The sequence below is a fragment of the Lonchura striata genome, chromosome 5 (assembly GCF_046129695.1).
Source record: "Lonchura striata isolate bLonStr1 chromosome 5, bLonStr1.mat, whole genome shotgun sequence".
Lineage (NCBI taxonomy): Eukaryota > Metazoa > Chordata > Aves > Passeriformes > Estrildidae > Lonchura > Lonchura striata.
In genome coordinates, this window is record NC_134607.1 from 50719521 (window position 1) to 50791609 (window position 72089).

General features: G+C 36.5%; 1 protein-coding gene across 1 annotated transcript; it reads left to right on the forward strand.

Annotated features, from left to right (window-relative positions):
• The first annotated feature begins 6143 nt into the window (after nt 1–6143).
• On the forward strand, nt 6144–24046 carry ALX1 (ALX homeobox 1). The gene is made up of 4 exons (XM_021528071.3): nt 6144–6375; nt 8580–8884; nt 12439–12567; nt 23696–24046. The coding sequence occupies exons 1-4, from the start codon at nt 6144–6146 to the stop codon at nt 24014–24016; spliced, it is 987 nt and encodes a 328-aa protein (XP_021383746.2). The 3' UTR covers nt 24017–24046.
• The last annotated feature ends 48043 nt before the right edge of the window (nt 24047–72089 follow it).

Consider the following 72089-nt stretch of genomic DNA (forward strand, 5'->3'; position numbering starts at 1 on the left):
CTTCTAATGCGTCTGTTTCTGTGATATGAAGAACGATGTTTGTCTTTCGCCTTGGGAATATGTCTGTAACTTGTTGGAAAGCTTGGCAGAGGGGGAAGGGACCAGGATTTGGCTTCTGAAGAGCCGCTCCGGCTGGTGGAGCCCGGCTCGGCCGAAGCCGCCAGAAGTTTTGTCCCCCGGTAAGGGCGGGGGACAGCCGCTATCTCCGGGCTGCAGGCAGAGCAACTCTGTGCTTGCCTTACCTAACATCCCGAGTAGAAGCCAGATCCTATTTTAAATCGAAGTGCGGCGGCGAGAGGGAGTGTAGGGGAATAGATAAAGTATATCGGACCTAAGAAGTATCTTTAGGAGCAAATATTTTCTTTCTTGGTGGTGCCAAACTGCATGGTGCTTTGAGTCCCACGACCCAACTTTCAAATCCTTGCTAAACTTGATAAGGGGCTACAATAGCGCTCCGATGAAGCATAGATTAAATTCGTGTAGGATTTGTTTTGATAACACATATGTAAGTAGGATTCATTATAATTTGAACTAGATCAAGATAAGAGATTAATGCTTTTATAGAGCATCTCTGCTGAGATTTCCTATGGGGCTGAGATTAAATCAACACACTAAATATTATCTTATTCCATTTTACGTTATAAAAAAAAAAAAAATTACGAAGCGTCACTACCTGTTGCAAGAAGAAAATTGTCGAGGTTTGTCCAGCCCTGACAGCAATCAGCAATCCAGCAATCCTGCTTCCCTAATGGGAATATGCCTTCCCTGGATATGCCTTCGAGGCTCATGGAATCTTTATTTTATCTGTGCAGGTGTCTTACGGGATATCTCCCTAACAGCTGAGGTACTGTCAAAGCGCCAAACTGCAGGAACTGTGAAATGGTTGCTGTCGTTACATTCGGGCTGTTTTGTGGACTAGACCTGGAAACGACTGAGCCTCGATCCTGGCTGGGAAAGTGGGAAAGGCTCCAGACTCGGGCCCATTCTAATAAGAGGTGACACCACTTTCCCTGTGCGAGGTGTGCGGGGCTCAATAGACCTGTTCGCTGCCCACGCAGAATTAACATTAAGTTAGCGAGTAGAAGTGTAGTCGATTTGCTCCTACACTTTCACTGATCTCTGAACCTACAGATCCTAGGTTTCTGGTAAAGTCAATTAAACATTTCCTCTCCGAACGGAAAATCTTAAAGCTATCCATGTACACCAGAACCGATTTGTGTTTGCTCAGGTGAACAAAACCTGCCTGTTAGGAAGAAAGTTCGTTAAGTGAACTTGGATTGGGACCTTTTGCAGCCTGGCTGCGGTAATCCGAAACATAATCTTTATTTTCAGGGATTAAAATAGTGGTGCTTCACATACCCGGAAAAAAAAAAAAAAAAGAAACAACCAAAAAACCACCAAAAACAACACAAACAAAAAACAAGAAACAAACAAACAAAAAACCACTACCACCAAAATAAAGAAAAGAAAAGAAAAAAAAAAGAAAAGAAAAAAAGAAAAGGAAAAAAAAAAAAAAAAGGAGAAAACCCAACAGTCTCCAAAAGTCAACTTCTTTCAGTGTTCTTTGAGAGGCAATGCACTTCTTCTTGCTGGCAATAAGAATATTTCACATGATTCTTCTCACAAACAGGATGTCTGGAAAATTATTACTCAGCCAAGCTAGGTTTTGGATTATAACCTGCAATTCGCCACATTCCACTGGGAAATATGGAGCAAGTCACAGAGTGTCTTTTTACACCTTTTTTTTTTTGCTTCTGCACACCAGTGGCAGGACCGAGTGGCAGAGTCCGAGAGGCTAATTTCTCAGACGGTCTCTCTGGAGCCTACGCCCATCTCATGCAATAAAATCACCGTGTCTGAACATGAAATTATCTCCTAGGTAAAGCCTCAGCAAAGAAAACAGAAGGCTTGTGGAAATGCTGAACCATTTGAGCACCTGTTTTTCAAGACAGATAGCTCTCTTCATGTTTCACACAACCTCCCCCCTCCCCCGCCCTCCCCCCCAGCGGTTATTGGGGTGCTTGATCCCATTCAAGAAAACATATACACTTCCCTTCTTCCCCTACAACCATCCCTCAGCCTCATCTCACTGCAGGGCCAGCCCTCCCGCAGGAACCCAGCCATTATTTTTATCGTTTCTCCTTCCATTTTCCCAGACGGCTGAAGTGTGCGTATGTGGAAGGAATTGAATAGTACCCCCAAAATTCGTTTAGTCGAGTCCCAGGTAGCGCGAATTTCCTCGCGTTCAATCCTTAAATAAATTCCGTGTTTTAACTCTTCTGGAGGGAAGAGAGGTGTTGGTAGAAAAAAATTTTAAAAATAAAAATCTCCTTTCTGCTAAAAAGTTAAAAACCTGTATTAGAAATGGGGAGGCGGGACGGGAGGGGATAGGGATTCCTGGACGTTTGAAAGGGAGATCATCGCCCGTATTGCTGCCGTTCTCACTTTATTTAAACAAACGCAAGGGTGTGAGGAGATGCCTTAAACATGCAGTAGCCCTATTTCGGCTGGAAACTGCCGTCACAAGCAGCAGCGGCTGCTGACCCAGAAGCGGAGGTCCGAACCGCACATTTCTTTTCCCAAATTCTTTGACTCTTCGGCAGCGAGACGTTTGAAATATATGCGTGATCTTCATTCCTACGCTTGGTCTGTAACTTCTGATCTCAGGAAGGGAAGGAATTCTAGGATAGCGGGGGTAAGGCAGCCTGCCGTCCCCGCAGGAGAACCAAGCGGTACCTCGGAGCGTCCCGCGGTGTGCGCGCCCGGCTCGTCCCAGTGGACGGGCTTCCCCCAAGGAGATCCTATGCGCTGCAGGGGCGAGCTCCTTCACACCACCTCTGGTCACGAAACGTCTCTCCATCACACATAACACCCTTTCACAGAAGGTTTGGGAGATACTCCATCTCTAGAAACACAGCGGCACATCTGCATGCAGCTCTTAATAATGGGGCTGCTTGGCGGTGGGAGTAGGTCCCTGAAGAAAGATGCTTTTCAAAGCTGTCTCACCTCAGCACAGAATTTGTTTTCCCTTTGCCGCCTTCTCCCCCGGGATCTGTCCAAACCTTCTCAAATGGTTTTAGCCCGGTGAAGTCAGCTTTCGGTTTTCAAGCTTTTAAGGAGAACGAATGCCATACGTGGCGCCAATTCTCCCCTAGGTTACATCTCTCTTTCCCTTTGAAGTTCGCTGGGTTGCACAGAGGTAAATGAGACTAGAATTTGGTCCCTGGAGCTAACAGTGATGTGGGATCACTCTGATTTTTATTTATTTATTTATTTATTTATTTATTTATTATTTCCTGTTGAGGGAGGACGGATTTTAAGACCCGGTTAGAGCTGGTATCGTGCTCAGCATTTAAAAGTCCGGTATTGTAAATATATTTATTCATCTATATAAATGTAGGCGCTAATCTCAGCGGGGAGAGCTTCGCAAAGACTGGATGATAAGGGAGAGGAGTCCTCGCTTCGGGGAAGATGCTGCAGGAGGGTCGTGTTTTCTCAAAGGAGCGGGGCTGAAGAGTACAGAGGACGCCGCAGCCCGTCCCCATCTCAGTCCCCAGACGAGGCCGGCGCTTCCACGGCCCCGCGGGTCAGCGGCCGCCGCCGCCGGAGTGGCCCGATCCTCCCGGGAGGGAAAGGGTGGAAGGGCTGCCGGGGTGCGGAGCAGCTCGGTGGGGAGCGAGGGCTGCCGCCGCCGAGGCGGCTCCGCGCCGCCAGCGGGACACGCGCATCCCCGCGGAGACAACCGCGCTCCCTCCAGCCGAGAAAGAGCCTGCTGCTGCTGGCAGCTCTTGGGGGATTTACGGTCAGAGGAGATGCTCCTTGTCCTCGGCTTTCTTGGAGTTTAATAGTTGTCTTTAAAGAGGGACAAATCGACTTTTATTGGGATAAAAGTCGATTGCAGTCTGCAATAGCTTTGCATGTGTCTTTCATTTAAAAGACATCCAGAACACCATTTTTACCCTCTCCCTCTCTCTCCCTCTCTCTGTCTCTCTTCCCCCCCTGCTGCCCCCCCCCCCCCTTTTTTTTTTCCCTTCCCCAAGGCATTTAGTGCTTTTAAGGCACAGTGATAAACACGCTGCCGAAGTGCCAGCACACGGAGATGCGGGGGCAGGGACAGGATCTATTTCCCCGGGTCCGGAGCAGGCGTTTTTCCAGAACGTGCAAGGAGGAAACGTGTCGTTTTTCATGAGAAATCCGGGGACGGGAACTGCCCTTGCAGCGGCCCCTGGGGCAGGCTCCAGCCCCTCTCCCGGGGCAGGCAGCGAGCCGGCCTCCGCAGCACCTGGCCTCTCACCGCGGGCGCCGCTCGTCCTCCGCGCCCCTTCAATTCCTCTTCTCCCGGGGCTTATGGAAACAGCTTCCACTTCTCCCTCCCAGCCAAAGCGACACCCCCATGCCACAAAAAAAGCCGTCCCACCCCAAGTCCTCGAGCACCACCTCTGCGCTCTGTAGCGACGGGGCTCCGCGCCCTCCGCAGCCCAGCTCCTGATGCCGACAGGTAACACTGGGAACTGGGACGGAGAGGTGGGGGGCAGCAGCCCGGTCCTGACAGATAGCAGGGAAAGGCAGATTGTGCCTGTGGCGGATGGTGCCCACAGCTGCTCGACAGTGGTAGCTGAAAAAACATCCCCCTACCCCTTTCTCCGGGAAAATACCAAGTCAGAGACCAGCTGAAGAAGGAAGCTGCCTGCCGGGAAATATGCTGGACCCAAACTGGCCTTCCCTTCACCTTTGACTGGGTTCACAGGAAAGGTCTCTAAGCTGCTTCAGAGCCCCGGCCGGCCAGTGTTGTACCGGTACTTCAGCCACTCATTAAAGCCTCGCTTCTTCTCCCCTCCCCGCCCCAGCGGGGGAAGGGCCCCCGAATTGGGTTCTAAATTAGCTTCAGTAGAAAAGACAAGCGCCGGCCCACGATGCTGAAATACTCATCTGAAGTGCTTGCGATCTCGGGTTTGTTTTACTTCACCGAGTACTACTTTCACGAGGAAGCACGGAAGATCTTTTCCGTAATTCGTGCCTTTTCATAGTAGCCCACTATCTCTCTCGCCTGTTTTTTAAATCCTATCAATGTGCGAAAAGGCCAAGGAATTCAACACTTCAAAGCTCACACATTGGGTGGAAACCACCCTCTTTCCCAATATCCATAGGAATGCATGCATATATGGCTCATTTAGTTTTATTTTTATTACCTAAGGCTTTAAAAAATTACTTTCATTTAGAAACAGTATTGTTTTTTAATGATAATATTTCTGGAGATTTAAAATAAAGGTCCGTTTTGACCACTTTGCACAGACGCACACATACCCCCAACTCCAAACATACACAGACACAGACTGGTTGAGATCTGTTTCCTAGCAGACAATTTATCTTTTAGGCCAGTTTTCTGATGTGAGAGAGTTCTAGTTTTAAGTTTCGCTGGTTTACATTCTCTCTCCACAAACAACTGCCTACAACATTTTTCTCTGTTTTCTCTAGGACAAAACTTCTGAGCTGTTTAATAGAGAAGGAACACCGGTTCTTAATTTTACAGCTTCATAGAACAGGACTGCAGCTACCGACATATCAGTCAAATCGATTAAAGAAGATCCTTTACTTAAGGGTATGTGCCCCTGAAATTACCTCGCTGTAAGCCTCTCAGGGAGCTGGGGGGAGAGGGAGGGAAGCGAGGGATTGCTCTTTCCAGGAGCCCTGGAGAAATGAGAATAGGTTGCAGAGGGGAAATGTCCTTTTTATTTGTTCTCCCTCCCCTCCCCTCTCTCCCTCCCTTTCTCCCCTCACCCTCCCCAAATGCTTGTGTGTGTCTGTCTGAAACAGATCTGTCTGTGGAAAATGGGCCTGGAACTCCCTCCTGTGTTGGGATTAGGTCTTGGGGGACCTGGGGTGGAGTTAGACTACTTGCTTATTTTCATATTCATTAGAAATGGGAGGTTGCACAAGAAGTCCTGCTGAGCTTCAAGATATAAGAGCAACTTCGGGTTCCCCTTTCAAGACAAGACAAATCAAAGGCTCAGAGGCAAAACAGCTCTTTAAGCGCTGAACGCCTCTTCCTCCCTCCCTCCTTCCTTCCCTCCCATCCACTCACTCTCCCTCCCTTGCTCACAGTCCAGCCTCTGTCTAGGGAAGAGGTTCTCAAGCAGCTTTAGATGATTATGGATTTTCTGAGCGAGAAGTTTGCCCTGAAGAGCCAGCCGAGCAAGAACAGTGACTTTTATATGGGAGCAGGAGGCAGTTTGGAGCACGTTATGGAAACTTTGGACAATGAGTCCTTTTATAGCAAAACGTCAGGCAGCAAATGTGTACAGGCCTTCAACCCTCTGCAAAGAGCTGAGCATCATGTGAGGCTGGAGAGGACATCACCCTGCCAGGACAGCAACGGTGAGTCGTCATCCCGGGGATATTCCTCCTCCTGGAGATGTGCGGGGGAGGGCAGGGATTCTCCTGCCCAGGGAGGCCAAAGGCAGCTGTGCAGCCTTCGGGTGTGGGCATTCGAGGGGCTGTCAGGTCGTAGCAAAATAACAATAGCAGTAACAATACTATTGTTATAATACTACTACCCTACTATTAAAAAAAAAAAAAAAAAAAATCCGGGAGAAGGAAAACGCCTACTTTGAGGAGCTCTTTTCCTTTCAGTGCAGCTCTTCAGCTACTGCCTTCCCCACTGGCCGCGGCCCGGCTGCCTCGGCTGGCCGAAGTCACAGCTCCGGGAACGCCGGCGCAGCCCGCCCGTCCCCGGGGCAGTCCGCCCGGGGACCGACGGCCCGGCGGGTCCCGGAGGGTGCTGTAGGACACGGCCGCCCCCCGGTACCTTTCGGCACACCCTGGCCATCCCCGGCAGCCCCCTGGCTGGCCCATGGTCGCCCTCCGGCCGCTCCCCGGCCATCCCCGCCCCCACTGCGAGCCGCGGCGTTTTCACCCGGCAGACTCCCGGGAAAAAGCATCGCCGGTGTGTCGGTGCCGGAGCGACCCCGGACACGGCCGGCTCTCCGGTGCCGGTCCCGGGAGGGAACAGAAGACCGCTTGGTCATCTTTGCTTCCTTCAAATATCGTCCTACAACGCTAGCGGTGTTCTCTGCCGTGTTACTAATTGATGCGTGAAGGTGATTTTTCTCAAAACCCCATCGGTCATCCAAAGAATGGTGTTAAACGTTTCATCAAGTATTAAAATTTTCTAGCTTATAAGCAAAGAGAATGAGGAATATTTTCGTTTTAAAACATTCAAAATCTTCTTCATTATTCCAACATGATGAAAATCGCTGTAGAAAAAAAAACTAAAAACTAATTTCCTAGAAAAATTGGAAAATCTGGTTAAGATCAGCTGCAGTAAGACTAACGATATGATATGCTTTTTGACTTCAAGTAGTCATTGAAGTATATATATATATTTTTGACAAAGTTCTTTTATTTGTATGAAAAAATGGTAAGAAATCGATAGAGTTCTTCAAATATAATTTTAAAATGAAAAACCTATAGGAAATTGATTGATACATTGAAGTTTTTCTTGATTAGCTAATTTATTATGTGCCTCGAGGGCTTTGGAGCACTTCCTATCTATGTATGTGTTGATGGTAAGTATCTAAAAATTGTGTTTCATTGCAACCAGCTGGAATTAAAAGAAAAGAAATTACTGAGAATGTGAGACAATCTCAAAGCAAGCTTATTATGTTACATAACATGTTTGTAAGTTTTAATTTCTATAGAGCTTGAATCTTTTATTCTGTCTTTTTCTTAGAAAAGGGAAAAAAAAAATTTTTTTGGAATTATTTAACTTATGACTTTTCCAGTGATAAGTAAAAATATTGAAAAGTAGGAAATATTTTAATTCCTTATTAAGAAGCTATTGTGGAATATTTATTATCTCTACCACTCAAGTTTTACCTAAAGACAAATAGTTCCTGCAATCCTTTTACAAAGTATAGGAAACTATCTCTTTTAATAAGTTAATATTTTGCAGAAATATCCTGTATTTATTTATAATATAATTCCACTTATAATTCCACTTATAATTCCACAATAATTCCACAAATACAAGAGAAGGTATATGGAATTTATTGAATTTTAATAGTGAATTTGATTTTTGGTTTAATTTGCTTCTTTATTTGTCAGTTTATAACTATTAAGTTCACTTCACTGCTAGTTTGTATTTTCATAGAGATCAGGTTTTTTTTACTTTTGCTTCCAAGTTTAAAGGCACATTTGTCAATAGCTTTGTGCCTCTTCTATGAAAATCTCTTTTGGGCTAAGATTCTTTATCTGTACAACTCTAGCTGAGGCTGATTTCATGCATTATTGACTGCTTTAATAGGAGTAGTAGGGTGAAAATATCCAAGTCTCTTGCACAGTCTCCTTACTCTGTAAGTTTTCAGATACCATTCTTGGTTAAAATTCAATGTGATTTAGCACTTTTGTTCTATCTGTGGTTAATATTACAAATTCCTCTTCAATGGTCTCATATAGAAATAACACTGCCACAATAGAATCTGGCTCCTTGTGAAACTGTTTTATATGAACTCCTGAATCTAAACACCTCTCCTTCCCCCTTGATCACTTATTAACCAGCTGTTTACCCACCTCGTATACAGTCAACTACGGGATTACTAAAGTGGAAGGACAGCCCCTTCACACAGAGCTGAGCAGGCCCATGGACAATTGCAACAATCTCAGGATGTCTCCAGTGAAAGGGCTGCAGGAGAAGGGAGACCTGGATGAACTTGGTGATAAGTGTGACAGCAATGTCTCCAGCAGTAAGAAGAGGAGACACAGAACAACTTTCACCAGTTTGCAGCTGGAGGAACTGGAGAAAGTATTCCAGAAAACTCACTACCCCGATGTCTATGTAAGAGAACAGCTAGCTCTGAGAACAGAGCTCACTGAGGCCAGAGTCCAGGTAGGAACCAGATTTCAGCCTTTCTATGACAAATTGTACATTGTAGGAATGAGTAATTTACACTCTTGGGGATTGTACAAAAGCCCATAAAGCTAAAGTAAACAGCTCGTTTTGCCTCGTTTCTTTATGGACATGAGCTCTTATCCTGTAGTGCTAAAATAACTTGTTATTTTTTTAAATAGCTTGTGTTGCAGTTCTGAACACTTGTTTAAAGGATGAGAAAACAACATCAATAGTAAAGCTGTCTTGATCTCTTGTAGAATTCCAGGCAGGGAAAACATACATTGTTACATGTAAAGATCACACTATATACTTGTTGCATATAGTTCAGACTAATGACAATGCAGAACTCAGATGCAGAGGATTCTGTGCGTGTCATGGCATGAAAATTACACTCTAAAAAGTAACTAAATTCTGTGTTTCTATCGAAAGACTGTACAGTGAAACTGCACATACGTAAATGTGTATATTTATCTATATAGCTATATACCTGTATTTACATAGACATATGTGTGTGTGTGTTGTGTGCTTATATAAAACAAGGACATGATCTATTAATCTTTTCTGTATGGCATGATCTTAGAAATCACAAAATTAGGAGGTACAATTTCTGCTTTTTAAACATTGATAACTTATAAATAATATTATTCTAGTTTTTTGGAAGAAAACATACTGGTGACCACCTAGTACATTATTTGAATATCGTAACTGCGTACAAATGTGATTCATTCATACGTGCTCATATAGTAATCTCAATAATATTTATGGCTTTCAGTGTTCAATGGTGAGAAAAGAAGCTAAATATCCAGGAAATTCAGCCTTTCTGTTGTTTAGCGGTCTTCTGTTAGAAAAAGGTGTGAGCCACTTTTTGCAAGTTTATCTTCATTTTAGCTCTCTTTCCTGTTCTGGTAATAATCATTATTTCAATTTAGAGAATAACAGTCCTGTTGATTATTACAGACTGGGATTAATTTTTTAATTTAGTGATTTGAATATGATAACAACTTCACAACTTGTAATTAAACACATATTCACACATGCATATAGAGAAATAGACGTCAGTGCACATGCATACAAACTGAAATTAAAGCAGAAACACTTTCAGAAAAAGCCAACTAATTAATTTTATAAAGAAGTGTTCTTTTCATGTCTATTCAAGCAGGCATCACATTTGCCATTGTCATCAGAAAATAGAGTCCAAAGCTGTGTTCCGTTACATCAATGCAATATCAGCAATGCCGCTGGAATTTATTTCAGTGGCTTTTAACTCTTTAGGCTCTGTGCAATTCCTCTCCTGAATTTGGTACAGCTTCCCAAGTATGACTTCCATTCATTGGGGTTTAATCTTCACTCAAAAAAAAGGAGGTAGCATAACATTAAAACACTGTTCTAACAAATGTTTAATTCCAGAATATGGAGAACCACCTCAAGAACAAATTAATAGTGAGAAGAGGGAGGGGAAAATTGAACTAAAGTGTGTCATCTCACTTTTTATCACATGTTTTTCTGAGATTTAGAGGCTTCACATTGCAAGTGTATAGACAGTAAATGAAAAATATATGTCTATATCAGACTTTCACAGAATATTTATTTCTATTTTATTTAAACATATTCTTACCTTTCTTAAAAGATACCTGATCTTTGCATTTCTCATGCTAAATATGGAAATACATGTTGATAATTTCTATCCAGAGTAGCAAGAGTATTCCATCACAAGATTAAGCAATTTGCAAGGCTTTACGTCATTAAAAGCAAGCATCTGGCAATTCAAGGATAACAAGCAGCAGATTTCTACATTGCTTTGTGGAGGCAAATGGTTACTTTATCTCTGCCAAGAGTAAGTTTCTAGTAAAGTGGTGTAAACAGAAACATTTTGAGGGATTGTCAGAGAAAAAAAAAATGTACTTTTTCTCATTTACTTCTGTGAATTCAAGCAAATTGTTTGATTTAGTGTAGCAGAGTGATCAGCTGGATACCTTACCCACAGTTCCCTTTACCACCATTTCATCAACATCCAATTTAATGTTTGTCCTGCACGCATGCACAGAGAGCCAACCTGAACCTAATTTATCTAAGTTGTTCTCTTTCCTGCTGCGTGTCAGTCCAGTATATGGTACCCATTTTAAGAAGATTGTCAAGGTCTTTTTTCAAGGAAAGGACTTCATGACTAAATTTCCTTATCGCATCCTTGATGCCTCTTGTGGAGACAGGAGATTTTTTTTGCCTTCCCTTTTTTTGTTGCTGAACCTCAGGCATCATAAATAACACAAATTTACCACCAGGTTCCTAGCAATATATACTCAGGAGTTATATGCATGAGCTTTACTTTGATTGCTGAATCTTTTAAAAGATTACACAAACTACATCTGCCACAAGTCCTTGGGAATCAAAATGAGCAAAATTATGTCCTGGTTGCTTAAGTTGTACCAAAAGACATTTGAGTTCTCCAAAGATCAATGCAAGAATGGAATTATAAACCAGTGTTATTTTAACTATGCCACAATATGGAACTAGTAAACATCACTCAAAGTACAGGAAGTATCTATAAAAATCCCACCATTCATGTATGTATATATCAAAATGAATTAATGATTGATTTAGCAGGATGACTAACTAATGCCATTGTTTCCTTAAAAAAAATGTTCAGTTAAAAATCTGTCTTAAAAAAAAAAACCTCAGTGAGCTTGCTTACACCAGAACAATAATGAGTAGTTGGATATTACTCTTATACAGTGTTACTTTTCTTAGCAATCCCCTTTATTCATCAGGATAATTCCTAACCAGTCCAAACTAAACTGTCTGAAAGACAAGAATGAATTATTATGACCATGGGACAATGACAGTTATCAGTAACAGAAAGAAATTGTCATATAATGGATTTTTTGGTTTAATGCTTGATACTCAAAATATTACAGAACAGACCAAGGGGTATAAACAAATTTAAGCATAAAATCTAAAGCATTCCATAGCTGAAAGTGCAATTCTTCTGTCTTCCATTATAAGAAACAGATATCACCTAACACCAAAGTGGAAAAAAATCACAATATTTCAAAAACTGTCTGTGCCATGGTGACTTTTTATTATCTTCCTGGTCTTTTAGATAGCCTTCCTTATAAAAACCTTTCCTTCTGTGTAGACTACTGTCCTTGTGCCAATTTTTACTGCCTTTTTATTACTGCACTTGATAGAGATTATGGACACCTCTAGGAAGCAGATTATGGCTAGTCACAGCAAGTCAGTGGGCATGGGAATTTAAGAGAATGTTTCTTTACTTACTACAGACTGATCTTTCCCAGGTTGTCTTTGATTTTGTTTCTTTGTTTCTTTTGAGAGAATGTAAAAATATGTATGTTTAACATAGCCAGCAATAAATTAAGCAGGTGTGGCATTTACAAGATTGAAACAGTGAAAAATTAATTTTCAGGTGGAGAACTTCTGCTTTGTAGATGAACATAAATTTCAAAGCCACTGTCCAAAATCTCTTATTTTCCTAAAACCCTTTGTACAGTATATAATTTTTTTTACCCTGATGACTCTTTCCTTGTACACCATAGGTTTGGTTCCAGAATCGAAGAGCAAAATGGAGAAAAAGAGAGCGCTATGGTCAGATCCAGCAAGCCAAGAGCCACTTTGCTGCTACCTATGATATATCTGTTCTTCCAAGGACTGACAGCTACCCTCAGGTATGCTAAAGACCAAGCAGTACTTTGGTTCTACATTTGGCAGCCATCCTAACAATTCTGGTTTTGTATACTTTGCTAAGATGACGTATAAAGTATCTGATCTCTAGACATTTTCTTTTTGATGTGTTAAACATGCACCATTTTCTTACGGACCTCAACAGGCCATTAAATAGAACAAGTCTCTTACTAGCATGAAACCATAATATAGCCATGCAGAATCAGAACTGAATGTATATCACTGGGGGAGAGAGGCAGAGGGACAGGACAGCTCTCTCAGACCATTGTAGTTGGTTTATTTTTTTTTCAGTTTCTTGTTAGTAAATAGTAAGGTATAATGCATAATAAGGTTGTAATCTTTCTCTGTTCTCCAGTCCTTTGGTTTACAGCTTTGCTTCAGTCTCTGCTTTTGTTTGTCTCCTTGCTTGTTTTAGCACATTGAATATTTTTTCTGGAGCTATTTTTTTTTTTCATGTCTCTGGCTTCACATGACTTTTACCACATAATAAATAATAAAAAAGCACCATGCAAATAAAAAAAAAATCTTGCATGGTTCCCTTCCACTACTGGTATTTTGGTGCTCTTCATGAGGTTCATTAGATAGCAGGGCCTCTGCCAACCTTGAGAAAATACTCATATTCTATGTGAGCTTGCTTTTGTCACACTCTGAATTGACTGAATGAAGAGTTCCTCAGGACTGGAGAAGAGTGGCTGGAAATTGACTCAGCAGAGAAGGTCCTGTGGGTGTTGGTTGACAGCAGCTGAACATGAGCCAGAGTGTTCCCAGGTGGCCAAGAAGCCCAATGGCATCCTGTCCTGCAGCGCAGGATCAGGGCAGGGATTGTCCCCCTGTCCTTGGCAGTGGTGAGGCCATATCTCAAATCCTGTGTCCTGTGCCCCTCACTATGAGAACGACATTGAGGTGCCGGAGAACGTTTGGAGAAGGGCAGCGGAGCTGGGGAGGGGTCCGGAGCACAAGTCCTGTGAAGAGCATTTGAGAGAGTTGGGCTTTTTTGCCTGGAGAAAAGGAGGTGCCAGAGTGACCTCATCATGCTCTACAACTGCATGAAATGAGATTGTAGCAAGATGGGCCTTGGTCTCTTCTCCCAGGGAACAAGTGACAGGTTAAGAGGACATATCACAGAATCACAGAATAATGAGGTTGGAAGAGACCTCTAAGACCATCAAGTCCAACCTACGCCCTAACACCACAATTAGGCTATAGCACCAAGTACCAAATCCAGTCTTCTTTTTAAACATATCAACATATCCAGAGATGGTGATTCCACCACCTCCCTAGGAAGACAATTCCAGTATTTTATTATTATTTCAGTGAAAAATATTTTCCTAATATCCAACCTAAACCTTCCCTGACGTAGCTTGAGACTGTGTCCTCTTGTTCTGCCAGTTGCTGCCCGGTGGAAGAGATCGACCCCCACCTGTCTACAACCTCCCTTCAGGTTGTAGGCATAACCTCAAGCTGAGCCCGCGGAGATATCAGGAAGAATTTTTTAACCAAAATGGTGGTTAAGCATTGGAATGCTGCAGTCACCATCCCTGGAAGTGTTCAAGAATTGACTGGAAATGACAATTAGTTATATGCTTTAGTTGGCATGGCAGTGTTTGGTCAAATGTTGGACCTCATGATCTTGGAGGTCTTTTCCAACCTTAGTGACTCTATGATTCTATGAATGTGATTAGCTATGAACCAGGGGTCTGCTGCTCACATGTTATCTACTCAGTTTAAGGTGCTTTACTTCTGAAGAGGTTACATATTACTATGTTTGGTGCCTGGGCCAGAGCTGCCCTGCACTCCAGCAGCTCAGAACACGGACACAACCACTTCAGCTGTAGTGGCACTTGTAAGTCACCTCGTTTCATTTTAAAATGTAGCAGGGCAATAACCCAAATATCATTAGCAAGCACTGCATGGCTCTGTGTTTAGGTAGGCAGATGCAGTCTTAGATAGCCCCAGGTAGATTCAAAAAGACATAGATTTGAATTCACTCAGGTCTCATTCAAGGTGGTCAACTCTCCTTTGAAGGTCTTTCTGACTTACCTATAGCATCACAACAAGTGATACAAGGAACAGTGCTGAAGCTTTGGGATTTCTAGACTAAATTTGTGTCTGCCAATTTATGTTGCATTTTTAGTAGGATTCCATCTACACATACTCCCAAATGACCATAATGATATGATCTATAGAATTCTAATCCAATAAAATATGTATTCTGTACTTTCAGATTGTTAAAAAGATTAATTATCTGCATTCCTGGTTTATACTTTTGTCAAAAAATATCTGCTAGACAGATGACACAACTAAGCTTCAGCCTGACAAATATTTCCATCCTTAATTAATAGATTCTTGAAGAAGATTGAAATACAAATGCTGGTCTTTTCATCTTCGATCAAGCTTCTCTAAAACATGTAGAAATACAAAATGTGTACTCTTTCACAAACACAAATGCAATGTGCTCACCTACAAGCACAGACTAACAGACTGCAGGCAAACAGAGAGGCACAAATGTGTAATTGAGTCTGGTCACCTGTGAGAATACTGCTTTGTGCTGTTCTGTACTTCAAGAATAGGAACCAGGAGCTAAGTGAAGGTGTGAGTAGACTTTACATTGGCTGTTTCAGTTGAGTGCTTGCATGCAGAGCTTGGCTACATGATAAAAACAAGGTAGCCCTCTCCTCAGAGAAAATTTTGGCTACCTTTCTATATATGAGTAGGTGTACAGGCAATTATCACAGAACATTTAATAAAAATTAATATTCTTGCTAACCTGGTGGTAATTATTCATAGTTTTCACATTCTGAAATCCTGTCCTTCTGTAAAATCTTACCTCTATTATATATATAACATTTCCAATGAGAATGACTGAGACAGTGAAAATCTGTTTTAAAAGTATTGCACTCAAATATTTTGAACTAGATGTCCATTATGAAGATAATAAAATAAAGAAAATATACAGCTCCTGACTTGCTATAAATTCATCAATCTATCCTACAAATCAGGCAGAAAATGTATTTAATTTTTTTTCATTTTAATGTTATAAATTGATTTCCCCAACAATTCCTTTATTTCATTGTAGTTAATGTAAGAAAAGAAAACAAATATCCTTTTTTCCTTTCCTTTTTTCCCATACCACCACCACCACAGGTACTTCTCTTGTGACAATGAAACAGGTAAATATTAGACAAGCTTTGCCATACTTTTAAAAAAATAATTTTTAAATATACTTTGAAATATACTTTAAAAGAAATTATTTTTTTTTTTTTTGTGGATTGTGGAACACAGATCAGTAGAGCTTATTTAAGAAGCAACATGGAAAAAAACAGGCTCACTGTTGCTGGAAGAAAATATAGGTTGAATATTGAAAAAGGATGAAATCAAGCTGAGAAGTTTACAGTTTTATAGTAGAAAGAACAGGAACAAATATGAACTTCTGGTGTGCATTATAAGCCTTTGCAGCCTGCAGATTTTCTGTTTTGAGTCCAACCATGGATATGTTGAGAAAACACATCTCAGTTGCATTCCAGCAGAAGCATCAGTCTTTTGCAGTCAACCAAGGGCGTTGTGAAGACTTCTGCTTAGTCTCTTTACCAATTATCTTAATCAAATACAAATTAAGGACATAATGTTGCTATGTATTGTGTGACTTCATAAATCTGCAAGGTTTCTCTTGTGAGAAAATGAATCTTTCTACTCATTTCAGACAGTAGGTTGGCTCTGAATCAGAGAAAGGTTGAGGTTGGAAGTGACTAAAGGTGATCTGATGCAACACCTGTCTCTATAATCCAGTCTAATTTTGCTATTAGATTCCACATCTTTATCTTCACAATAATGACAATTTAGATTGTTTTGGTAGATCATAACTCTTTGCTTTGCTCTTTCAGTCTAACTTTAATTATTTTTACAGTATATTGACTTTAGATTCTCTGTTTGTTTGTTTGTTTGTAGTTCTTTTAGTTGCTTATCTACCTGCCAAGAAATGGAATATCTCCTAAACTGGCCAAATTCTGCATACATATATCTTCCATTAATTATACTGTTAAAATCTGGATAACAGAGAAGGACATTTTGTACAATATTCTTGAACAATCATCTGTGATTCAGATGTTTTTTTTAAGGCTTTAACATTATGCTGAAAATCAGATTTTTCTTGGAAAATTTTATGCATGGCAATTTTCATTTATTTTGGTTTCATTATTTTCAGTGTTTAAACTTCAAGGTTTTCTTGCAGATGTAACAGTTTGTGGTCTGAGTCATCTTAAGTGTACTCAGGAAAACACATATCCTAGACATTTTTAGCTTAACTAGCAATATCCTACTGATAAGATGGAATATCTTAACATCAGTGGGGAAACAAATGCGGATTCCCTTCATGAAGAAGTTTATTTCATTTCACCAGAGTGAATGTTCGTAAATAAACCATACTTAATTTGATCACTTAAATACTATGTAGAGTGTTATTCAACATATCTCAGGATATCTGAGACACCGTTGAAGTGCTGATGAACAGGATTTAAAAGGAGGATCCGTCCTTCATTTTAGGCAGTCATGGTCAGATAAGTATTAGACATTTGTGTTTAGGAAACTTAACCAAAGGGACTTTTATGCCAGAAATGGGTTCCCTTTACAGCTGTCAAAAATCTATCAATTAAAGTTTTTATTCCTAAAACGTAAGGTGTAAAATTGGTAAGATGACCTGTCAACATGTTTTCATTATGATACCTGGTTCACTGCAGTCATCTGTAGTTACCTACACAGATGTATAAATATGTTGGAAGAGGAACAATAAAAAAACCTCTTTAGCTTTGTTCTTCTCTTACCTTACTGGTCTTTATTTGACTCCCTCTGCCACCCTATGTTAGTGGAAAAGCTCTTGTTACAAAGGTAATTGATGCAATCAGATTCAATGATTCAATGAGAACTAACAAGAAAACCTGAGACAAAATTTCATTTACCCTCCCGTTACTAACACACACAAGAGCCTATACTATTATCACACAAGATTCACAGATTTCCCTGTGTGAATCAAATTGTATAATGCTATTTTTATAAATAAGTGCATCAGTATGTAAATAAACATTAAATTGTACCATTGAAAAGCAGATAAAAAAGGTCAACATTTTTCTCCAATCTAGGCTCTTTCCTTTCTTTGCGTCTTTCCTTCTTGTTCTTTAATCATATTCATTTTTTGTAATTTTTGTTTTAAGTTCTTTTAAAAGGATTAATTTTGTCACACAAATCTACTTTCCCTCTTAATATCACATGTAAAATGTTTGGGTATTTAAAAATTTTTCTTGAAAATGAAGGCAAGACTTGGATAGGATAGAATTTAATTTTTTGTTTCAGTTGAAAAGGCCCAATGTACTGCAGGTGGGAATCCTAAGACAACAAAAGCTTTTCAAAAGTATGGGAACAGGAATGATATAGAAGGTGTAGAAATAAATAAAAATTATGAAATCTCATAAATGGAAGGAAGAGGCTGAAATTTGCATTCCATCCACTAGAATGATAAATCAAATTAATATGCTGAACAGCATGGCACCCCATGATGTGTTGGCAGTTGAAGAGTGTAGAAGTGGTATCAGCATACATGTGTTAAGTACTAAGTCCTTGGATCATCATTATCATTTGCTCTAGCCTTGGTACATATGGCTAATCCTCATTAGAAATAATCAAAGTTACATGCTGCAATTAAATGTTCATATGGAATATATTAGACACCACATGTTATATGACTTAAAATTTCTTTTAACTGTAGTAGACACATAAATGACAGTTAATCACAATAGCTCATTAAGGCTATGGGTACACGGATTGAGCATGAGTGGATGTGGCAGACATCCCTGATCTAGCTTCAAAGAAGTTTTATCGTGCACTCATGCTGTTGAGTGTGACAGTGTGGAGCTTGGGCTGAGCCACCACCTGCATGCTGTGTGTCTTGCTGCATGTGTGCTCACTTGCCCTGCTGTGGCTCATCTTCCAACAAGAGTGGATTGACACTTCTAATCTTTCTGGGTGGTGTCTGTTCCACACGAAGTAGCTTATGCCCTGCACTTTTATTTTTTCTTGGTAATAAACCACCACTGTATGTGGTCTTTCTCATAGTCCCAACATTCAGTTTGTTGGTCTGTGGGGTTTTTTTTGGGAAACATGTATTTCTTTAAGTGTGAGTGACTTTACTGGGGTTTAATTATCCGAATTTTTTTTCCTGAGATACACAAAATTTTTAATAGTATTTTTCAAAATATGAAGTATTGTCTTTAACATAGAGTTGAAATATAATTAATCCATATTGTAATTGGCCTTGAGATTGCAATAGGGAGAATTTATAGTTTACAAACATCCCATACAAAAATGAAAGCTTGATGACTTTTCAAATCTTACATTATTTTGAAGCTCAGAAAACTTGTCTAAGTGTGGAATCTAATGGTCAGATTTTTATTTTGTTCACCATGTGTAAGCCAAATGTGAACTGAAGGGGTCTATCACATATTTTAAATCTGTATCATTAAGCTTCTCACTAAAATGTGCTAATTAACATTTTACTTATATCTGAAAACTGCGTGCTTCATCTCTGTCATACATGAGCCTGATGTAGTACAGGTGATCTTCACATGTCCATTTGTCTAGCAGCTCCTACAAAATGATCACAAATTAAACATTGAGAAGTTCTCTGTCTAGATATTAATGTAAAAATACAATGAGAATGGGGAAGCATCTGGACAAATTGCCCATAGAAATTAATGAACCCCTGCAGCTGGAGTGACTCAGAACATGGCTGGATGAGGTTTGAGTAACCTTATCAAAATTCGAGAGTAACTGCAAGCAAGGGTTCAGAAAAATAATCTGAGGCTCTTTTTAGTTTAAATTATTCTGAGAATCTACAAGCTTGGGAAGCACAGGCAAATTTCTCTATGTATTTTGGATGTTCTAAAGAGTCACCCAGAAAAAAAAAAAAAGTGGAAAGTTACAGACCAAATTAATTGTGCTAAGGGACTAAGAATGGCCAACAGATACAACTTGTGAACTAGTATTTTTGAGCAGTTTAACAGCTATTACATTTAATCTCCTGAAAGCAGCTCCTTGTGCTAGCAGAGATTTGATATTTCTGGTAGTGCAAGGAGAGGAGCGGCAAAAATTTAGCAAATTAGTCTGACATTCATATGTGTTCTATAATTACATAAATTCTTAACTCTTCATTTACTGTCATTTAGACTTGTTTTCCACAGAAGAAATGTGTAGTTTCTAATTTCTTACCAGAGTAATTATAATAACATTCAGCACATATAACATTTATTATGTAATATAATAATAATATCTCTTGATATCTAGCGATCTTAAAAGAGATTAGTGTTTTGTTTCCCATGTGAAGCACTAAAACACATGCACTCAAACAGAGATGGTCTCTAGTCTGGATAGGCAGGTGGCTGAAATAACACAAGTCAAGAGTTTGGTGATGGGAGAACAAAGCTAGGGGAGTGATAGAAAACTACCAGGAAAATTTGATATTTGAGTTTATGTGATTTCTCTAGGGGCTGCATAAAAAGGCTGAAGCTCAGGGAGTTTGAAAACTACAGAAAAAAGCAATGACACCAAGCGGGAAGACCAATTACCTCAGCTCATTTTCCTCTGCAGTGTCTAACAGAAGGTCATGTGCCTAGGAAATTATATCATAACCATGTTAACAACCATAACTCTACAGTTATGTTCTTGTCACAGCTATGAAATCCTATTTCTTTTTAAATCAGGAAGGGTGTGTGTGCATGTGTATGCGTGTATAAAACATACAGTAGGTAAATATATTGAAGGGCTCTGGTAATTTCATGGTAACCACAAGAGCAAAGCTCAAGTTGTTTGTGATGTTAACAGAAACCAGAGATGTGCTGTATGTATGGCTTCATTCACAGTCTCTGAATTGCCTTTTATATAGTTCATGGATCACACAAGATTTTAAGAGGAAAAATATTTTCTTTAAATTCATGTTCCTTTTCCTTCTAACATACCAAAAGATGGTCTGATCATTTTGAGTTATTGTGAAACATTGCTGTATTTATTTTTAATACAGGAATACCTTCTGCACCTAAATTTCACTACAAGATATTTGTGTTGTAAATCCTTGTAAAGAAATGAAAATTTAATACCAAATGTGAAGTCACTCAACCAACTAAAATGAATAGAAAAATGATATAACTGAAACATTGTTTTGGAAGGCATAACTGCCCCATGAGAAAAGATGTAAAGTTTTTTAAAAGTTTTAGAAATTAATAGGTTGTTCACATATTTCTTGAAAAAGACATTGGCATATTTTAGGATTTGCAGCTGAATTCTGTTCTCATTTACACCTGTGCAATCTTACTGAACATAAATTGAAAGAGATTTGTCTAGAATAAAAATATCAGGAAAATGGTACCAAACTTAGTTTACTGCAAACCAAACCACTCAAAATTTGAAAAGAAAGAGGGATTTTGTGATTCCTCCAGACCACATAGGTTATTGGGCACTTTCTAACTGAGCTTCTGAACCTTTTGAAGATTTCCCATCATGAAGGTATTAAAGGCAAACTTGTTCATGTTTGTATTTAAACTTTTTTTTTTAATTCCTCCCATAATTATATATGTGCTGCCTGGGTGACTGCAGTGTTTAGCATAGTATTTCTTAGAAAGAAATTTCAGTCAGTCAGATAAATAAGACTTTGTTGCATCTAAGTTAGCTTTGCAGATTATGAGCTCCTTCAGAAATAGCTCATGTATTACACACTACATAGGTTTACTAGTTTCTCTCTGGGGAAATTTGTCTGATTATAAGTCAAAACTGGATCAGGTAGGTTAATCAAGTAATAAGGCAGCTGAGAATCATGTCAAATTGTAGAGAGTCTCTCATGGGTTGACATATGAGTCTTCTGAAAAGTGATTATGAGAGGAGGCAACTGGAAAGTTCAGAAACATTTTTTTAGATTTCCTCATATAGACTTAAGGAGGCCCACAAGAAGGAAAAATCTTCCATATCCTTCCTCAGTGACCTCACTTCCTCCATTGCTTCCCAGCAGACCAGCTAAAATATGCAGGATCAGAAGCCTGAGGTGTGCCCAGCTATGTGGGTGTGCATGGAAAGGCACATCCATGAGTGTGTGGAACTATAACTGCATGCATGCATGCCTGTGTAAACAAGTTGAGCAGACCCAGATTTTGGGAAGATGTGTTGCTACCATGGTTTTCCCCCAGGCTTTCAGAGGAAAGCAAATGGAGCATTTACTGGATTATTTTTTTGGTGCTGGAATCCCCAAGGACCCCAGATTAGTTTGTCAGCTCCTGACGACCTTGTTTAAACTGTTTAAAATATTAACTTATTAAAATAAAACTATTTCATCCTTCCTATCTGCACTAGATCTCAGCTAAAGGAGTTCAGCAAACCATAATTTATCGCTTTAGCTTGTTGGTGTTTTGGTGTGTGCTGTTGCAAAGTGATAGGACAATGGGAGAAAACACAACTCATCAGCCTTAGAAACATGTTTTCATTCTGTGTGTGCATATGTGTGTCTGTCATAATTCATTACTTCCTCTGACCTCTACTTTGACAGAAAAAATCAGTCAGCTAGAGAGATGACCTTTATATCTTAAAGTCAAAATTCCTTTGTCTGTGGATTTGGAATGTGAATTTAAAATTAAGTTTGAAGTAGAAATTCACTTTTCAGTGCTAACTGAAGAGTAATTGAGTTACTCGAACATATCACAGAGAACAAAGACACGTGGGCTCAATTGCAGTGCTTCAGGGCAAGGATACACTGAAAAGACAACAGATTTTTAGACTGAAGACAAATTTAGTAAAGGAAAACAAATAGGAAAGGATATAGTTACTGGCTGACAAGATCTGTACTGTGAATGGGGGCTAAAAATGTCCTGCCTGATGTTATTTGTACATTAAAAAAAAAAAAAAAGAATCCGCATTCAGGAAAGATTTATAGGTAAAAGTGGAGAAGACATACAAAGCTGTATATTTTATAATGTTGTGTGCAAATGATTAATTCCTCATTCCTGATGAATGAGTATGTCAGAAATTATATATGCAAGCAGTATTGATAGAGAGAAGGTAGAGAGTTTGGAAAAACAGAAGGGCAGTTGCTGAGTGTGAAGTTTGATCAAATCAGAGTGAATAGAGCAGGAATGAAAGACCATGCAGTCTGAGATAACTAGAGCTGACTTATGTTAGGTCTTAAAAATCTTACTGTCTGTTCATTTTGTAAAAAACAAGTGAAAAATACCTATCCATAAATAGCATCTATACATAGATGGTAGAAGGCCTGAGACTCAGGATGGAGCTTTAAGTGACTGCCAAGTATAGAAAGGATTATGCATCAAAGCTCAAATACATGGTTACTTCAGATATTGCTGGTAACCACAAAATTTGCATCCTAGTCTGTCATGCAACATTTTCCAGGGATGCACAATGTAGTTTGTTAAAGTTGAATGCTGAAACAGAAATGCCCTCAAAGTATAGTTTCACATAAAAAGTAATGAAAAGAAATTTTATGTCAAATCTATCTTTGAAACAAATTTAAGAAGAGGTCTTGAGTGTATTAGCAGTAATTCCTGTGTTTTAGGGGTTCATTTGTTTTAAAGTAATTATGTATGGCTTCTCATTATTAAATTTTTCAAATACTTGTTGAGCTTTATCAAGTGAGAGATCCGAATTGGTTTGTTTTGTTCACCCTTTTACTACCATTACAGTGGGAATTCAAATGAGGAGAAGCATTTTTGTTGAAAATATCTATGATCTTGTACACTCTTTTGTCAGTCGTGTTTCCATTAATTTTATTGACTGACTGGGCTGATGGCATCCTGAGGTTCAACACAAGACATCATATATGGAGCTGCAGAACAAATGGATGGCAAAGTAAGGAACATGACTCATCAGCCCTTGCTCTTAAGTGAATGATCTCATTTTTTTTTGTCTCATGTGATCCCTTCATACTATTTTCTGATATGATCGCAGAGAACTTGTTAAATACTTGTTGCTTCTTTCAGAGGGGAACCAATTATATGTGAGGTAAAGCAAACCAAGCATCGCATAAAACAAAAGATAAACTAAGTTTAATTGTGTTATTTTTATGTATTCCAGATTCAGAACAATCTGTGGGCAGGGAATGCGGCCAGTGGTTCTGTGGTTACCTCCTGCATGCTGCCACGAGATACATCCTCCTGTATGACACCTTACTCCCATTCACCCCGGACAGACTCTGGCTACACAGGCTTTTCAAACCACCAGAACCAATTTAGCCACATGCCCCTCAATAATTTTTTCACTGACTCGTTGCTTTCTGGGGCAACCAATGGACATGCTTTTGAAACCAAGCCAGAGTTTGAAAGGAGGTCCTCCAGCATTGCAGTTCTACGGATGAAAGCCAAAGAGCACGCTGCCAATATTTCTTGGGCCATGTAATATGGCAGTACTCTCTCTCAACTTCTTTTCTTTTCTTTTTTTTTTTTTTTTTTTTAAAGCAAACTAGAACCATTTTTATTTCCCATATTTAAAGGGAACAACAATAAGCTGCTGTGTGTGGAATGCTAGAAGTCACAATATACACGATGTCTGCTTAAAGAAATGCAATATAATATTTAACAATAAACCAAGAATAAACCAAATAGATTTACCATGCATCAAGCTCAACAAGCCCTCTTTGTTTTGCTTTTATATATGTTTTATTGTACCAGTTGATAAAGTATGATTATAGAACGTGAAAAAAAAAATAAAACTACTAAGCAAATGTGTCTACTCCATGGCTTTTAGCAGTCCTGTATAAAAAAATAATGCTTTACAAATGAATACTTCATAAAAGAACAACTTGGTAAAGGAAAAGAAATTTATTATGCTGAACCTATGACGTAAATCTCTAAGCACACCATGCAAAGAAGGAAATGTATGACCATTCATGTTGTAGGTAGAATTTGTAGACTAAGTTCTCTCAGCACTGTGCTGCTGCTCTGAGCCAGCTCTGCTATTTTGCTAAATGCATGATGAGCTTGTTGAATTTATATTAATGAACAGCTAACATAGTAAGAATAGAAGATACTACTTTATCTTATGGATCTGAGTGTATTCTATTAAAGATAGGTTTATTTTTGGTATCATATAATGCTGAAAGTAGGAACACAGTGCTTTATAGAGTATTCAAAGATGTGCGCAGATTATATGTCAACTATTGTATTTTAATTAAATCTTAAAGATTACAGATAGGGTGTCATGAAGTTTGGGTGACTCATAGACAACATGGAATAGTACTCTTACACTTTTAACAGAATTCAGATTAGGTAAAAACTACAAACAACACAACAATGAGGTATACTGTATTACTTCCAGTAGAGTCCATTTTACTGGGTTTTGCTACTCTATGGTCAAATTGAAACAGAAAAGTCCAACAAAGCTTGTTAGTTTCAGTTTGTATCTGATCTAAAGATGATGTTAATGTTAATTAAGTTTTAGTTACATTTTGTTAAACCTTTGGTTACATGCTTTCCAGAGTGTAACTAGTTTGCTACCCCTAAAGTAGATAGGAAAAAATATTTTTGACTGCAATGGCAGCAAGACTTGCCTCTCAACTCCCAGCCTATCACAAAGGAATTAAAATGTCAGCAGACTTTCTGACATTTCTGGTGGAAAAAAAATAGAGGGGAAGAAAAATACTTTACATCTGGAGAATTGATATCTGCTTTGATTTACTTCTCCTCCCTTTCCCCTGTCACATTCCAAGCTCCTTCAGATGAGTGAAATGTCAGCCTCTTTGAAAGCAACAGTCAGTCTCTCAGGTTCATAAAGGCAAAGTAAATTAATTGAAATAAAGAAGGACTTGCATGGCTGTGATTAGAACAGGATACAACTCTCAGGGCACCTCCTGCTCATTCTTGCTTTTCTCTCTGGCCATTAGTTAGGAACAGAGAGTGCATGGGGGAAGAAAGGAAGATCGGGAAGCAGATTTCACCACAGCAACTGCAGAACTACCAGTACTCACAAAAACAAACACAGAGGAATCCCCAGATTTTCTCTTCTCCCACTCACAGGGGCTAAACTTGAAACAAAAATAGGAGATGGATTCATTCTGTAGGCTTTCAAGGGAATAAACAAACTTGACTTTGAAACCATCAGAATTAACTAAAAATGGGATTTTTACAGCAGAGTCTTACATAGGAAGGTTGAAAGGAAGGTTGTCTTATTTTCCACTAGTAATAAACTCTAATTTTAACACATACGAATACTCCAATTTGTGGTTTCCTGATTTGATTCTCCTTCTGAAAACTAGCTTCTACTTTGGCCTGAGGAGCTGGAAAAGACTATTATGGCTAGAAGTTATCTTTTCCAATTTTTATGGTCTGTTTAGACAGCAGTAAAACTAGACTTATATTTTAAAGAAAAAAAATTAATGGTACAGGTACAGGCATTAGTTTTGTATAGACACTTTTGCAACATGTAGAAGGATGAAAGTGGAAATACAATGGATTTTTTTAACAAACTGTTTTCAGTTAATTTTTTTTTGTTAAATTTTATTTAGTTTCCACATAATTATTTTTAAGGTATAATATTTAGATTATGCCAAAGCAATTTCCAGAACTTTTTGTTAGGGTTTAATTAGTGGACAAAGAAGGAAAAGTTTAACTGGCAATGTCTGATCAATTTTTGTTGTTGCCTCTTTCAATTTACTTATTTATTTTCATAGCAGAATTTGCTATTGTTTTTTTCTGAAATAGCCCCAAAATAATTTCTACAAGTTTTTTTTTTTTTATGTCAGGAGTAAAATGCAATAATTCCAAGGAATTTATTGCAATTGCAGATTTATTACAGAATAAATATCCATTTTCAAAATATTACAACAATTTTAGGTGCTTGAAGCTTCCAAAATCAAAGGGGAAAATAAAAGATTATGTCATCTTCCTGTTGATTTCAATTACATGGAAGGGATTTAATTCTAATTAATTCTTCATCCTCAAATCTAGCAATGGAAATGCTTTTGTTACTTGTTGCTAGCATAACTTTATACATTAAATAAATAGGTATTCAACCCCTCATTAAACCTGAGGTGTGATAAGTTGCAGGCCTGCATTAAGCTTGTCGTGCTCTTGCATCAGCCTCGTCTCGAAGAATGAATGATAGCCTGTTGGCTGCAGCATTTCATTTAACTAATGAAAAAGTATCTTCGTGTTAGATGTCAAGTACTACAACAGGGTCACATTCTGCCAGTTTTATTTAGTAGTGCTTTACTCCGTGAGTAGTGGCATTGATGGCAGTGAGACTACTCACATAGGCCAAATTGTGAATCACTTGTAAATGTTTATTCACAATGGCCCCATTCATGCAAAAAAAAGCCTCTCAGCACAACATGAGTAATCGGTTCATAATCAGGTCCAGCTTAAGGTACTATTCAGCTCTACTAAGGATGGCAGAATCTGGCCCATGCTGGCTTAAGGCCAGACTCAGATTTTTTAACCAGGATGAGTAGCTCCTTATTCCACAAATAGTGCAAAGAGACCAAGGAGTGCAACGACTGCAACAGGGCTATTTGTAGTGTTCTCATTTTCTAAGAAAATTCTAGACAAGAGGCATTTCAATATACATAAATAATTTAAGCAAGTTTCTGTGAAAGGGAAATGATTTTATTTTATGCTGGATTATACTCTCACATTTGACAGGATTTGTGTTCTTGTGCTTTGATTTTATCACTTAATGATTTCTTCTCTTAAGCAACTAATCTTTTCACTGCGTGTCGAACATGTGGAAAATACACTAAAAACAAAAGTAGGTGATTTACATAGCCTTCCTGCCAAGCATGTTAACTAATGTTTAAGATATGTGATCATCATGCTATGCTGAGAAATAAATTTATAGAACTTTTGGGAAAAGAGTCCCTATCCTGTTAAAAGAGAAAGTGAAATATCGTTCTAATTATTGATGCACTGTGTTTTCTCCTGTGATTGATTCCTCAGTTTTGAAAATTTTAATCCAGTGTTTTAAAAAAATTCTGAACAAATGTAAATTTACTTATGAAATGTAAATTTATTTATATTATGATTTTTAAAGACTCATAAGTGTTGAACAACACTGCATTTAGCAGCTAAAGATAGCCTTATTATGATCAAGATGGTCAGAAAAGTTTGACAAAAATTCTACCTACAGTTTGACAGGGTTTCATACCATCGGAACATACCAATGAAAGCATCTTCTGCTGCTGAGAATAAGTTGAAATGAACTATATTTCTGATTTCACTTCTTTACTGTCATAATATTTTGTACAATGAAGTTTGAAAAAATCCAGTTCAATATGTTAAAGGCATTTTATTTTGACTTTGAACTTTATGGTAAGGCCCTGAGATATAAAACTTACCAAATATAACTTATATTGTGCATTTAATGAGATAGTTTAGCATGATAGAAGTAAATTATTTTGTTTTGCAAACCATGAAATATTACAGGCTTTTTTTTCAAAAATTACAAAAGTTGCTTTATTGATAAATTTCTGCATATCTGTGCTGTTTCAAAATCAGAGTTAAATCAGACTGATCAGAGTTAGAATCCATTAAAACCAATTATTTTTCTTAGTTTCAAAATATTTTCAGGGGAAGTTTTTTTCTGTAAGAAGTATTTCTTTCCTATAGTAGTTTAAGCCTAGCCATCAGCCAAGCTCCATGCAGCTGCTCGCACACTCCCACATCAGAGAGACTGGGGAGAGAACCAGGAGGGTGAAAGCTGGAAAACTCATGGATTGAGATAAAGACAGTTTAATAGGGAAAGCAAATGCCATGCACACAAGCAAAACAAAACAAGGAAATAATTCACTTTTTTCCATGAGCAGCCAGGTGTTCAGCCATCTCTGGGAGAGCAGGGCCCCATCGCAGTAACAGCAGCTTCAGAAGACAAAGGCTATCACTCCACATGTCCCCCCTTCTTGCCCCCAGTTTATATACTGATCATGATGCCATGTTGCCTTTGGTCTGTTGGGGTTACGTCCCAAGATCCCAGGCACCCCAACTTCCATGCCAAGGTAGCAGTATGAAAAGGAGAAAAGGCCTTGGCTGTGTGTAAGCACTGCTCAGTAATAACAAAGTCATTTCTATGTTATCTGCTGTGTTCAGCACAAATCCAAAACACAAAGCCACAGCAGGCACTGTGAAGAAAGTTAACTCTACCTCAGCCAAAACCAACACATTCCCACAGCACTTTCCTAATAACAAGTGGCTCACTCATTCCCAGAATGCTTACTTCTAATTCACCTGCAGTGGTCTTTTTAGATTTGGCTGGTATTAGAATGATGAAGCAGTGTGCAGTGAATGGGAGTATGGTGGCTGGGGACAGAATAATCTTCTGGGAGGAGCGTCAGAGTACAATGCTGGAGTAAGGGGGAAACCTAAACCCAGTGAAAACCTCCCTTCCCTCTGCCTAAACCACTCCTCCTGAATCTCACCAGGACCAGGCTCATTCTATTGCCACCTTTCCAGTATAGGTTTAAGGAGGGATATAAAGAATCAAGAGTAAGTCTTGAAGAGGTAGGGTTGGTAGGTATATGACTGTAATTGGCAATAAATACATACTGTGAAATCAAGAGCAGTTTTGTGGAGAAGCATCTCTAATCATTAATTTCAAGATTTTTTTTCTCTGCATTTTTGAAGCAACAGGAGGACAGAACATTAAAGCAAAAGCACAGTGATGGTTGAAACTACGAGTCCACAAAATTCTGGAAGCACAGCCATTCTCCTTTTCATGCTCATGAAAACTGATATGGTTGTGGCATGCAAATGAAGGAATATATCACAACACTACCACATAAAATAGATTTGAGATATTGCCTTGTTTCTTCCAGTTATTTTTAATCTGTTTAAGTAACAGCATAAAATTTACATAATTCCTCATCAAATCTTTTCAAACAGTCCACACAAGATGTATAATATAAGGAAAAAAGACCCCAAACCAAGTAGGAATATCTTCAAAATCTTCTCAAAGAATAGGGGTTTGAAGCCCTTATAGTTGTGAGGGTTCACATTCAACACAGCTCAACTTCATAACAGTGATTATTCCCATAGGAATAACTAGTGCACTAGACTAATAAATACATCAATGTATAGGAAATAATACCTGTTAAAGTAATTGATGTTAGCATGAAAAACATAATTTCAAAAATGTAGGTTATAGGATCAGGTCAAAAATCATAATTTCTTACTGGCTTAGAGAGTGGAACTTGATGGTTCACAAGATGCTGTTACAGGAGTGCTTTTCTATGCTTTAGTTCTAACTATAGCAACCCTCCATAATCTGTCTGCTTCATCTCTCAGAAACTGGGTTCTGCACTCTCTAATTATTAAAAATAATTTAAATAGTCTTGATTCTCCCTGCCTCATATTCCTGTGAGAAAATCCATTTATGTGTACTGACTGAAATTTACTTTAGTCTCACTATCATTACAGTGAGACAGTCTTCTGCTTTAATTCAGTAATTACAAAAGATTTGATTTTTGATACTATTACTGTTCTATGAGTGAGCACTTTATTGAAATGGAGAGAACTGACTAAATTGTGTAAAGCCTTTTTTTGATTTAAAAAAACCTTAATTTGCTTCGCTTTGGTTGAATACAATGTGATTATAATTAACAAACTGCTTGCATGTGGGAAAAAAATCCTAGTTAACACTTTCATAATGTTTTTGTCCATCAGAGAAGAAAAGGGCATCATTAAAATGAAGCTTTGTCAAACAGCATGCTCAAAGACAGACAGAAGTATCTGAATCTTTGTAAGACTCTATTTACTCAGGTGTGTTTACTGAAATGATTTTGGTTTAATCATTAAAAATAGAAAACAGCTGAGATCTTTAATGGACAATAAAAATATAAATCATGTTCATTGTATTTTTCTTTCAAAGTCATATTGGAGAAACAATTCTTCTTCTAGTGTACAAAGAATGATTTTCCTCATTACTTGTTATAAACATTTTAGTATATAATGAAATAAACATATATGGAAAAACCTGTCAGATATTACTTAAACTCATAGGGTAAATAAAATACTAAATTATTTTGGAGGCCTTTTAGAAAAAGGTCTGGGATATAGATCAGTTAGTGAGTATTATTTAGCAAATGCTCAAGTAGTATATACAATGAGCAAAGAGGAAAATACACTCATTGGCAGGGAGTTTATTGAATATTTAGAGACAGAAATATCATTGTTGGCAAGGAGGAATGAAATTTTCTTTACTCAAAAATCTCCTTATGATCAAATCCTAATTGAAGTTAATAGGAATATTGCCAGTCATCTCACTTGGGAGTAGGATGTGATCCCTAATAAACACTTAATAGATTTACTATGATGAATTGAATTGCCCTGGAACAACATTACGTAGTTTATGCAATTTTTTTTATAAGGTAGTCCTTTCAACTACTTTTAAAATACAGAAATTATTAAATCAGTTGTTTACATCCGATTTAGTACAATGATTTCCATATTTGTGTCTGATTTTTTTACAGAATTAGAGACACAAGGATAGACTGAGCAATGCTTTTTTGTTTTTAGGGAGTTGTGTTTAAGAGGGCTGTTAGTTTCAGTGTGAAAACAGTTCTATGTATATGCTAAATCATTAATGCAGAGGCATTAATCCTTGTATAAACTAATTTGACTAATTATCTTCTGGAATTTGGGCAAATAATGTAACTGAGATAAACAGCCACTCACATGTCCACATTTATCTACACTTTCTATTTATACTGTTAAATGCTTAAAACAACACTGGCCCATAAATTTGCCTTTTTATTCTCATTCTTTTGGCAGTGTTTCCTACATGCTGCACTTTTAGAGTGCAGTTTGGTCTCATCTCAAATAAATAAGAGCCATGGAAGGAAAAAACTGCAGCTACAAAGTAGTTCTAACCCATTAAATGCAGATGGCCCACAGGGGGTTTAATCATAAGAGAAAGAGCACACATCATGCTGAAATATAGAGCTGTTTTCTATCACTTGTTACCATTTGAATGTCTGTCTCAGGAAAGTGAATTCAATATATCTTCCTGGCCATCAGTTGCCCTCTGAATACTCCTTCTCTCTCTGATGTAGCTAGATTTCCCTTTAGAACATACAGAGATGAATGAGCTCTTACCACACGTAGAAGTGAAAGAAAACATTTCTTTCTGCACCAGAACAGATGAGATTCATCATTAAGAGAATGGATTTGACCTTGTCAAGTGGACCAAAGCAATTTATAAACAAACTCCTACAGGGGAGGCTACTTTTGGCCAAGTACTATATTAGCAGTGTTTTACTTATGCCTGCTGCTACCTTACAATAACTTCATAAACAGGCTGACTTCCTGAAATATAGAGTGCTGAGAGATATCACAGATGTACCTAGAAACACTGGGATAGCATAGGGTTACTTCCCTCCCTAGAGGCTGCATGAAAATATGTCCACCCACCTTGCTTTCTCATTCTTGGTAAAAGTTGCTAATCACTATCCAAATTAATCTTAATTTAAATGTTAGATATGTATCAAAGAACATATTTATACTTCAATTTGCTGTTATATTGTTGTTCGTATAAGCAGCACCCAGATGGGTGATGGTGTCCAATACGAAACTGAATGGCATCTACCTATCAGAACGCCAGAAGAATAACAAAAGCAATTCAGAATGGGTCTATTTTATTTCCAGCATCAGAAAAAGAATATAAAGAGTCAATAGTTGTCTACAAAGTTATTTACATCAGATGATATTCCTACTAAATACCAATGTTTCTTCCTTTAACAGGATATTTAAACTGCAGGTAGGAATTTTATCTCTCCTCCTCCCAAATCTGTGCCACGTATGCTTTTAAAGTGAGAACAATGTTTTAGTGGTAACAAAATTGCAATGGCTCAAATCTTTTTGTTCTGTCCAATGATCATAAGAGAGGAAGAGAAAATGAGGAAATTCAGTGGCTCAGAGGTAACCCTGCTGTATGGAAAGAGAATATTCTGAGCCAGTCCAAGGGGATGGTTGCATGATACAGTGGAGAAAAGTCTCAGTAGATATGTAAACTACGTGTACAAGTAAAAAAAAAAGTTTTTACTATGACTTCTGGGACTTACCTCCCCATTTATATCAATCTTAGTCATGCCAACAGATCTGATAGTGTTGTAATCTCCTCTATGTCTACAAAAAAAGAATAATGGAACACTTGCAGAAGGCGACTGACCAGAATATTTCACTTTCTTTGACTCACTTTTCCCGTGGCATGTATCCAAACAGAGATGCAGTTGCAGATGCAGTTACTTCCTTCAAAGACTACATAAATAAGCCTGTATAAGTGATAATTTTTTTATTTTATTCTTTGTTGATACTGACTTAGAATCATAGTTAGGGTTGATGACAGTGAGAAGCAGCTCTTCTCATATTAGAAATTTAATAGACTATAGGTGGAGGCCTTCAATCTGTGAAATTTCCAAAAACTTCCAGGAGTCTCCATCATTAACAAACTTTATGTGAATAGCCAAGAGCTTGATACACATTTTAGCTCAGGAGAGCTCTATGCTGTCCAAGTCTTGTCTGCTTCATCATAGAAGCTCTTTCTTGTTCAAAACCCAAGACCACAGTCTTGTTCCATTGCCATGAGATAACAATTCTAACCCTCTTGAGGTCAGATCAATGAAAAGAATTTCCCAAGTCCTTAAAAGGCATTATATTGCATATATTCATAGCTGCCTAGCAGATTTATGCCTTATTTTTCTGTAGGCCAAGTTCTCAAGGTCTTCTCAAACTTCTTACATTAGACTGAGAAAATAGAAAAGGCCACTTGCTTGCTTTTTATAGCGATTACTCATTATTCATGTACGTCTGTGTGTATGTGTGCGAGGTGTTCCTGAGTCAAAGATGGAGATGAGACACGCAGTTCTGATGTTAGTTTTCTAGTTTTATAATCACTTCTCCACTCTCTGATTTACAGAAGTGTAAGGAAGGATCTTGGGCCCTGCACCCAGCCTACTTATAATGAAAATATACAATTTATACAAAAAAAAGAAAGATTGTAGCAAAGGACCAGTGACAGAGCACTACTGTATAACTCTATCTTGACTCACATTTTTACAAGCATGCATCTGTTTACACTCTCTGAGAGGAAGATCAAAGTTCACAGAGAATTTTTATTACCCTGGGAAGAAATTTATCTCTTTTTAAAAAAAGAAAACATGGTTTACTATCTGCCTTATATGAAATAAAAACAAATCTGTCCCTCTCTTCACTTCAAAACCAGACAGTAAGCATCCAAATTAGGTGACACTTAGTGAAAGGTCTGAAAATTTCTCCAAAAATTAATTCATCCTGAAATCAACCCTCACAGTTTTGATTGGCCTGAAAATTCACTAGGATGTTTACAAAGAGGATATTTGGCTGTTGAATTTGGTCCTGTGGATTAATGGGGTAATTGCATTTCTATTGTCCTTTAGTTTTATTGATTCTGCTGTAAACCACAGGCCAGGATAACAAGGGCTATTTTCCGTTTATTCTGTGTGTCAGTATTCAGATGGGAATCCTTGGGAAGTTGTCAGAGGCTAGAATTCTATAAACTGCAATAGCTTGCTACAGAAGACATTTTATTTATTTTAACTTCTCCACCTCCATTCCTTTTTGGCATCCAATATGCATATTTAAAGTGTTGCTGTTACTTTCCAGTTTGACTTTATAGTTCTTTGTTTCTATATAAAATAGTTCTGTTGCATTCCTCTAGTATGTCAAAGCAAAATCAAGCTTGTTTTAACTCTTCAGGGCTTTATAAATCTCTGCTTTCCTTTTGTTAATATGTAAGCTGGCTCTTGATTGTTGTCTCTGTTTCAGGGATGTTAGTAAAGTTGTTGCATGACAACTTGAATGCTCCTTTCACATAACCCTGATATAATATTAGAGCCCTCCCATGCATCTATTTATTTAACCCAAAAATGAGTTAAGTTGTCTTCCTTAGTTTTGTACAATGTTATGGATTTATAAAAAAGTTATGCAGTGTAATTAATTTTCATGAATGTTCAGCTTGTGACATCTCAAAGCAGAAACTGTCCATAATTTTATGCAGAATGATTGGCAAAAACAACTATGTGAAATTATTTTTGTGGGTCAATAGATTTATTATTTCCTTTGTTTCCTCACTTTTAGTTCTCATTCAGAAGAAAACTTCCATATTCACTTCCCATTTGATATTTTCCATCTATTCAACTACCTGACTGTCAAAAACTAGTCTTTTTTGGTGCTATGTTGATTCAATTTTCTCAGCTACATCCATTTCACTGGTCTACACCTTTTTCAGCTTGCAGCCTTGATACAGTTTCCATGTATTGGGAAACATATTTTTCCACTTAAATGTGTGTGCATTTTTTGTTGTTGCTGATGCTTGTTTGTATGGGATTCATACTCAAAGACTTCTTCCATTTAATGTTTACCACAGAAGTGCTGTCAGCATCTGGCTTTTACTAATACAAAACTCTAGTTGCAAATATATTGGTAGTGAGAAAATCATGGTAGAAGGAAATTAACCACAGGTTATACATTTTTCCTTGTGAATCCTGGAGGAGAAGAACATCTCTCTGGATCTGGTTAGTTATTTGTCTATCAGCTGCCCCCTCTGTATGCAGCTTTGACAGACAACCACATGAAAAAAAAATTATATACTAAATAGGATGGAAAGGGATGAACTATATGAAATATATACTTTCAGATGGCTACGTGTTTTTTTTTTTTCTGGTGTTAAGTGTGTTATTCATATAGAACAGATTGCTTTTGCATGTCATAGAACACAACAGATTTTTTGTTAGTTTTAGTAGTCATGATGTATCATTTTAACTTTTCTTTGAATTTTAAATAAAGTTCCCAGTTATCACATTTCTTCTGACTTATTCCACAGATACATAATCTCTATTGTCCTCTCACCTTTCTAAATAAATAATAGAAATAAGATTTTCCAAGGTTGAATTAGAAACCATCCTGTCTGTGCTTGACCTATTTTTATTCTTTCCTTGAGAATTTGCCTGATGAGTTTTACTTTGCTTGGATCACAGGAGGTAAGAAGTGGCTTTCTATCTCTGGGCACAGGACTTAAACTGAAGCAGAGAAATGTTTCTTTAATACTGAAAACCTCATTAGGAGGCATGAAAAAGCCATCATTTAATTCAAGGCTGTCAAAGGCAATTCTGCTAGGTGAAGTATTACAAAACTCCAATTTTTGTTCCAATGAGTCCTTGGAGAATCTGGTAAATATTGGTGGAACAGTATGGGGACTTCTTAAGATGAGAGTCTGCTTTCTAGATATATCTGAGAGCTTATTGCAAGGATGTTTGGATAAATGTTATTAGAATTTTTCAAGCAGAAGATGAAGCTGAGCCTGCCGTCATGAAAAGCAGAGGTTAGTGATAATTGTACCTGTGTGAGATGATTTGCAATGCAGAAATGACCCTGCATGTCTCAAAAAGCCTCTTTTCCATATATGCATTACACAGGATTTAATATTTATTAACATATTTATAAAGCAGTGTTACCATGATTAAGGATATCCAGGCTGCATCTTCATATTACACTATTCAAAGGCAACATGACACAGTATGCTGTTGATATATTCCAAATATACAAATACCTATTCTGACTGTCATAAAATTTTTGTATTTTAATTTAACTGTGTATATTTCAAACAGTAAGTCAAATTCTCTACAGAAATTTTTATGAAAGATATTAAAATGCAGAAATTGAAATGATGTAACTTTTCCAGATAGGTCATATTTACAGTGAACTGTTGTTCGGACAAAACCACATGAATCTGAAACATTTCCAAGCCTTAAAGTGGGATTTGTATTTAATTTCAGAGACTAATTTTCACTTTTGACTTTGTCTTCCAGAAAATATGGTTTCAATGTCGCAGATTCTGAAGAGACTTCAGATCAGTCGTACAAGTAGTTGCAAGTTCTGGGTCGAAGCAGTGACTCATTTGTAGTTGGAACTTGCTTTGATGAGAACACTTAGTGCATATTACTAACAAAGACAAAATTTTAATGTCATAGTGTTGATTCTCAAACTTGAATACCAGTCATTGGATTTTGATTTGGATTTTGCCCCCTTCTCATGTTAAAAGTGTGTTGTGTGTAGACATGCAGTTGCTGGCAGTGGGGGGCTGCAGAGGAGACCTCTGTGGGATGAGGGCAAACCCTTTGCACAGCACAGCTGAGCCCAGCAGTGAAACTGGTGGTACCTCTGAGAAAACACTTGGGAAAAGGCAAAATTCCTGACCAGAGAGAGGAGGATGATGCAACAAAAGACTGAAGAACAACTGAGGAAACACCAAGATTAGAGAACAAGGAGAAAGAGGGTATGGTTGTGGAGATTCTCTGGGCACCACAGTGGCTATCCATTGCAATGTGTACAATAAACTGGGCAGAGGTACTGCAGGAGCTGAAACTCAAGTGGAGAATCCATGCTGGACCAGGGTAGAGGTGTGATAGGGAAGAAGCAGAAGAGAGGAATTATTATATATTGACCCTCATCTCCTCATCCATCCTGTGTCACTGTTGGGGTGTGTGGAGGAGTTGGAAGTGAAGGAGCAAAGCTGAACCTGGGAGACTGGGGAGGAAAGTTGTTTTGTTTGCCTTTACTTCTCACTACCCTAATCTATTTTAACTGGAAAAAAATTAAATTTAAATTAGTCTTCCTCAAGCTGAGCTAGTTTTGCCCAGCACAGTAATTGGTAAGTGATCTACGTGTCATTATCTCCATGTGCAAGCATCTAATTCTGGTTTCTCCTCACTTCATGTTGGGATGGGGAGTCACTGAGCATCTGGGTGAGAATTTGACCCTTAGACAATGTTAACACACTGCAAAAATCAAACTGTTTCTGTGTCAATAAATTTTGGTCTAAAACATCTTGTGTAGTCATCAAACTGAAGAAGGATTAAAACTGAAGAGATTAAAAATCTTCCATTGCCCTTGACAAATCTGTTTCACTTTTCAGTCTTTCCCAGTATAAAACTTCTTTGCATTGTTTCTCAAAAAAGCTCATCAGTCCCAGTTTGAGAAAAAATGTTCCCCAATTTTATAGGGTAGTTTACTCTTTCATTATTACTTTGCTGACCATAGCTAACACCCACTAACACCGTGCTGGAGGGAAAACAAGTTTCACAAGTCTGCGTCAGAGTCTGAAGAAAAGATCTTTCTTATTTTGTGCTTAATGTCCCATCTTTGAAAGATCATGTCTTGGTTTTACTCTTTCACCTTTGTTTACAAAACACTGGAAGTCACTGAAAGCATTAGGAGCATTTATATTGCAGAAGACTCATATAGTAAGGAATTAAATTAGTCAAAAAATTTACAGGGGTGAGAATACTGCAGAATCAGATCTTTGATGAGTAAATGGTAATATGCTAAATATCACATTAGAAATAAATAGAAATATAGTATTATCTGAGGAGCAGTTGAACAAAAATATATCCAAGTAAATATTTGAAGTAGCAAAAAATGCATTGTAAAAAACGTATCATCATGCAAGAGGGAGTGTTAAGAATGATTCCTTTCATGGAATATTTTCTGCCTTATTTCTACCTGCTAAACATTTTCTGTGTATCCTAACTCCTTGTGTGAAAGAACATACTTAAAGGATGTTTTCATGATGCATTACCAAAGGTCAAAATGTGAATTATATAATACCTTCTAATTCCTGTCCACAGAGATGTACCAATTTACAGCTGCTAACATCTTCTGCAGGAAATGAGTGTGGCAAGATAAGGAAGCAGCAATATTCTACATTGATAAAAAGAATATTTCGGCACAGGGAACTTTCATATTAATGGAAAGTGACAGTGTCTTCGTAAATACAGATATTAAAGAAAATTCCTAACCAACATTTTTCTCATCACTGGCTATAGAAGAAGCCTAGGAAAGTTGGCCTTGCTTATCTGGAGTTAGTTTTATGAAAGCAATTGTTTTATTGAAGCCTTACCTCTGATTTACTAAGCAGAAAGTATCTTTCTGGCTTGAAGTCATGGGAATAAAAGGTGAATGCAGGTGTGACTACTGGTATAAATTAAGGTGTCTCTAGGTTTGCAGTGCCTTTCTGCAGCCCATCCTAAGATGATTATGGGCAGTAAGCCAATAAGGTGAATTCTGCACTGTCTATGAGTGCTCAGTCATTGTCCAGGTTGGTACTTATTACTATGAACCTCTGCCAGGTGTAAGAACAAGTCTGGTGCTGTTCACTCCACATTAATCTGCCTTCTCTGTATCTCTCTTTGGCAGTCCTGCCATCTCTATTTTGTGGAGCCACACACAGGGATTGAGATGAGAAGCTAGAAAGGAAATAAGAAGACTTTCACAGGTCTGCACAGATACAACATATCCCACAAAAGTTATGAGAGTTAGGTGTTTAAAGCTCCTAAGGGTCTTTATATTCTTGTGTTGAACAAGTTCTCTTCCCGCTATCCATAAAGAGACGGGAAATCCCTCTGGAGAGGTCATCTGTGATGTTCATTATCTCTGAAATGCAATTATTTAAACTATTTTATAAATCAGGTTCAAACAATTTGGAGTACACAAATGTATGCAAGCCTCTGAGGGCAAGCATGTGGAAAGTTCCTCCCTCTTCCTACTTCCTTCTCCCTCCCCACAAACAAGGCTTGCAGATGTTTTCTTCTGCTCTTTATTCCTTTGTTCCTGTTTGGCTGTGACCCTTACTCCCAACTGATCCTTTTTTGTCAAACTTTGTTTTTTCCTAAGCCTTTGATCCTGTGCCTTGACTCTTGCAATAATGGACATGACACTATTATTTTGCTAGATTCATTTTATGATTCCTTACCTCTCAGAGTCCCCTCAAGCAATAACATACACTTGTTTTGTCAGTGTCTTGCAGCAAAAGAAGGGGTCTTACAAAAACTACTGCCTCAGCTAAGGACAGGTGAAATATAGCCTTTCATATGTAGACTGATTATGCACTACAGCTATGCATTTGATTACCCAGTCTATCTTTGTTTATATATCTTCAGTTTCCCAGCTAGGGAAAACTAGTCAAAGGTTAAAAAACGTGCTAGTAGAACCAAGTATAGAAGACACATAGCAGACAAGAAGCTAGGATTCCAGCACTTGGTCAGGAACAACAGTTATTTGTTCTCAGAAAGAAATGTTGCCTTATGCCAAAACTGAAGATACCCTTAAGTCCTCTGATGGCTTTTTTCCCTGCTTTCTTTGCTCAGACATCTAATTTCATCATGAAAGGTGTGAGAAAGAGGATCTCTGTGTGTTTTAAGGAAAATAAATACCTACACAGCTAAAGTTCTAGTTGTAGTTGAGTATCTGTCATATAGTAGATGATATATACTGTGAGAAAATCATAAACCAGGAATACAGATCAACAAATCTAGACATTACTAGCAAACTAGAAAGGATTTCCTCTCTGCGACTGTGATTCAGATACATATATTGAGTAGCATACATGTGGAAGAATAATTATAGAAGGTATAGCTTAAGAAAATTTGCAAGTATATCTTTTCATACACCTCCTTTCAGCTGTTGCAGTGATTTACAACAATCTTCCCATGCCTCGCCTTTGAAGTAAGGTGACTTTCTAGTCGACACAAAGCTGATCAAGGAAGCTGTCTCTCTTTTGCAACAACAGTGGAGGAAGTTATTTAAGGTTACTACTGTCAGCTCCACAGAGATCGTCAGACTATTTGAATTTATGTCATAGGCAGGCAGGCCCCAGGCTGTGCTCAGATGATCAGAAGCAGCAGTAATAACTTCAAAACAACATTTTTTTTCTTAAGTATATGTGTTAAGTACAACTCAACTGGAACAGAGGGAATAAAATGCAACTTTTCTAATTTAATTGAGTGGAATCAACAATCTATTTGAAGAGAGGTAAGGGAAATTATACAGACTTAGACAGTAAATAATTGTCCAAAGAATTATTTTCCTACTTTTTTTTTTTCTTAAATAAGTATTTATTTAGAAGCAAAAATATAGTTAATGTGTAATAAAACCCCTAAGATAAATTATCAATAAAGAATGTTAAGGATAAAGGAAAGAAGGGAACAAGAGAAGGGAACAAGAGTCTTTTGATTCTATCCATCTTCATAAATACCTTCTCATGAAACAGCCCCCAAAATGTGAAAGCAGCACTAAAAGGAAAAAAGAAGTCCCATAGGAAGTCCATATAAAGAAACATATCTCTAGCAGACAGTAAATCAAAATTGCCCAGCCTGGTTCTCTCCAAGGCTAGTTGTCTATGAAGTTGGCTGGAACTAAGGGAAATGCTGGAGAAATCTGTAGTTTCAAAGTTCACACTGATGCATCCAGCTGAGTCTCAGACAATTCTGTTTCTGTCTTTCTGACCCATAACCATGTCAAGTGACATGCCCAGTTGTCAGTGCCAGGAAAGATATCTAGCGCTTCGATCTCTAGTGATTATCTTAGTGTAAATTCATATTTATGTTTCCCAGATATAGGCAACAGAAAACACAGGAGTACTTGTTGTGGAGCTGCTGGCAGAAGTAATGGATTTATATACAGACATATATATATATATATATATATATATATATATATATATATATATATATATATGTAAAGTATATTTAAAAATATATATATTTGACAATGTAAAAAACCAAACAACCAAAAATGTTCCCACTGGCAAATTGGCTGAATGCTGGCAATCCTGGGTAGGATTACAGGAAGGTTTTTGCTGGGCAACCAATTCAAGTGGCATGTATACTGAAATCATGATGTTGAACCATTTCCATACTATAGGACAAACACACATGTTTCTGTTAAATTTTAAATTCTAAGGTAGCCAAGATACAGCTATAGTTCAGGACTTCTTCAAAACTGAAATATTCTGAAACTTTATATAGAAAGTGAAGTAAAGCAATTGGAGATGAACGATTAAATTTGAATATATGTAAGTAAAATTCATAGACATATTCTGGTTTGTGATTACCTTTTCTTTCAAGAAGAAATTGTCTAAGCACTTATCTGGCAGGTTAGTGCCAGATATTAAGTAGGCCACAGATTTATTCTACTGCATCCTAGAAAAAAGTTTTAAAAGTCTTAAATTCAAGAATATGGAATAGAATATCCCTGAAGTTTTCAATGCTCCTTAATGAAGATATGTTTTTAGATGTATACAGAACAGAGACTAAATCCTTCCATCAAAGAAAAACCTCCTCCAAATCCTAATATATTTATTCTTGTTCTGTGTCATCTCTGCTATTCTATATGCTTAAATTTTTTTCCACAGGCCAAATGCAAAAGTTTTTGCATTTCTCCTCTACTTAGGATGATTTGTTGTCAAGCCCTGAAATTAATTGTCATGTTATTACTTGCAGATTTATAGCTCAATCAGCTTTGTAGTAGCCTCTTCTTTCATGGGTGTTCTTTCTTTGAACATTATAAAATATCTGTTACCCCTTTCCATTTTTTTTTTTTTTTTGTTAGAACATTTTTCAAAGCTCACTAACTCTGAGACCAAGAGAACATGGATTACATTTTATTGTTTAACTTTGAGGATGCAAAAACCACTTGGCAAGGTACTCTATTGAAATGATTTTTCAATGTATTACCACACATTTAGTGCTCAGGAGTGAGAGAACTATCACTATTTGAAGTGCTTTGGTTCAGAGATAACAGCTGGGGAAGAGGCATGCTAGGCCTGTTTCTCAGGCAGTTTTCTCCTCAAGCTCTACAGTTTGTTGATATAATAAATCCAGCTTTCTGAGCTCTTGGGTAAAAAGCACCATGGTAACACAATGCAAAATATTTATTTGATGTGAAGTTAGTTGATTACCTTAAACTTAATCGATCATTCAAAAAAAGAGGATTTTTTCTACTTTTCTTTCCTCTTTACAGGTACCTCTTTAGGTTACTTTGTAATGTCTGGTTCACACCAACAGTGTAAAGCATACCAACTCTTCCTGTGTAAATGCAGGAAACTCTAACCCATACTTATTCTGTGATAAAATCACAATAAGGTAAATGTCACAAAATTAAGCCACATTCTAGATTTTTTTCCTAACTTATTTTCATGACTTTGTCATAAATATTGCCATTGTTTCTAATTAGTCTTATCTAGATAGAAGATTTTGTTCAGACACTTCCTGTGTGACAACAAGCATATTTATTAGTATCCTGGAATTATGCTGGAGCGCTTAGGTTTAGATTTCAAACTCCAGACTTCTTGGTCTAAGCTTCAACAGACTCAAATCATTTGCTAGAGACCAGAAAATCTTCTAACACTTGCTCGTCTCTAATTTACTCTTACTGCGTCTGAGTTCTGATTTAAAAGAATAAAAATCTTACGTTTTTCTATTTAAGACTGCCATCCACAAATTTCTATTTTGGAGAAAGAACTTGAGGCCCAATATGCAAGTTTAAAACATCAAGATGCATTGACAATCTAACTTCCGAATGGAGTGATTATGAAATTGTCACCTTTGTAAGCAGAGGTGAAATAAAGCTCATCCAGTACTGAGCTAAACTTGAAATTCCATCCTGAGAAAAACAATCTGGAGCTTACACTTCCCTTGGTTTGTGTCTGGTACACTCATTAGGCTTCCCACTATTTGTTAGATAGTAAAGGAACTTAAAGCTGATATTTCTCTTGCTTTTCCCCCCCCTTTTTTAAAACAAATTATGCTATCATTGCAATTATCTCAAATTAATGAAATTAATGAAAATCATATTTTTGAAAATTATATTTTTCAAGTCTATATTGTTAGCTGATCAGACTTTTTAGTTACTGTTTATTTTTTTCTTTCTCACTACTAATGTAAACCTAGGTTAGAAAGAGAGGAGGAAATACACAGAATCACAGAATCACAGAATAATGAGGTTGGAAGAGACCTCTCAGATCATCAAGTCCAATCTATGCAATAACACCACAACTAGACTATAACACCAAGTGCCAAGTCCAGTCTTTTTTTGAACATATCCAGAGATGGTGATTCCACCACCTCCCTAGGAAGATAATTCCAGTATTTTATTATTCTTTCAGTGAAAATTTTTTTCCTAATATCCAACCTAAACCTTCCCTGACGTAGCTTGAGACTGTGTCCTCTTGTTCTGCCAGTTGATGCCCGGTGGAAGAGACCGACCCCCACCTGTCTGCAGCCTCCCTTCAGGAAGTTGTAGAGACCAATAAGGTCACCTCTAAGCCTCCTCTTAGAGGAGGCTTAGAGATAAAGTTTTGCCTATTTCTTGCTATGAAGTATACAGATGTGAAATGTAGTGTTCATTGTGGAATGCTTCTGGGTTGATTTTAATATCCAATAACTTCAGTGGACAGAATTTGTCATGTTGATAATATGAATTTGGTACCACATATACACATATATGTATGTATGTATGTCTGTATATATATATATATATGTTCATTTCAAACTCCATAAAGATGAAGGGATAATTTCATGAATTGACATTTTAGATACAAACTAAAACTGTAGCTCCCAATCAGCATAAAGCAGGAGTTGACAAAAGTCACAGACACAACTCTGTCTGGACACACTTAGTTGTCTTTTTCAGCAGCAGATGAAAACAACTGATAACATATATTTTTCATGAAATATCTGAATCCAGGATTTAATCAGAGAGATGGTCTCATATATTAAATAATTTATATGTTAGCAGAGACTGTTACCTTTGGAAGAGTTAGGAACAATACGTTTGTGCAAAGAAAAATATTTTGTACCAAAGATGACGCCTGAAACAGAGCCCCTGTATGACCTGTAGTGTATATGAAGTGGTGTTATTCCAGCATGAATCTCTGCTTTCACTACAGCATAAATAAGCATTAGTATTTCTGATTTTTGGCATGCTCTGGAAGATGGGAGAAACCGCAACATTCATCCCAGGAATGCACTGTTGGTGACACACTGATGCTCAAGGTCCAGCCAAGCCACTTCACAGCAAAAGGCTGTGCCAGTCAGGCTGCATTTTGAATTCTTGCTGTATCTAAGCGAAGAGTGATGGATGAGCTGTGTGCAAGAAATGGCATAAACACCTCTTAAAAAACCACAGCTGCACTTACATCAGTCCTAAAAGGCAAACCAAGGGGGGAGAAATCATAAAAAACTGAAGAAAAATTGATTCATTTATATTTACAGAGGAAACAAGTAATTTTCAAGCACATATAGGATACTAAGGTAAATTACAAAATAGTTGGTGTACCTCTTTATTTTTGCAATACTGGTGAAGTATTTCAGTGTCTCTTTCTCATTATTCTTTATTCCTGTTGTGAATGTATTTTTATTTGTATTTCCACAGAGAAGTGACGCTGGGATCAGAGTTCTGTTCTTCTTGGGCCCATATAGAAGAGGAATGTTCTCGTTCTAAAGCTTTTACACTCAAAGAACTCAATCTGACAACTGGTAATACACAGAGATGTAGCTGCCTAGGATAGTAACATAATCTCAAATATTATGTTTTTTTAACTGACTCCCATAAAATTTCATTGCCTCAAGCATAATTGCAATTTGCAGCCATCACTATGTTTTCACTATGTGAAAACACATTCTATTTAACTAGCTAGAAATACAATTTTTTTAAGAAGACAAATAGCAACTGGGACAATTTTTTCACAGATGTGATGGATTCTTGAATGCACTCCAAAAAGTTGCTATAACTCAAATAGAGGTTACAGGTTTTAGACCTCATCTCAGTAGATCCTTTTCTATTACCTGATTTTTGCAATCATGCAGTCAACAGAGGTGATATCTGAGTTTGAGATATACACATCTGTCTAGCAAAACAAGAAATGAAAGGAGATGTGGCAATTCCAGAGTTTAATTCATTAATATATTTGTTTGCATTTCTAAATATTTGGAAGCATCTTTTTGAAAGCTATCAGAAAAAAATAAGAAAGTTTGATACTTTAAAAATTTGTCTAATGGTTCTTGTCATTGAGTTGGAGCCAGAGATAAAAATATATTTTTGATATACATTTCTAATTGCCCAAGATCAAACAACAAAATAATAACCTAGAAATTCCTCCAAAATATTCCTGTATTATTAGTATTTTGATCCCGGGTAGAGATTGGATTGCTGGATTGCTCATGCATTTCTGCTTCTGGATCAAAGCAGGTTTCTGACAGCATGACTGGCTTATGCTGACTTCCTCCAGGTTGCTGCTGCCTGCTTTAGGCTAAAGAAATCTATAATAATTCTGAGTTATTTTTTTCCATTAAATAATCCTGCAGCTATAGTCCCTTCCCACTGATTATCCTCACAATCCCATTCAAAGCTGCAGGAAATCCAAGGAGAAACATATAATATCTCAGAGGAGAATGCTGAGGAATTGATGAAATGCCCATTCAACTTTCTTTTCAATATGTTCATATTTATGAACTCTGATTGTTTCTTGAGCAAAGTTGGTCCATCTGTGCCTCACACATTAAGAGGGCAATAAAGATAATTTATAATTTTTTTTATGTTCTTCTTCTTTCTATCTCTCTTTCTTCAGTTATTTTGACACACTCTAGTATTTATATAGGTGCAACTAAAGAAAAATTGGTTGCCTCAGTACTCATACAGTCAAAGCTCTGAATATCCCACAATTGTGTTGCTTATTTTTAGTCAAAAACTTACCTGAAATTGTCTTATTTTTCAGATTAAATATAGATATATATTTATGAGTTTCCATATGAATTTCTTCTGTTGAACATTTTGTTTACTTAGTTTAAAATCATTGATTTTTAACCCACTTGTTTTTGTACCAGGAACTGAGGTACACCCACCCACACCCAAACATACATGCACTACACAAAGACAGAGGCTTTCATTTTATGTGTGGAACATCCATCTCACTAGTTGTGGAAGGGACAGGAACTCTCTCAGGAGTTCATTCCAAATGCAATGTCAAATTTACAATAAACAGAATAATTGCACTGTTTACAGGACTTATTTTATTACTATCCTTGTGATTGCTTCAGTTGTAAATAAATCTGGTCCTTGCCACAAATTTATTTTGTTTTCCAGAAAGAAGGACAGATTCACTTCCTTTGTCTGCAATTATAATAATGAACAATATATATTTGTATTTAGTTTTCTTTAGCCAGTGTAAACCAGACAGTCAGGCAGCTGTTGATCTTAAAGGATTATCACAGAACAAGTTCACTTAGCTTTAGATAGTAATTTATCATTTGCGGCAAAATCCTGATTGTGTTTTTAAAACAGTTGCATTTTCAAAATGGCAACTCCATAGTATATACAATATCTGAAAAATTATATACTCTTCCATGAGAAACAGCAGTAATTCATGGTGTTCATGTCTGAACATTCAGTGAAACTGTCAAGATAACCTCATACTCATAGTAGCCATATAGCAATTGAACACAAAAGACCAAAATGTACTGCAAGAAAGCAAACTTTCTCCTGTAATTTCTGGTTGCTTAGAGAGATTGGGTTTGCACCATCTCTTCCCCCAAAAACTGTAGGGAATAGTCAAGCTGTGTAGTCTCTGAAGGATCTCCACAGGACCTTTGATGGCTTTTGGATATCAGTAATATATTATTTTTTAAAGAGTCTGATTCAAATTTGAGTTAACCTGTATGTAAATGGGGCATTAATGTAAGCAGACATACAAGTTACCAAATTAAGTGATATACCATGTTCATTTTATGGTTAGTTCTTTAGGTAGTAGTTGCTCAGGCAGGATTTATAGCTTTATCTTTTAGCATCAGCAGATTGCACAGGACTGAAAAAACCATCTCAGTGCACAACAGCCTGTCAGAGCAGAAAGTCAGCTTAAGCCTGCTTATGTCTGTCCTGGTGGTGGAACAGACAAACAACAAAGAAATGCTCCTGTCTTGTGTCAGGCTTGGCTACACTTTTGACTTCCTTCTAAAACCTTTAGCAATTAATGTATTCTGAAGCTGAGTGATAATTTCCGAGTACAGAACAGGGCCAAAAGCCTCAGATTAGTTCATTGGAAACACACAAATATGCCATGTCATGACAATATGTCCAAGTTATAAAAAAAAAAAAAAAAAAAAAGGATACGGAAGACTGTATTAATTTCAAGATGCAGATAGATGTGTCTTACCTCAACTTATATAAAGACTAGAGATCTTGAGTTTTTTCCCCAGAGGAAATTTATTACTTGAAAATTTAATAGACATCACATGGTCACTTTAATTAAAATCCTGAGAAATTTAAAACTCTTCAAAGAGTTTTTTTCCTTAATATTTTTTAATTTGGGCCAAAAATATTTTACTGTGATATTTTTACTTTATAAGTCCATAAGAAACTACTATCTTGCTGGATGCTAGTCAGAAATGATATTAAGTGTTTTAAAATGGCATATTTCAAGTAAAAAAATGGGAATGAGTGTAAAAAGGCAGAAAAACCTCAAAAGAGTAGCTATAGTTTTTGTATTTTAAATTGAAATTACTAAATATACAGAATACCAGCATTTTGTTTTTAAGAATTTATCTCTCTTGTGAACAGAAAACATGAGCCACGTTCTTATTCTGCCACATGTACATATCTATCAATCCATGTGTCTCAAGGAGTTATAAGTATTTGTCACCACTTTCTTCTGAAAAACCAGCACAAATAAACCATTTGGTTTTTCACTGTTAGATAATGGGTAAATCCTGTGGCATTTTACTAGTATGCAACACACAGGACATCATTAGTAGAGGAAAAGAGTCAGCAATAAAATCAACTGGCCATTAAGCTCATTCACAAACTTAAGTCCCTGTTGAGTGTAGTGTTAAACATGCTTGATTGTTTCATTCCCTAGTGCAGCCATTGATGGGGTCCCAGAACGCTAGTTAAGTTTTTATAAGGCTTTTCACTAGAGAACTTCACTAGAGGACATAATTGTTATTTCCACATACCTACATTCAATTTTCAGGGATTACTTTTAAGTGTGAACTCTTAGGTATTTCTTCCAGCTGCCTCCTGTCAACCCATAATCCCATATACTGAGCTCAGTCCCTGCAGGGTAAGCACTTGATCCTAGGGTCAAAGGTCCTTTAGCTCTTGACTAATGCACCTCATTAGAAGAGGAAAGCAGAATGTCTCCAGTAATTCAAATGTCATGAGAAGTAACAGAACTATGTATTTTTAATTGTGTTAAGCAGGATTGTTTTATTTTAGACACAACAACAAAAAAAAAAAAAAAAAGCTGAGGTCTTCCCATTTATAATCACTGGAAACACTGTCTAATTTGTTGTGCATCCATGTGTGGTGCAGGAGTGTGCAACTAAACTGGAAGGAAATTAATTAATAGTTTAATCATGTGCAGTGACCTTTTTTGTTGTGGTAGGAGGCTGTGGTAGGAGGTCATAAATTCATAACTATGCATTACTCAAATATTTGGACTAAAATGAACAAATCAGTTAAATGAAATGCCATTTTTCTTAGTACCTCATGTATGGTAGATATGCTAGGTAATGGTTTTATCCTGTGCTGAAAAAATAATCACCCCATAAAAAGCAGGTTTTGATTAAGCAATGAAATTGAAACTTAAGTTCACCTGAATCCCTAAGCAAATGCAACTACTGCATTTTCTACATAAGCTTTTCTATGAGATCACTGTAATTACAAAAAAATTCCCTTTGCTTTGGAAGTTGAATGTGGTTATTTGCATTTTAATGTTTGTATTTTGAATGCTTTTTTATTTTAATTTGAAGTTAGCAATTCTAGCTGGTTTTCACTCTTGCATTCTGAAGGAGCTTGCAAGGCAATTATGTAAGCCAACTTGTTTGTAAAATGTGAACTGCAATTGTTGAATTAAAGACCTTCATTCATTGCAGTAAAACAACCTATACCTTTGCATTCAAACAAATTAAAAGAAATAAATTACACTTATAGTTTTACACCAACAATTATGGTGGGTTTTTTTCAGAAAAGCAAAACATTTTGTATATTAATTGAATGGAGATACAGAACATGAAATCTTGATGTCACCAAAGCCAAAAGCATTTTTACACTGATTTCAAAATCTTAATTGTCCCTAAAGTTTGTTTCATCAAGCTTCTACCTGACAAGCATTTTGGGACTATATGTAGGATTTTCTCACAGTTCCAGACATTTTCTAGAATACAGGTAAGGTATGTGATTTTAATCATTAGACAAAACAAAAACACAGGAGTAGATGTGATGGCATGAACTCTGGCTTTATATAATGATTAAAAGTGGATTTCTCATAATATTTTGATATTAGAAAAACCTGGACACTTTTTCCATGGGTAACTACTTCTAATGTAATGATGAAACATAAATGTGAGAAAGGGAATTTTATTTGATTAACAGATAAATTTGGAAAAAGTTGAACAGTTCAGGCTCACAATTCTTTCTTTGTCTTGGGATTGTTGCAATTAGAACAACTGTACTTCTATGTCTTATTTAATGTTTCCCATTCTCAATAAAATGGGATTTCACACTGTTTTAGAGATATGTTATTATTTTATTATCACTTAATGAAAAGTCTTGAAGAGTTGTTTGCAACATGTTAGGTTAGTTAATATTATGAATAATACAGGTATTATTTTACCTTCTCCTAAGTTTAAAAGACTGCACAAATAGTTTTTTTTATTCCATCTGGACACAGAGAAACTACACAGTGAATTACCTTTGATTTTTTTTTCCTGTTTCTTAACAAAAACCCAGCAAAAAAGACCCCACCTCCTCAAAAAATCTATTTCCTAAACAGAATAAGTGCTGTCTAATCAGGTATTTTCTCTACCTACATCTCTTTCAACTGGCATCCCTGTTGAAAATAGTTTACTGTTATGTTCCAATTTAAAGCCAAAATTCAGGTGTTTAAGCTGTATAATATTTTATTTCAGTCTTTTTTTTCAGGGTGTATAGCTATGATTTTCTATCCAAGTTCAAACCCCAGCTTATAAATTGTGCGTACACTGACTATTTTCTGCTAAAAACACTTGGCTTACACCGTTCACTTCTCTTAAGCAATCTTCCACTTGTGCCTTTCTCCTAGCAACTTCTTTAAATGAGAACCAGCCTGCAGATCAGGGAGGCTAAATCATCCTGTAACAATAACATGGTTTAATTTAGGCTGTAGCAGTGAGAGCAGAGTTACTGGACAAACTCATGTTTGTCTCACCAGTACACATTATTTCAAAGTGTCATTTACTACAGCTGTAAACTCTAGCCTTCTGGTTTGTAAAAGTTGTATTAAACTCATCCTGCTCATTGAAGAAAAACAGTTACATGTGAGGTAGCTTTCACTACTGAATTGTTTTGTGCATTTATTTTCATGCTGGCTGTTGTTAGCTGCTATGATTCTCAATAAATCAGCAAAATAGCCTTGCTGGCTCTCGACCCTATCTTAACTCTCTTACCTATCCTAGACTTGTACACACACTAATCTACACATAAAAAAATCTCAAAGCTTCCAGGAGAGGAAATTTTCTCAAAAGGTTTTATTGATGGTTATTTATTATAGCTAAAGAGTATATTTGGAGAGATTTACCTGTGTATATTTAATAGGTCCAATTGTAAATCATAGAAAGGTTTGGGTTGGAAGGGTCTTAAAGATCACCCAATTCTAGCCCCCCCTGACACTACACCAGTTTGCTCAAATATTCCACACAACTACTTGTTTCCTCAGGATTTAGTAATGTTACATCTCTAAATAAAGATAATAGAAATTTTTACCCTTGATTTCATTGGGCTTGCCATCAAATTCACACTGCTGCTGGTCCTGTTCCTTAACTGTAGCACTGCTGAGAAGCTGACAGCTGACCACATGTAGCAAAAAGCTGACAGGGCCACTTGAGGGCTGACAGTGCTTTTCTGTGTCTCCCAAGGTGCTGGCAGGTCAACTCTGTTTATGATGAATAAGTGTTTCCCTTGTCTGTTCCTCAAGAAGCACCAAAGATTTCCTATAGGGATGATATTCTGCTCTGTTCAAGCTGCTCACATAGCAAAAAGAAAGTATCATTCTATGGAGGCTACAGATGTGAAAGCAGAGGACAATTTGCCAGAGAAATAGATTGGAAACATACTTAGGTTAACAGAATACTTTCCCTCCCTCAAAGATGTTGAAAGGCATGCATCTCTACCTCATTTTCATTATTGTATTGAGAATGGGTTTATAGATGCAATGATTAAGAAGCTAAAATCTCAATATTAATGCAAAAGTTATATATTTCATATTGCTACTGTTCTGCGTCTGCAGGCTTCCTTTTATGTGTCCTATCTTATGAACAATATGTGTGCTTTTGATTTAGGAGCCAATAACATTTTAAACGCTGAAACTAAAGGAGACAAAAAAAAGGGAAAATAAAGAAGTGGAGAAATGATAGAATTATATGGAACATTTTTTTCTTTTAAAATGCAGTAAAAGATTCAATAGTTGAAATTGCTCATGGGTGATAATATTTCTGTCAGAAGGTGCTCTGTATTTGGGTCAGTGTATGTATCAAATACTGCTGATAATTCAGCAGATTTTTTTTTATTGCAAGTCACAGAAAAGAGTTGCAATAAAACCTGCATTAACAGCCAGAGCTGAAACTGAGGCTGCCTGTTGATTTATGTACTTTCCTTTCGTTTTGATCTTTTAAAGAACGTGACTTGCCACATTATATACTCTTCTGGGATTTTCTCCCTCACCACTCATTATTATATTCTCACTGTCAATCTGATCATGCAGTTTCATATGATTTAGTTAAAAGAAAATCTACCAGCAGTCAGCTCTGCATGATTTTGCACTTTTATGGCTCTGATTCAAAATGCAGTCAGATGAGTGAGAGAACACTGGTTGTTTTTAGTGGGCTTTGGATTGAGCTATGAATGCCTTTTTAGTCTATTCTGTCCATGTAATTGTTCATTTTAAATGCCCTTTCATCTCTACACAAAGCTAGTCTCAGCAAATAAGATAAAACAAACCCAAAATTTATCTATTGCTTAGGATGTACAAAAGGATTTTTTTCTTAATTTTAAGGAATATTATTTCATAGGAACTACCTTATTCCAGAGACTGCAACATATGGAGGATTCTTCAAGTACAATCCATATCTCCTATTTGCATTTGAGACTGTGCAAGTTTTTACATTTTCACATTTGCCTCATGAAAATAACTTGTGATAAGGATAATTTTTCAAATGTTATTAATAGATAAAATGTAATCTAAAGATAAATACTTCCAGACTGCAGCTACTGTATGTATCTAGACTAGACATACATATCTGTGTTTTGTTTTTTCAGTGTGACTAATTGTCTTTGTCTTTAATGACTCTCTTTCAAATGTCTGCTTTATGTTTCACAAATACTTAATCATTGCTTTTCTTCATCTGTTTATTGATAGAGTTTAAATGTGCTCATATGAACCAAAATTACATTAGCTGAGAAAAAGTTGGGCAGAAATCTGGGTTTTTTCTGTCATTCAAATAAAATCTTTTCTCTTACTTGAAACAAAATAAACCAATCATGTTTCACAGCTCCTTTGCTGTAAATACATGAAGAAAATTGTGTGGAAGTGGGAATTGTTACAGCATGCATAAAATATACTTAAAAGGTACTCACAAGAAAAAACATCACTGCTCAGGACCCCATTCTGGCCTGTATGAATTGTACCAAGAAGAGCAGTAATCCTACTCATGCATGTAAACGTTGCACACGTGTTTAAAGCTAGGAAAATAGTGTCTCATAGATGGAAGCTCTTTTACTCTAATGAAACACCTTTGAGTATGATATAATGTCAATGGAACAGCATGTGGCTTTGGTACATATAAAAGCAATTATGGAAGTAATATTATAGGCTGGCTTGCCTTTTTCCTTTGGTTTCAGGGCTTTAGATTCCCTACAAGCTGAGTCAGAATGATAGCACTTTCCTTCTTGTCATCATCTCACAATAAAACTTTCCATTCTTTTAATTGCCCAGAAGCCCTTCAGATAGGCCATTTGTGCTTATATTGCAACCATATACATTAGCTAATATTTTACAATTTACTCTGTGTTGTTTTGTTTTGTATTTTAGAAATTTTAGATATTTTTAAATAAGAGTGATTTGGCTTTTAGTTATTTATTGACTTTTCCCACATGATGTGTCTTGAAACTATGGTATAGTACATGTCCAGATTTCGGAGAAATCCAAAAATATAGTGTCGGGTGATATATAAAGAGAGTATGCTATGTTGACCATATTGGCCACTGATAACCTGCTTCATCTGTCTTGACTCTGACATGCTAGAAGGATAGATTAGAGATGAGGCAGCCTCTAAAAACAGAAGTCATTATGAGAAGAAACAGGAGCCCAGCAGCAATCAGGTATTTTGCTAAAAAGTCCAAAAGATCATATTCGTTTTTTTTCTTCTTTTACCTGCTTTAATGTCCATAATCACTGCAAATGTGGTATTTCCTTAGTGAGTGCATGATTCAATCTTTCTAAGCTTCAGTAGTGCAGTGTTGTTGGTTAAGGATATTGAAGCCCAATTGGGCTTGTCTTTTCCTTCTGTATTTGTAGGTCAGGACTTGAACCCTGATAAACTGTGGCAGTTATACTTCAACACTTCATACCTATCCTCCTCATATATCTTTTGGGTGAGTTCTTCTGTAACTAATGAAAGTTTGTTTCTCTTCATTTTCCTTTTAAACAACTTTGAATATATCAAACCCAATAATATTAAAAAGTCTGATTTGAATACCATACATTATATAATTTGTTGTATTATTCTGTGTGTCAGCTATATGCTCACATATGCATGTATGAATATAGTCAGTTGAGGATTAATATCATTTGTGCATTCATACACAGGAAGTATTAATTTTTAAAATGTTTTGTGATGTATATGAGATATATGTCTTTGTACATGGCATACTACACTGCCTAAGAAAATACAAGGTTTTATTTTCTGCAAGAAAAAATCTGTCAAAAATGCTTACAAAAATACATTTTACTTCTAGTGCTTTAACAGAGTTGGAAACACAGTCCAAACCCATTGTTTTATTGGAAGTTTTCATATTGGTAGTTCACATCATGCTTTTTGGCTACTGACTAGATGAAGTGAGAATTTGAAACAGCAGAGTAACTGTTTGAGTACTTCAGAACTTAGCATAAAAATCCAGGGTGGGGGATGGGGGAAATGTTGAAAGAAAAATTAAATATGTTCTACATGCCAGCTGTTGACCACTTACTCATATCATGCTGAGATTTTAAGTGGTTCTCTCTTTTGGTTACACAATAAACCTACTCCATGTGTAAAAGGAGTATAACCTTCTATTTCATGGAGGAAAGTCCCCTGTGAATAGTGAATTTTACCTCTTCTCAGATCTACTTTAAAATTTTTTTCTTCCTTCTTCAAATGATATTGAATTTTAATACAATAATTGGTGGCCTGTGACACTTTTACTGAGCAGAATGCAATTCCAACTCTGCTGTGGTGCTTTTGAAGCTCTCTTAGAGTGTCCTGTGAAAAGAGCAGGAAGATTGGTGCTAGTGGCTTCTATTTATTCAGATGTATTTGGTTTAGTTCCTCATCTTTCCAGTTTGAAAGCTAGTCCTAGCACAGTAGATGGAAGTTTTCTGAAAAATTATTGTAAGCTCCTAAAACCCATAATTATAGCATTACAATATCTCTATCTGTGAGAAATACCCAGGACAGCTACTGTAAAGTAGATATTATAATGCCACTTTTTAAAAATGAGAAACATGACAATTATTTTGCTAATATGTAGTTCTGTTCATAGCCAAGGTCCCTGGTATAGCCCCTCCCAAAAATCTGGGGATGCCCAGGGAGTCCCCACAAGTGAAATGTAAGAGGTTGGAGAACACAGACCAAACAGTGCTTCTTGTACCCAAAGAGAAAATGCAGTAATTTCCCAGCCTTAGTCATCTTTGCCACTTTTACCTGTGGTCCCACGAAGACCTCAATAACATCTTAATAATGGTGCAAGTATTGTATATCAGCTTTTACTGGCCCCCTGTGCTGTATTTCTTTCTTAGAATGAGCCCTGTTTGCTTAAGGACTGCCTATCCATGAATGTTAATCATTTGTGATCACGTAACACCATCCCCCAAAATATGTGACTAAAATTAAACTACAGATGGTGTTCACAAAGGTTAACCTTAGCCTGGGGTGCCAAATCCCTTCAGAATCCTTCCACAGTCAATGGGAAAAGGAAATGTCTCCTTTAATACAGTATTCTTCAATCTGTGCTCTGGGAACCAGTAGTGATCTGGAAGACATCTGATGGTAGTTCATGAAAATGTTGGAAACATTTAACCTTCCCCTGCAGAAAACACCTCCAAACTATATACAGAAATTCCTATGTATGCACACAAGCAAACAATCAATTTGGGAGATTTTAAAAGTAATAAACAAAGCTTGAAAGGGCATTTGGCTGTAAATGAAAACCGTTATGACAACACTTCATAACAGTACTTTGATTTTTTTTTTGAAGGTTGGGTGGACTTTCAATTTGAAAAAGAAAAGAACTGAAGCTAATTTTTGAGTTCCTTTCCCAGGCAACTACACAAAATTATTAAGGAAACACACTTGGTTTTGGAAGGACTTTTTTTTTCAAAAAGCCTTTACATTTTGAAATATCAAAACATGAAAAGTGACGTCCATGGGGTAGTACATCCAGTGTGGTGCACTCAGCCATCATTTCTTGGAGGTTCATATATTGGCTATTAGCATTATATGATATCTTTCCAAAGTATGGTTGAAGAAGGTATTAAACCCCCAAAAACTTCAACAAATTACATTTTAATTGAGTGATATTTTAACTATTTTTTTAATAAACCAAGCGATATTAGTTTTCAATAAAAATAATCAAAAGCATTATTGAAGTCAAAGTCTTCTGCTATGTCATATGAAATTATTCTAAATTGCATCTTGTAAAAATATAATCTAGTAAGTGAATGTTTTCACTTTTTAATTTGACTAAAGTTCTTGTTAATTACAACAACTTCATGATTATTTGTATCAAGTAGAATTCATTCCCATCTGGACAGCACCATAAGAATTTCTGTCTAACAGATGGGCTTCTCATGGTTTTAATTCCTTTGAGAAATCTTAGCTTTATTGTACATGAAACAAAAAAGAAGAAAACATTGTGAGGGTCTTAGTGCAATCCTTTGCTATTGTGACCTGCATGAGGGAACGAGTCTGAGGGAACGATTCTGATGCTGTATTCAGGGAAGAGACTAGGTTAAAAAAACCAAATCCTTTTATTCTTAACTATCATTCCATTACACTCTTATTCTATACTATTTATTTAAACTTTGGGGGTTCATAATATTTTTAAATTTTATAATTACATACATTTACTATTTTTGCTCAGGTTTATACTCTGACAGTAAATTATAGTAATTTATACCATGATAAATCATAAATTCCATTGTGATTAGGAGTTTGTGCCAAACAACCTGTGGCTGGATTCTGATTCCATTCCAGAAGTTTCTCAGGCCATTTGGTTCTCTTCATTTGAACTATGTCAATTCATCTTATGAAGTGTATTGCTTACATGCCTCAAGAGATCTCCCACCATAAACTTTCTGAATATTTATAGTTTCAGGGTAAAAAAATAGTAGAAAGACAATCTATGTTTGAACAAAATAGTATCTAATAGATGGCTTGGCATCTCCAAATGTCTAGATTTTCTCAAAGATGGACAATGTTCTTAAATAAGAGACTAAACACTAATTTTAAGGAGCAGAGACTTGGTGGCATAAGAAACTGATAATTTTTTTTCATGCTAATTTTAAGGAACTGTCTGACCAGAACTTTAGCCTACAAATAAATTAAAAATTGTAGCATGCAAGTAATTTAATCACATGATACATAGTATCAAGTTATACAAATCACATCCCAGGATGCCTGATTTTGCAGACAACTCACAGTTTGGAGTACTCTGTGGCTGTGTGCTGTAGAGCAAGTTCAGAAAGGGCATTTCAGGGAAATTCTAGGGAGCAAGTGAGGCCAATGGCTTTGCAACTATGAGTATGTTCCAGCATGGAGTGTTGCTGTTAGCTGAGGACTACACCAGAACCAGTTCACTGCCTGTGAATAATTACATCAAAGGAGATACAAAGAGCAAATTTGTGAAGTTCTATTGTGAAGCCACCTCCATTCAGAGGTGTTTGAATGCCTAGTTTCTGCCTAGCTTACTAGTAAAGGTCCCTGATATTTTTTTGTCCATCCCAAACAAGATAATCTTGGAAGTGGTGAAAAGGAAATCCTTTCAGAAAAGAATATGGAAAGCAAAATTACATTTTTGAAAAAAAAAAAAAAAACGAAACCAAAACCCACAGTAAAATGGTTATGAGTATATATCTATACTATAACAGAAATGCATATGGAAATGCATATGCATATACACCTAACTGAAATCTTGCAGGAGAATTAACATGCCATTTGCAAATGATGACTGGTACAAGAACAAACTCTTTGTGATTCTATATAGTCCAAAATGGAATGGCTAGGATTGGGTAAATTGTGTTTTTGTTCAGTCAAAACATTTTATTTTAATTTCTCTTGCGTGTTCCATCACAAGATAGAAAGTTTCAACTTGGAGATCACTCAAACAGAAAAAGCATGGTCCTGAAAGAAAGGACCATATTTTGAGAAAACCATTTTTATATTTTGCATTATCTTGATATGTATTTTCTACAAAATCAACACAACTCTGTGAAGCATTTTTGTTCCAAAGATGCATTTTTCAAATGTGAAAAGATCAGATTAATTCCTAATTTTTGACTTTTCAGATAGGATTACTACTTTCCTCAAAGATTTAAATAAGAATTTGCTTCCAAACACACTGAACATGACTGCTGCGCAAGTGAGCCACTATGGAATAAAAGAGTATATCACAGAATTGAGATGAAGAGATTTTACAGATTCACCCACATGACAGAGTGAAGCGCTATGTAGAATTATGTGATTTAGTTGTCAATGAGAAGCAGGGATATGAAAAAATGTTTCTTTGAAAAATTCCCAACTGGTTCTACCATGAAGTCGAACAGTTCACTTATCATAATGCTATTATAGTACCCCCTTTTAAATAAAGATTAATAGCAACATGTTCATTTTTTCCTTAAAGATAAAGATTTCTATTTAATAAGCTTACTGTGAATTATATCCTCAATGCAACCATTTTCCCCATCTCTTGTAAAAATATCCATCCTTATTGGCTTTTAGCTGTAATCCAGGACAATGTCTCTCTTGCATACTGCATGCATTTTTCACAAACATGTCAACATAACACTCCTTGAGAAGGACATTGTTTACTTTGGATAAACCTGCCTCATGGAGGATAAAACCATTCTTTGTGAACACTTATGAAGGACAAGAGTGTGCATGCTATTTATGAAATGTTTCATTATGCAGTATGTGGTTTCCATTATATAAATAATTCTTTTGCCCTCATCTACTTCTCCATGGGAATATTGAATAAATAATTAAAGGAGAAAAAAAGAGTAGGAAGAAATAAGTATAAACAACTTGAAAGATGATTCATAGCTTGAGATATGTTAATTGTATTTCCTACTGAGACATCAAAGTACATTTGGTAACAAGAAATATATGCACCTTTCCAAGATTTTATATTTTGGCTTTCTTAAGGATGCTGATAATTATCCACAATAACTTCATGGAAAATATCTCCAAAAGCTTTTTTTAGTGTTTATTTCTCTAGAGCAAGACATCACTTATAATCTCCTTATAATCTCATTTTTAAAAGGGTTAGTTCTTTGCTTTTTGTTATAGTGAGACACACTGCCTAGTCCACAGTCAGAGTATAGAAGTTCTTATCACAGTCACATAACTTTTCTTCTTATTGCCTTTAAGAAACTTATCAGCCACAAGAAAGAGAGAAAACCACCCAAAGCCACAAAATCCCCCAGAATGCTGGCAGAGCACTAATAAAAATGAGTGCATTTTGGCTACCCTATCTGAGAATTAATATACACCAAAATAATTGGGGTATTTTATATTCCAGTAATATCTGGAGACCCTGTTTGGAGATTCAGGGTAATATTTTCTAAAGTGAGTAAGTAATGCAGTAGCCTATAGCCATAAAATAGCAAAGGCAAAAATTTCACAGTTTAGTTCCATAAGTCCAAATTTCAGATACTTGAAGCCTATCTCAGTTTTGTTGCCCTGGCTGAATTTGGTTGTCTGTGTTTCTGCTGCTGGTTGTTTGCAGAACTTCCCCACCATTTCCAAAACAGAGGTGATCATGCTCACAGTGATATGCCAGGAGTCATGATACAGATTTTCTGCCACACATAAGCCCTGGTGGACCTGCTCTAAAAGACAGTCTTTATGAAATAAGAGCACTCCTATAAATCTGGATAGACTAGAACCAAAACTCAGAAAGCAACATCTTCCTGCAACTTCCTACAATAGTGAAAAGATGGAAGTTAGGAAATTGGCTCTTGTGCCTAAACCAGACATGATCTTATTGTCTTTATCTGAAAAAAAAGTTGAATTACAGAAGCTGCTGAAAGATCTTCAAAAGGATGGAATAATACACTTTCTAATTTTTTGCCACTCTTCCCTAGAATAGGGAATGAACTCGGATGGCATTTGCTGCAGCTGGCTGGAAAAGAATCACAGAAATATTCTGAGGTTTTAACTGTAGTTTTTTTTTTGTTTTTTTGGTTTTTTTTTTTTTTTTAGTTTTTTTGTTCTACCTGAAGACATGTCAAAAGTGAGAATTTCCAAAGTAAAGGAAGGGGAGAGAAAGCCAGTAAACACCCATCTGAGTTGTAGCACATTCATTAATGTTCATGGTATAACACTATGTGGTTCTGAGCAATGAATATGTCTGCTGTGTGGCATGGAGCTCTCCAAAAACCAGTTAATGAATATTTAATAAGGGTGAAATAGTTTCAATGGGAGTACTTTAAAGACTGAACAACCCACTAAGCCAGGGTGAAGTAATATGCTAGGGAAGAGGGAAAGGTTTTACATCAAAGTCATCACTCAGTCCATGTTTTTCTCTAGAATATTAAGTTTCAAAAAATGCATAAATCTGGCTCTTCAGGAAAATTTCTCTAACCTTGAGGACTACTGGCCATTCTAAGATCTCATTCATACTTTCTGGCTTCCATCTAAATTTACTAGTGACATTGCTGAGAAATGCATTATAAGCCGTGGTTTCTCTAAGAAAAGCTCTTAGTTGGCTAAACTGTGGAATTCCTACATAGAACTTCTGTTGGCAGAGTATTGCTTTAAAGATGGAGGAATTTGTTTTAATAGAAATTGGCCAAGGTAGTTATTTTCTCAGTGAATAACATAAAACTTTTATCATCAACACCAATTTTAGACACACAGAAATAAAAGTCTATCTTCTACTAGCTGAAAATGATGGGCTTCAAAATAATTGTGCATGCTGTTATGTATTTTATTTTTCACCATGTTTCAGGATATATTTGTCTGTTTTCCCCACTGATGCTTAAACCGCAGTTTCTTTATTTGAATAAGGCAGTTTGAAATCAGGCCACAAGTAATAGATTGCTTTGTTTAAACTGCTATTACTTTCTTGGTCTTATCTTGTTTTATGTGTTTTATGTGCATCAGCAGGATGCACAAGAGATGCCTTATACTATATGCATTTGGAATGGCTGCTGTAGAGGGATTACCAGCCCAGCTCTGGCATAAAGCTCCCTTTAGAATTTGTTGACTACAGCACTGTATCCCAAACCTACTGGCAGGGACTAGGAAACCAAAATTGTTAAATCTTGCTATAGGGCCTTCTAGTTAGTTCAATGGAAACTTTAAATAGCTTTCACCATATTTGCTCTTTCTTTCCCAGTCTCCTCATCCCAGATTTTCGTCTAATTATTTTTATTGCATAGAATTCTATTGTTAAAACAATATATATTATTAAAATATTATGAAAATGTTTAAACTGTTTTCCTTACTTGGGCCTTATTTCCTTTTATACTTGACTTGGTTGAAATCCATTTTGTCTAGTTGTAAGGTTTTTGCTGGATGGTGGTTCCTGTGTCTGCCACGAGAGGTCTCCTCCTATGTGACAAACCTGAAAACTAAGAGCCAAACATACTTACGTTTCCTGAGTGCTCTTTCAGGCTCAAGTTCCCCTTTCAGTGCCAGGGAAACTTTATTAAGTTTGTGTAGACTATTAGTGATGTGAATACTAGAGCTTGGAACAATAGCTCTTACCATCTAATGGCAAGTAGATGGTCAGATTTTATAAATTGAAGAGGTATAATCTCTTTTCTATAAACTTATCTTACACCTTGTATATGGTAAATGGAGTGGTACTTACTATCAGTAATGCAAAAGTAAAGGAGCAAATTATCCCATGTCAAGCATACCCATGTTTTCTTTCTTTGTTTTTTTTCCCTTTGGTAAGCTTAGGCAAATCTAATGGATCCCAAAATAACCACAAAAAATTAATGTGTCAAGTACAGTGGATCAGCAAAAGTTTTAGATGGAGAGAAGCCAAAATATTTTTCAAGGAAAATACTTAGGCTGAAGGTATGGGGTGAGCTCATAAAGAACCATCCTCTGGCAGGCTAGGGGACAATCTTATTCAAATTCCTCCTGCCTTTAATGTCAATACTTGGCAAAATTCCATTAGTCAGATAAAGACAGCACAATTTCAAAACACTGTAAACTATATATGTTACCTGATGGCATGCCTCATTTGACTCCCCTTTCCACACTCACCCCAAAAGAATCACACAGAACTTTATGGAGAGACAAGTTGGACTATTTTGGCAGTCCTTCAAAACATAAATTAGGTTCAAACAAAAAATGCATGTAAGGAAATGATTTGGTTATTAGTTCTTATTCCAGAATTACTGTATTTTGTTCTATATTATTCAGTTTCTCTTGCTTCTGGGGAAGTATTTTCCACCCATGAAAAACTAATTTCTGGTGTTGTTCATGCACATAATCCTGTTGTTTTCCCATAACACTTAAAGGATGCTGGTCACTTTATAGCTTATTGAACAATTTACCTTGAGTTCTGAAGGCCCCTGAAGAACCAATATAGAACTTCTGTAGCCAGTTGCATTCCTAACAGTAAGGGCAGGCTATGCAGATATGCATCCTAAACAAGGAATGAGAATGGCTTGAAAGAGAAGGCCCAGAGTTAATGATGCAATTTTTTTCTGGGTTGCGATCAAGACAATTGCATCAGTTCTTTCTACCCAAAAGTAGAACAGACCTGAGTTTTTCTTTGTTTTGAAACAAGTGATATTGTTCACCAACTTAAAATCATTACTTGAGTGAATATTCATAAGAATTATGCCTAGACTTTTCATTGCCGTAGCACAATTGCTAAATTATACAAAAGCCTGGAATAATACATACAGATTTGACCAGTCTCTAATTTTACTAACAGGAGAATGAAAACAAAAGTACAGTCATCCAACAGTGCAACATACAGATGAACAGTAAATACCTGGGGCACTGCCAGACTGATCTTAAAGAAGTGTGTACCACATATGTGGTCAAGAAATAAATTGCATTTATCATGCACCTTTGCTTGCCTTATTCATCCATCTCTGTCTAGACTACTTTAAGCATTCCAAACACTGTGTTACATCAAAGTCTCTGTCCAAAACATAAAGAAGAGAAGGAGTAGTAAGAAAACAATTAATTTTCTCCTTCCTCTTGGCTGGTACAACATTAATCTTTCCCTACAAAATATTGACAGCTGTTGCTGGTCAGATTTTAAATGTGCAGCAGAAAATAATGATCTTAGTGTCTAGATTGACAATTCATAGACCACTTGACCTAAAAAGTTATTGATCTGTTTCTTGAATTTTTGCTTTTTAAACTCACTTTTCTGTTAACCAGGTGAAGACATCAGACAGAATAAACTAGATCTGGCAGGGGCTTGATAGGTTATATAATTCATCCCCCTTTGTAGGTTTCTAAAACTTTTCCCTTTTATACTTATGTATTATTATTATTATTATTATTATTATTATTATTATTAATAATAATAATAATAATAATAACTTTTATTATACTATCAGTTTTTATGGAGTAAATATTTCTAAAAATGTTACATGGACTAGGATAAAAAGCTGCAAACCAACACGGGTTCTGGAAAACTACAGATCATTGATTCTTAGCTTTGTCTCTCTCTATTTCCTCTTTAACACTAAGTTCAGTTTCTTATCAGATATGTGTTATGTTGGAAAAATGTCTCCCATCCTTTGCTTTGCCTTACTTTGCCTCAACTTCCCTTGTATTTACTTGTTCCCTTTCTTCATATCTGAATAATGATATAAAAGTGGCACAGGAGTCATAAATACCTCCCAACTGCTATCATCAGACCAAAGTTTCAGTGATCCAGAAGTTCTGGAGATGAGGAAGGACTTAATCTGAAGTCCTACATTAAAAGTAGAAGACCTTGATCATTATGTGGTGATTGGCTTAGGTTGAGATGCATTGAATTAACAGAATCATCCTGTCTGAGTTTTGAAGAGGGCCAAAACAAAGAACATAAGTAGAACAAGAGGAATGAGGAAATATGTCGGGTGACTTCACCATCACATCCTTCAATGTCTGTGAAACTAGGAGGACTACATAAACCAGCAGGTTATGGATAAAACTGAGGAGCAGAAATAGTTTAATAGGATAGTTAAGAAGAATAGATAGACATTTAAATTATTTGCTAAACTTGCAGCAACTGACATTTAAGAAGAGTGAAGACTGTGCAAAACTTCTTTTGAATAAATATCAATAGTCATAGCAAAAAGTGTAATCTTTACAGAAGACATGCTCCCTGCCAATTCACTGCCTTTCCCACCTTCTCCTTCACTATTTAGCTTGCTTCCAGTGTCCTGCTCACATGGTGACTTTTTTACATGCTTTCTTCTTGTTCTTCCAAGGTAGAAGTGACTTGGGATGGAGAGTGCAAGTGCCTTGTGCCCTCTCTGTGGTCTCAAGAAGTTGAATACACACATGGAGCCTACCATGGATCCCCTGGCACTGAGGCTTGTGCTCTGATACTTCAAGATTAAAAATTAAGAGAAGAAATCTGGACCTCGCCAAAGAAAGGAAAGCAGTTTAATTCCAAAACTAGCATAAAATACTACATTAGTTGAATCATTAAATTTAGAGAACCATTAAATCACTAATCACTGCAGCTAAAATCAATCCCACACAGATTTCAGCATTCTTTAGTAAAACAAACTTAAACTCAAAATTGTTTGTTAAGCATTTTGCACAGGAAAGCAGGGTATGGACTCTACAATGAACAGAGATGCTGTTATCAAGTTAGCACGTTAATAATCATAGCACAAAACCTCAAGTAGTACTTTTGCGCAGTTCAGATGAAGAAATGTGGTGAACATCTTAACAAAAATAACCCCTTCAGTAGTTCATAAGCACCCCTTAAAACAGTTTAGAATAATGCAGTGAGAATGCTTTTATGGATAATCTGCAAATTTAAATTAGTCATTTGAATAACTAATTTGCCCAGTTTACAAAGGCAAATCGCCTATGGAAGACCATGGGAATTTTGCCACATTAGGCCTCAGTAAAGCTTGAGAAGACAGAGCCCATATTGGTGCTATTAGCATAAAATAACCCTTGGATTTTTTACAAGCCATACTCAGATTTTATAAAAAAAATGGACTCCATGTGCTGTTCTTTGTGGTACTGAAGACACAGCAGTGGGTTAAAAGAGATGTTTCTAATAAAGCTCTGTCTCCAGCCTGCCATGAGGCTTTAACATCTCCTGCTACGAGGCTGGAGTATGTTCAGGCTGTATCCCACTGGGAACTTCCACGTGGACATAGAATCCCTCTGGGGAGACTTCTAATTTTGCCTGAAGCTAATTAGAATTCATGTTTTCTTAGTGAATTAAAGACAGTGATAGCTACTCACACTCTAATTGCAGTTAAGCCTAATGGACAGGCTAGGATAGGTAGATACCCGAAGTATGTACCCAGCAAATATTTTGAGGTTTTTTTCCATTTCACGTTTACCACTGAGCACTCAGCAGGTGCTCCCACTTTGGAAAGGAAGTGCTAATGCCTTAAATCACCTTCTTATTCTGACTACAATGCATCTAATTGATGTCTCACCTCTGCAAAAACAAAGACAGCAAATTCAGGTTAATGCTCCTGAGTATTGGGAGGCATGGCTAAGTCCATTAACCCAGCCAAGACCAAAACACTGACACCTACAATAATATAAGAAGAAACTACAAGATTCCTTAGAAACACCGTCATACTTCAAATGTAGCCTCCAAATGGTGTCAGAAAGAAATTAAGAAAAATGTTTGGAATTACTCTTCTCATGTTTAAAGGATATTTAGTAGTAAAACTAAAACAAATGTATTTTGTAGAATAAGCCTGAGTAAAAAACTGAATTTTAAGGCCAGAGGACTGAGACAAAGAAAAATGATTCTTGTTGTTCCTCTCCCTGCTGCCAGTGAAGAGTTACACTTTTTCAACACTGAGTTAAGGGTGGTGGATTCTCAAGACAGACTGAGAAATCCACATTATCTAATTGTAGCTGGCCACATTTCAGGCCCTGGGGTATATCTGGACTAGTTATTCTTGTCTCTTACCATCTGAAGAATGAAAAAAGGATTTCACAGCAGGATTTATCAGCTTGTTTCAAGTACTGCCCCTGTGATGAAATGTTTCACAGTTTGGGTGTGATTGTTTCTCTCTACTGATTATAAAAGTCTGGACAACTCTTTCAGTTGTGGTCTTTCACTTGCTGTTTATTTCTCATCTATTATCATGTTTCTTTAGGAAATCTGGTATGCAATTAATGGTATGATAGTATAGAGAGAACTGATATTCAAAACACAGCTGTAGAGATAAATAGCAGCTGTGGAAATATGGTTCACTGTAATAACTGTGGTCATTTATATTTATATTTATATTTATATCAGCCAGAAGCTGTGTCAGGATGATGTACAGCACAATTCAGAGCCTCAAAAATTTGTTGGTCCCCATGATAAAAATATATCTTAATACTTCTGTAAGGTAGTAGTCTATTATTCAGAAATATTACTTGCATTTAGTAGCTTATTCCCTTACAGTGCGTTTCAAGAGTTACTAATTCATTACACTCTAGAACCCAGAAACAGCTGAAAAGTAAAAGGCATGAAATCTTATTTATTAGCTATGCTGAATTACCTCTTTAAAAATAAATTTACAGTTTTTGTAGAGACAGATGTTCAGCATTGCATTACTAAATGGTTCAATTCTCAGAAAGATTTACTGATTCATGTGGTTCAGGGTTAAACAAATCAGCAAGCAGTAATCAAGAATCCATAACAAAAAAGGTGATGGACTAAGGCTGGTCTTTGTGCCATTAAGGAAACAACTCTGCCACATTTATATCCAGTAAAACCACAAAAAAGTTGTTAGAAACATGCTTTTATATTATGTAAAAAAGAAAAGTGCAGGTAACCTCAAAAGAAGATAAACTCTGAAACTTCAGAGATATTCACTCTCCTTGATTTTTCTCTCTTAGTAAAGTCAAGTATTGTCCCTAATGAACAGACTATTGACTGTGTCAATTCTAGATGAGATTATGACATATTGGAGTATAATGTTCATGAACTGAATCTCAGTTACTTTCAGTGTTAGGGAAGTGGACAATGTAATGAAAATAGTACTTCAACTTAGGGAAGCAATGAGGTTCTATGATCTCACTCCCTTCCACAATCCCCCCTTAAAATATGATGAATGACAACCCTATTGCTCCACAGTCATCTCTGTATTTTCAATGCTTTGGCTAGAGAGGCATTATCACATCCTTCTGCATGAGGCATGGAGTATTTATTTTTTTTGGGTACGGATGGGTTTGGGGGTGCTTATTTGTTTTGTTTTTCTTGTTTTACAGATGATATTGTTTAAAGTCATTTGGATGAAAAAGAGTTCACAAGTACATCATAATATTATCCTTATTATTTGGACATGCTGTAATATTGCTTTATGAAAAAAAGCTACAATTTAAAGATAACCAAGAAAAAAAAATCCTGCCATGACTTCTTCATTTTTGCTTTGATTATACTCAATAAATACTCATAGTTTGGTTTAAAGCCAACCTTTTTTATCATCTTTGTCATCTAAAAGACTCAAAAATATCCAATAGAATCCAGAAGGAGTAAAACACTGATTAAGGACAATCCATGAATAATCAACATTTTTTCTTACAGCACAGTTGGATACTAATGTAGAAAACTGGTTCATATTCACTTTTTCAACTAGAATGTGCATCAGTCTTTGGCCTTGTTTATGCAACAACTCATGCACAAATATCCATGCAAATCCAAAACATTATTATGTTTACATCACACTGGGGTGTGTTGCTCAGCCCACAGGGGTGTACTTTTGATGACAAATAAATAATGATTGATGACTTTCAGTCTTGATATGGAAACTTACATGTTTTCATATGAGTTGGTACTTGACATTAAAATGATGTTGAGTACTTTAGTACCAAGGCAAATAAAATCACAAAGGCAGTCATGGGTAAAAATATAATATACAACTAAATGGCCTCCTGCATGGTGAGAGCAAAATGTTACCTTGGATAAAATGGAAAGAGATTTTTCCAGAGTTTTTTGTTATAAAATTAACAAAAATCAAATGCAAGCAAAACTACTCCAACCCCCCCATCTTCCTTTAAAAGTTCCAAATTTTCAAATGAGAACTGAAATTTTGACTTAGAAATAGTTTGTTGTTAGTCCTAAGAACTTTTTGAAATTCCAGAAAAGAAAAACTTGAGACAAAGTGACAGGCTTAAAGTTTCCCATCCCTATTTTTGTTGCCCCAGTTAGTCAGTTCCTTGATACATCCATGAACATTCTGAGCTTCCCAGAAACTCACCTTTCACAAACAGATTTCTTATTTATTGAACATCCAAAGTCTTCTGTTCAATCGGATTCACATCTGAAGATCTCTTCATTATCAATTTGATGCTGTAACCCTGCAAAATGAATTTTTATTTTCATTTATTCAGTGAGAAGAGAGAGTTTGAGCCAAAAACTCAATGTATTTTAGTTTAAAAAAGCATGTTACATAGACAAGATAGAATGATGATCTGGGTTGTTTTTGCATTTCATCTCTCTTGTTAGGAGTGATATAACTCTCTTATTGATGACATATTATTGGTTGTTTCTTCCAAATATAACCTTGCCTATCTTACAAATCTGGCAATTTATCTATTATGTCAAATGATGTATGGTACCTTGAGAAGATGTTATTATACAAATTGGCCTAGTAATAGATCATAAAGTTCATTGACTACTTCAATGCATAAAGACAATCCCAAAAGGTGGATTAGATAGACAGCTCTAACAGTGAGAGGATGTGTGGAGCACTGGTGTCTATGGGATCTGCTGGGTGCTGAGCTGAGAATGTTGAGCTCTCATTTTCTGACTGATGGGGCAGGAAAATTTAATGTGTGGAAATTTCTCTGAGGCTTTTTCCTACAAAAACTTATACTGATTTGTTGATGACTTCCAGTGACCGTCCTCTCTATTCCACCCAATTACTCTGCAAAGCATTACACTACATTCTGTAGCTCTCTCAAGTGGAGAGAAATCTTTCATTGAATAAATTTATCCTAGTGCAAAGTTTCACTCTGAAAGGAAATTGTGGTTGCTCTGAAATCAGTTTTAAGTCTCACATGGCCTTCACAGAGGCTGAATTTCCCCCTGCAGACTACACTGAGACTAGTTGTTCCTCCCTTTGTCTGGGACATGATCTATAACTGTAGGAAAGTTAGAATCTTCTCTTTCTTGCTTATCAGACAAATGCAAGCGTAGCATTATTGTGCATGCATTATACATTTCCTTTCTTATTGTCAGCTTGCATGCACATTGACAACATAGTCCTAACTCATCATAGCATTTTAAGCACATGTTTAAACTTAAGCCAGAGTGAAGCCTATTCTCAAACACTTTGCTGAATGAACATCTCCAAACACATCATCATGGCTGTTTTTTCTTTCCAGCTTGGCACACTCTGTGTTGGAGAGGGCCAAATTTCAACTATACTATTACATTTCCCTCCTTTTAGAGCAAAATTATTTTCCCAAGGTCTTAATGTGCACAAGAATTAAGAGTGTGTTTCCAGACAAAAGTGATTCAAATTTTAAAGTAATTGGATTTTACAGAATTCGGCTTACTATGAAAGTCTGGGCCATTGGATAGGACAGTAATATTTAGAGGAATTTGTAATCCAGTTTTGCTTCTGCCATTCATCTAAATTCAATAAAACACAGCACTGGCCATGGATGTATTTGAGAAGGAAGTAAGAAAGTTAATATTGCAGCAACATGATTGTTATCTCTCTTATTTCTTATATAGACACTCCTATTTTTGTTCCTAGGTGTACTTTAACTGAATCCATCCCAAATGGGGGAATAAGAGAATCTGTTTACAGATGTCTTCTATTGTTGAACTGCTGTTACAGAATAGACATTCTAGTCTATTTGTTTTGCATAAAAGACTGTCTCAGTTTTTATATACTGGAATAAAACTGGTTTTGTTTCACATTTCCTTTGTTGATTTCCTTTTCTATGCAGAGGGATGTTATCTATGTGAATCTACAACACTGGAATCTTCAATGCTTCGGAAAAGTTTTAGACTAGGAAATCTGTATGTCTTTTATCCTCTGAATATGATTAATGATGCTTTGTGTTTTGCAAGACATTATTAAAAACAGAAGCCTATGACTTCATTGTCTCTGACGACGACTTTGAACATGGGGTCAGCTATTCCACTTTTACATTTCTTTGCAAGATTAAAAGAAAGTAAAAACTATTGCATTGGGAGGGGGGAAAATTTACACAGATTTAACAAAGCAGAATACACACACGTTTTCAATATGCTTCTTCCAATGAAAATTCACCTCATTCATATGATACTGCTGGTAAGCAAACACTAGTGACAGGCAAATCTAGCCATCAGGAAAACATACTGGGTTCAGGATTATTTCAAGCACCACATGCTAGAGTTGTTGAAAATGTTAAGGAAAAATTTCAGAGTTTGATTGAGAAAATTACAAGTAACAGATGCAATTTTTTGATTGCATTCCTGGACATTTAGTGATGAACAAGAAAGTTATCAAGCAGAAGTGAAAAAAGTGTGCAACAGCAAGAATTAATCTGAAAATACTAGTGAACAATTACATGTCAGCACTTTTTATTTTCACGTAAAATACACTACTTTCACAAGCTGAATGTGCTTTATAAAGCACATTCATTATAAAGCACATTTCCTTTATAAAGTTTATATGCAGTATTTTTTAAAGTGCTGGAATTATAGAACTCCCTTTAATACCTAAACAGGAAATTCACTCTTTTTAAGCTATTCTGTTCATCTGTGACGCATTATTTTATTGAATTTCTGCAATGTAAGGATTATTTTTTTTTATTGATATCTTCACCTTTCATGAATGTCAACATTCTTACTGTACTAAAAGCCTAAAAGAGGAACTGAAAACCTCACATAAATTAATGGTAAAATTCAAATTATTTCAGCAGCATTGAGGTTTTGGTAAGTCAAGCTGAGAATATGGTTGCAATAAACCCATTATTGCTTTGACCATTGAGAGAGGAATGAATGTTATCTAATACTGACAGTTTTCTGCTTCCAGAATACTCATTTAGAGAAGTCACCAGAAGATCATGGTACTTTTCCAGCTGGTTATGTTTTTCACTGTCTTTAACTTCATTGTAAATTTTGTCTGTCGAATCAACCTTGCTGCAACTGGCTTGCATAAATATGAGACTCAGTTATAAATTTATCTTGCATATTATCAAGGTCCCTTCTTTGAGGTCTGCTTTGACCTTTTAGAGTTTCATTTGCCTTCCATGGTATTGTAAAGAGGCAGAAATGTAAAACAAATTTTATTCAAGATATGATGAATGAAGGGGTGGAAAAATCAGTAAATATTGCATTGAAGATTATTCTCTTTAGGTGCTTAATCAGAAGGTTTTTCTGAAATGATTTAGAAGAAATCCAAAGTGTCTCCTGTAATATGATCTGCTTTTTCACTTTTTACCCATTTAACAATTTTAAAATCATATCCCCCCACCACTGATTGCACAAGAACCAGATAGAAATCATTATTATGCAGTTCATACTAACACTGAAGCACAAGAATTTTTCAGAGATATGTCTTGAAAATTAATTAAAACTATGCAGAATAATAGGACCCTTTTTCTTTCTGTGCATTAGAATAAGAAATAATTGACTACTATTTGGAAAGGTGATTTTTCCAGCTGGGCTTTTGGAAGATGGAAATATGGTTCTCACATTTGAAGAGATTTTGGCCTGCCTGACACAAGGATAAAAGACAAACATTTAAAGAAAAAAAATTTCACTGCATTTTATTTCATATTGGAATGCACACCATGGATCTTAATATTACCACTGAGGGTTCTTCACCAGCCTGTGAACCTCCCTACACCTTTACCTCAGAATTGATCTATTGCACTTCAATAAAACTAGATAGAAGGTATATTTAGTAAATTCTGCTACATTTTCCTAACAATACAGAAAAATCTGAAAAAAATGATCACAAGAATATTTTGCCCTAACGTTATTTTCTTAAATAGGAG

What these genes read in the sequence shown, in the direction of transcription:
- ALX1 (XM_021528071.3), top strand. Translation starts at nt 6,144, where the DNA reads ATGATTATGGATTTTCTGAGCGAGAAGTTTGCCCTGAAGAGCCAGCCG. An exon ending in ACCCTGCCAGGACAGCAACG is followed by an intron (nt 6,376 to 8,579) that starts GTGAGTCGTCAT and finishes CCTCGTATACAG; the next exon opens with TCAACTACGGGATTACTAAA. An exon ending in GGACTGACAGCTACCCTCAG is followed by an intron (nt 12,568 to 23,695) that starts GTATGCTAAAGA and finishes TATGTATTCCAG; the next exon opens with ATTCAGAACAATCTGTGGGC.